Source organism: Rhinolophus hipposideros (genome assembly GCF_964194185.1).
Source record: "Rhinolophus hipposideros genome assembly, chromosome: 13".
In the NCBI taxonomy this organism is placed as follows: Eukaryota; Metazoa; Chordata; class Mammalia; order Chiroptera; family Rhinolophidae; genus Rhinolophus; species Rhinolophus hipposideros.
Genome location: NC_138059.1, coordinates 29,292,310 through 29,364,398, shown reverse-complemented (window position 1 = coordinate 29,364,398; position 72,089 = coordinate 29,292,310). Strand labels below are relative to the sequence as shown.

The 72,089-nt window shown below is 40.8% G+C and overlaps 1 protein-coding gene across 3 annotated transcripts; it reads right to left on the bottom strand.

Annotated features, from left to right (window-relative positions):
• Positions 1-25,201: 25,201 nt before the first annotated feature.
• On the bottom strand, positions 25,202-56,284 carry AZIN1 (antizyme inhibitor 1). 3 transcript variants are annotated; one of them, XM_081070857.1, is made up of 13 exons: positions 55,933-56,284; positions 51,193-51,330; positions 43,617-43,762; positions 38,144-38,341; positions 36,014-36,187; positions 35,279-35,451; positions 32,640-32,774; positions 31,050-31,131; positions 30,590-30,664; positions 29,776-29,938; positions 28,300-28,415; positions 27,721-27,935; positions 25,202-27,520 (listed from the first exon to the last, which is right to left on the bottom strand). In XM_081070857.1, exons 4-13 carry the CDS (start codon positions 38,243-38,245, stop codon positions 27,409-27,411), a joined length of 1,347 nt encoding a protein of 448 aa, XP_080926983.1. In that variant the 5' UTR covers positions 38,246-38,341; positions 43,617-43,762; positions 51,193-51,330; positions 55,933-56,284; the 3' UTR covers positions 25,202-27,408. The 3 variants fall into 3 exon arrangements, with proteins under 3 accessions (XP_080926983.1, XP_080926982.1, XP_080926984.1); XM_081070856.1 differs by lacking the exon at positions 43,617-43,762; XM_081070858.1 differs by lacking the exon at positions 43,617-43,762 and having other exon boundaries at positions 28,300-28,412.
• Between the last annotated feature and the right edge of the window lie 15,805 nt (positions 56,285-72,089).

Here is a 72,089-nt window from a genome sequence, read left to right as displayed (position 1 = left end):
TATCTTCACGTTCAGACCAGATCATAGTAAAGACTGAAGTCACCCAGATGGGTCACCAGGAGTCCATGGGGCCCTGCCCAGCAGGATTCAGCCTACAGGCCACACCTAGGTAGGTCTGGGAATGGGCCTCCTTTGTGTGAAGAAACACGAGCCTCCCAGATTGCACACGGGGCTGGGCGTGTCCCTTACACTGAGCCCTTTGTGCCTGGGAGAGGGTTGGCCCCATTTGTCCTGGCAGAAGTCCAGGCACTGCCCACCTGCAACCACCTGCCCAGGGGCTCCCCACCTTTCCAGCTGCACCTCCCTTCCTCGCAGGGTGCAGCCACCCTCACTAATGAGGGCGGGGCACTCAGGAGAAGGCCTGGGCTTTGCCAGAAGTGTGACCCAGAGAGCCCTTGGCTGGAGACCAGGGTAACTCTAAGGACTGCTCTCATGGAGAGGGCGGGCTCTGGGGCCTGCTGGCATGCTGAGACAAGCTGACGGAGCAGGGGCTGCTGACAGGCCCACCCTGAGACACCAGGGACGAGACATGGCTGGCCCTTGGGGCCCAAAGAGAGCTCTGAGGCTAAAAAGCCTTCCTGTTCATCCTGCCTGGGTCGGGGCTGGATACAGCATGATTTGGCTTGTTGCTGGGGGGACACTTTCACTGAAGGTCCACGATTATAATTGCATCTGTTCATGTTCCTTTAAAAATTATTTTTTTTTTCTTAAAAGGCCAGGAAAAAATCTCCTGCTGTAAGAGCCTTCCTCCCCCGCTGTCGGCTCCCATTATAAATCTGTGGCATCTTCTGCTGAGAGTTAATTACATGTTGTGTGAAAGATACAGGGCTTCCTTTTATATTTTTTTCTCCTTGATGAGAAAAAAACCCTTTGGGCTGCCTTCCTCTGCTTCCTCCCTGTGCTGCCCAAAAGAGGGGCATCTAAGAGGGGCAGCTGGCCTAACCTCTGGCCCGTGCCCCTCAAAGCCAGGCTCTCAGCTGCTGACTGCTCAGGACCTTTCTGTGCTGCTGAGCAGGATACAGCCCTGCCCATCCAGGTCTCCTTTCCAACCGCAGAGAGCTCCTACTCCTGCCAGAGGGCTGGGGATGATGACAAAGCACAAATGGAAGGTGTTATTTAGGTGCCCAGCACTTCACCCCTCTGGAGCCTACCGTTTTGCCCTCATCTCCCCCTTCCCCGAAACATCCTGAAGCCATTATGTTGCTGGGGGGATACTTTCAATGAAGGTGTAGAAAGGGAATGTGACCCCTTCCACGAGGTGAGATTCACAATTTCACAGTTGCTGTTCTTCTTGGTACTTTTTTCTAATTGCTCCCACACGTAGACAGGTATTTCATTCTCAGGATGGCTCATCTAAGAGCCTATGACCAACTCCGGAAGCAACAAGTGTGGACTAATACCTTGAATTTTTGCCTCCTTTGCAGGATTGAATTTCACCTACTGATGAGCTGGCTAATTGCACAGCTGTTGGGCCCTCTCAGAGCAAGCTACGAATCCCCTTGGTCTTGACAAGTCACAGCACCACAGGGTTGGAAGGGCCTCTCAGCCAACCCTTGCCCTGAGCCAGGACACACCTTAAGGTGGAGAACTTCCTACCATCCTCTGTCCTTCGATATTGCTCCCCTAATCCGGGCAATAAAGGTAACCTCAAGGTTGGGAGTTAAAAGAAATCACATCTATAATTACGTTTCTCAACTACCTGTACATGGAATAGCCAGCCCCTTGTTAATGCAAACCTTTCATTGTGGGCTGATGTCCTCCTGTAACTTTCTTAATTCCAAACTAGGGCAGAATCTGGGAATGTTAACTCATTTTAATTATTAGTCTAGCATAAATGAAGAAATACAATCTGCTGCCCCTGGATTCCAAAACAGAACACAATTATGAATTTTCTATTCTTTTGAATATTGTGTTTTCCAGCTTTGCGTCTTTGGTAGTACAATCAAAAATGGACTTTATAAAAATAATTTTTTTATTTGGTTTTATTCTTCAAAGCACAGTGTAGGCTGAGAGGGCATAGCTGACCGATGTGACAAACTACACTGGGTTACTGAGGAGTGGGTTGCCCAGAGGCAGGGGAAATTCCGTCTCGAATGTGCAGAGCCTGTGAGAATGCAAATTCCTGGGCCCTGGGCCCAGAGAACATGATTTAGTGGGTCTGGAGTGGGGCCTAGAATTCTGCATTTTTAAATAAACATCATGGGTAATTCTGATGCAAGTAGCCACCAACTAACGACATGTTGAGAAATTTTGCAAGGGTTATGGCTGTGGCTTATAAGACGGACACCCAGCAGCTGCTGCTCTCCTGAACTTTCCTGGAATTTATACTCCAGGAAACTATTTATATATTTTAAACATCATTGGTGTTTTTTCTCTTCGATTATAAAGCTAATGCAGAGAACTTACATAATGCCATAATTGGGGGAAAAAAATCACTCATAACCCCTCCATGAAAGGGATGGAGATATTAACATTACATTGGCTTTTTTTGCTTCTTTGAGTAATTTTAATAAAGTTGACAACATACTGAATATATCATTTTATTTCACTTTCCCTCATGTTACTAATTTTTTTTCTGGTGGCAAGAAATATCATTTCTAAAGGCTATATAATTATCCCCCTCATGTGGGTCTGCCTTATTTTAATAACCATCCCTAACTGTTGGACATTAAAGTTGTTCCCAATGATTATTACAAACAATATTGAGATGAATTTCTCTGTGCATCGTTTTATCAACATTTTGGATGACTTCCTAGAAGTGGATCACTGGATTAAAGCATATGAATGTTTTTGAGGCTCCTGATGGACTACCTACTTGCCGCCTCATTTTGTCCCCTCCCCAGCATACAGTGGAACATCTCTCTCTTGACTACCCCCCTCACCTGTGCTACAGCCTGTTTATCAAAGGTATCACTTTTATCACGTTATGGGTTAAATTGCTTTCCCTAAAAGAGATAGTGTGAAGTCCTAACCCCTAGTACCTGTGAATATGACCTTTTTGGAGACAGGGTTTTTGCAGGTGTAATCAAGTTAAGAAGAGGTACTTAGGGTGGAAACTTAAGAGGAGAATGCCATCTGAATACAGAGACATAGAGAGAATACCATGTGCCAACAGAGGCAGAGACTGGAGCAAGGTAGCTACAAGCTGAGGGACGCTGAGGATTGCCAGCTACCTGAGGCTAGTATGCTAGGAAAGGACCAGGAAGGATTCTACCCAGTCTCAGAGGGAGCATGGTCCTGCCGACACCTTGATTTCAGATCTCTAGACTCCAGAACTCTGAGGAATAAGTTTTTGTTGTTTTAAGATACCAGTTTGGGGTTCGTGGTTACGTACGTAGTCTTAGGATACTAACATACCATATGTTCCCTGAATTGGTGTCAGCTGGGCCAGAAACAGCTGCAGTGCAAAGGCAATTTCGTGCTCCCTCTCAGAAGGGTGTCCAATGCAGCCGGTTAATCTTGTCCTTCCTGAGAACATTTCCTGCTCCTGATCGCAGGAGCAAGAGGCCAGGGCCCCGCACGGGGCTCTGGGTCCCATCATCCATTAGAGCAGGGTCTGGTTTAGTGTCTTCCTTTTGGGTCCTATCTCACATGGTAAAGGGCACACAAAACATAAACTTTGCACATTTTCTTCTCTTGGATTTGATTCAATGGGATAATTATATATTAGGCTCTTTTAACACCTCTTGGATGAAAGCCTCAATCAGGGGCTCATACATGCCTAGTGTCTGGGCAAAGGTCATCTTTGTCACTGATTAGGCCTCAGATTGATTCCTTATCAGGTTTCTCTCAGGCCCTAAAGCCACAACCGGTTGGCAGATTGTGCTGCCATCGAATTCCTTACTTCTCCTAGAAATTGGTCTTTTCTCCAGTGGAATCTGAAAGAATGACTTGCTCTCTCAGGTTGACCTTCTTGACCCTGGACAGAACCTGGATCTAAAGAACCCCAGAAGGAGAAGATTATATAGGTGTAGGAAGTTATTATCCCCATAGGTAGAAAGTCTAAAACATGTTACACTACCCTTTACTGAGTGCCCACCGGTTGTCACTTCCTCTGGTCCTCACAAGAGCCCTAACAGGTAGGTACAATGATGTCTATTTTACAGGTTAAGAAACCAAGGCACAGACAGGTAAGCAGGTGACCCAAGGTAGCAGAACTCAGCCATGGCAGAGCAGAGGGGCATCCAAAATATCGTAAGATGCAGTCCCTCATTCTGCTCCATAATGTGGTCAAGGCCGGTTTGAGAAGGTTATCTTCTCAGCAGAATGATAAATGCTACCAAGGGATACCAGATGTTTTGGGGAGTTACGTATGCCAAACCGTTTGTGGCAGATGTTCCTGGTCCAGCTCACTTTCATCTCCAATTTTTTTGGCATCTGCAATAATACAGAAATTTGTTACATGACCCTTGAAAATATTCTGATACCTGCTAATTCATCTCTTAATCTTGTATCTCACTTTCAATACATCTGTTCCCAAAAAGTTGCAAGGAAACTGTGTCCTCTAAATGCATGAGAGGAATCTTACATTCAATGGTATGCTTTGAAAAAGTTGTGTGAAGCCCCTGATTTGTTGATTGTATGAATGTACATTTACACCTGACGTGTTAGTGTGGATTTACACAACAGGCTAGCTTTAGTGAGGTACACCTACATATTCCATTGACCCCCACCCCCCTGCCCTAGTTCCAATTGCTAAGGGAGGGAACAAAGGTACTTCCTGCCGAATGGCTGCTGGGAGTCCGTCAGGGTCCCAAGGCCTGGGCCCAACCGTCAGGCCAAGAGCAGGCTGGGTCAAAACCCAAGATGGCGCTGTCATGGAGGCAGACAGCAAACAGGAAGCCCTGACAGACACAACGGAAGCCTGCCCAGGCCACACAAGGGGCAGAGCAGGGCAGAGCTGACAGCTAATGCTCCGCCCCAGGCGTTCCACTGAGAAGCAGCTGCAAAGATAAAATTCTGGGCCTCCCAGGGGCCTCTGGGTGGAGACGGAAGTTGAATACAGCAAAATTTCTCAGGCCAAAGTATGGTAAGGATTATGTGGAGGTGCCTGGGGCCTAAGGGCACTCAGACGATGGGATGGGAGAAAGCAGCTTCACAGAGAAGGTGGCACCTGATGCAGGGCCAAGCCAGAAATGAGAAATCAGAATTTGAAACAGTGCAGAAGGCAACCCCCACCATCCGAGTTCTCAGCCTGAAAAACAAATGTGGAAGTTGAGGGATGTGGTGTTTGTGGCTTCAGTAGCTGGCCACAGCCCCCTCTTCACCTGGCCTTAGCTCCCCGGATAATCCCCACTGGTCCAGCCCACCAACTTCCCTGAAGGGCAACCACATAGGGCCCCGGACCTGCCACCACTAACACTTTTCATACCAATCCCTGGCCATTATTTCTGCCCTCTGATGTCCCAGGGCTCTGCATCTTGTCCCATCTCAGCAAATTAGACCCCTTTGTTTCCCAAGAGCTGTCATTTTTTTCACTCTTCTACAGAGGCCTGAAGCACAGGGTTTCTCAGAAATCTGGTTCAATGCTATTTTGAGCTGGATTAGATTGGCAGAAATAAGCCGCCCACCCGCACACTTGGGAAAAGGCTGTCCAAGGAGATAGGGGCCCAAGAGCTATTGCTCTGCATGAGTTTGAATGAGGGTCATATGGGGCAAAAAGCAGCTCACATGGTCCCTGTGGAGGCTGTGCTCACAAGCAGCTCTGGACAGATCGGACGGGTTTTGTTCACCCAGCTGTTGTGCTACTTCTGCCTGCAAGATGAGACACAGACACCCCCTCCCTGGGCTGGCATCATTTGTTGAGCAGTGGCTTTGGAAAGAACAGCATTCAAATCCCGGAAAGAGACTGAGAATGAATTCCAGCTGGATGCCCACCAATGACAGTTGTGTCTTGCTCATCCACGGGGTCACGGGATGATGGAGGTGGGGTGGAGTGGGAGGGGAGAAAACCAAGAGCCTGTGGAGGTCTGCTGCTCTTCTCTCCTCCTGGCTTCTCTCTCCCTTTCTTCTCTTCTGACATGGGCAGAGAAACCTGTCAGGGTTAAAGAAGCTTTCAGGCTCCACTTAGGCCCCTTCAGGTGGCTGCTTTTTAAAGGGTCTTCTGCCCTCCTTGAGCATCCTAGAAGCACAGAATGCAGCCTCTCCAAGTGGTTACTGAACACCTACTCAGGGGCAGCCCACAACTCCCAGAGATGCTCTAGCCTTGTTACCCAGAGGAAGGGCCCAGACTCCTTCATAACACCTCATTCCTTCCTACAGCTAATCCTTTTTTTTTTCATCAGGAAGCTTTAACCTAAATTCTCAGGTAGTAGGAAGCTCACCTTTCCAAAAACTCAGTATGTCCTTCGCATGTTTTCAAAATTCTTTCCTCTTTTTATGCTTCCTTCCGTCTTCCTACCACCCTGCCCCCTTAACTGTACTGCCACCTACCCTCGGTTTCCTGAGGCTCTCAAACCCCTTTACCCTTGAACATACATCCTCTTTGCAGGGTGTGAGGTTGGGGGCAGTCTCCAGTTAGGTTAAACCAGTGCATTTCTTCAGGTTCAACCCTAAGCAGGCAAGGCCAGCCGTCAAGCTTGGCCAGAGCTGCTCCCATTAGAGGAAACGGGGTCGAATTATCCAGACACAAATGTTCCCTGGTGCCCTGGGGCAGAGTGTGTCCACCAGCGGTTCTCTTCCTCCCCCAGTCACTTGGCCGAGGGTCCTTTCCCAGCAAGGGCCTGCCCCCCTTCCCCCCTCCCAAGCCACTCTAGGGCGGTCCAGCCCACTGGCGGCTTCAGCACGTGGCTCCGGGGCGGCAGGTTTCCTTTCTGCCTGGCTGCTCAGCAGGGTGGTTTTCACCCTTTTCCCTCGACACCCCCTTGCCCCCCCCCCCGTGACTTCTCGTAAAAGCTCCGCTCGTCCCCACCCACCTCCGCCCTCCCGCCGCTGCCAGGCCGGAGCCGCCCCCCACCCACAGCGCCTCCCCGGAGGCCGTGCTTTCTCCCCGCCCCTGGCAGCAAGCTCCACTTCGGAAACTGTTGACTCAAGAGCGTGGCCCGGCGGCCAGAGTCTGACGTCAGCTTGGAATGGGGCCCAGGCAGTGGAGGGACGGGAGGGAGGCGGGTGCCGGAGGAGCCGGGCGCGGGGTGCGGGGCGCCCGGCAGGACGTGGGGGCGCCGGGCCGCGGCGGGAGGCTGCCCTAGCGCGCTCCCGGGGCTGCGGCTGCGGCTGCCCGGGCGCCCGTGAGTCACGCTGCGTCACGGGGGCAGAAACCCGGAGCAGCTGGGGGCTCCCGGCTCCCGCTGACTCATCAGAAAGCCGTGCTGGGCGGGGCGGGGCGGGGGGAGGCGGGGCAGTTGGCGGCCCAGGTCGCTTGGGGCGCGCGGAGCTGGAAAACCCCAAGAAGGCGACTGGGGCGCTGCGGGGGCGCTGGGGCCGGCACGGCCGGGGGTGGCGCGGGAACGGCTGGCAGCTGCCGGGGTCACCTGAAGCGCGGGCGGGCGGCGGGCGACAAAAGGAGGGAACAAGTGCCCCACCCCCAGCCACCGGCGAGCCTTGTCTGGGGCTTACTGCTCCTGTTCCGCAATCTTGCTGTGCAGCGCGGCCCCAGCCGGGGGTGGCTACTGGGGAGAAGCTACCCTTCTCGGGGTCGCACACACACTGCTCTCGGGAGTAGGCGGCATCAGCCGTGGCCTCGGTAGCGCCCGAGGTCGCGGGGGTTTTTCCCCTCCCTTTAAGACTCAGGGTCTGTGGGAAGAAGGTGCACCAACGTCCAGGGCCTAGACGCTTTCATTCCTGCCCTCACTTTTTCTACCCCGCCCCTCGCCAGAAGAAGCTGTAGACACCAGGTGCTGGGTCAAAGCCAGGCCCCAGTTCTCTCCTGTCACTGCTGGGTAACCACAAGGTCCCTTGGTACTCAGGAAATGGAGCAGAGAGGCCAGAGAACTGTCAGGACAGGGCATGAGCAGAAAGGATTTCTCTGTGTGACTGTCCACCCTGTCCTGGACCAGGGACACATTCTATTGCATTCAAGAAATGCGTGAGACTCCTCTATGAAAGGTGCCCCCCAGCCCCAGTGACAGGTGGAAGAGGAAGGGGCACAGAAGGGTTTGATGAGTCGTCACCCTTCCTGTATCTACAACCTGGCCAGGGAGACAACCCTGGGCATATCATGAGCGGTGACAAAATGGAAAGGGGGTAGGGGGATGCAGGGGCACACAGCCCTTGAGGAGGCTTCCTGTTGGAGCTTGGCATCAGGGCAGGGACCTTGAAGAATGATTTGAACCGATGGGAAAGGACATTCCAGACAGAAACAAATGCCTGGAACCAAACCTAAGAGGCAGGAAAGAGCAGGGTGAGTTCTGGGAATGGCAAGCAATCTAGTTAGACTGGAAGAACCAAGGTTCACAGGAGCATCAGTGGCCTGGCCACTCAGAAATAGACACAGTGGCCCAGAGGGACCTGGAGCCATGGGGTTCTGCCCTCTGCCTTTGGGCGCCAAGTCATGCCAGTTCCCAGACAGATGAGTCCTTCCAAGAATTCCACAGCCCTGCTCCGTCACAGCTGCAGAAGCCTCCCTGCCTTGCATGGCTTATATTAGTTGGTGTCTAATACAAATCCTTTTTTGTTCAGATTTGAAATATTTTCCTATTTTGTCCTTTGGTCACTGTATTGATCTCCCTCAGTGTTTCTCAACCCCTACAGCACATTGGAATTACCTGGGGGTACTTGGGAAAACTAAAATTTTGATGCATGGGCCCGCTCCTGGAAATTTGATTTCATTGGTTTGTGGTGGAGCCCAGGCATCAGCATTCTTTCAATGGGCACCCAGGGATGAGAGCCCCTGATGCAGATGGTCACCATCGAGAATGTCAGGGTCAGGCCCACACTCAGAGCTGGGCCTCTTGGCCTTCAGACTTCCCTGAGAGCGGCCTTGGCATATCTCCAGGAGCAGTTGGACTCCCTGAGGCTGGACTTGAAATGTGTTTCCCAGGCATCCATTCTGCAGCTGAGGCCAAAGTTTCCAACAGGAAGGGAGGGTGACGCTTCTGTTGGTTTCCCAAGAGCCAACTGGCCTTTCAAGCCAGTGATAACACCACGAATCTCACTGCAGGAAAACCAAGCATCAGTAGGAACTGCAGCCATTTCCCATCAACTCTGCGAACCTGGAAGGGGGTCTAGATGGAAGTGGGACCATCTCCCGCAACACTGGCTCTCAGAAGGGGAGGAGGACCCAGCTAAGGACAGACTGGGGACCTGAGCAACAGGTCCTCTGCTTTCTTACTGGCAAAATGGAGGTGATGAGTCCTGCCCCAAAGGTTCTTGTGAATATCTTGAGATACATCACCTCAGCATGGGGATAGTTTTCAGTGAGCATTCTTTCTCGTTTTGCTAGTTAACTCCTTTCACAAATTGAGGGAAAGTCTCCAAGTCTGTCCCTCACAACTCTCCATCATCTGTCCACCCCCACTCCCCCAATCTACAGGCTTTGGAGAGGATTCTAAAGCCATATCTGAGACCATGCATAAGGAAGGTCAGGCTGAGGAACTTGGCAGTGGGCTCCCCGCTGCAAGGGAAATGACACGGATTAACAAGGGGGTGACGAGCTGTCTTCTCCCAAGACTGAAAAGCAGAAATATGGCCTTGAGCCTGAGGAGAATCTAGAACTATAGGAAAGATTTCCTGACAAATGACAGTGTTACCTAAAGGACTCATGAGATTCTGCGAAAGTTGGAGACTCCTACTGAGAACCTGACACTGTCACCATCGTGCAGTCTTGTTCCCATTTGACAGCTGAGAAAACTGAGGCTGAGAGGCATTCAATAACTCGGTGAAGCAGCCCCAGTGGTAGAGCTGGGATTGGAATCTGAAAGAGCAGCAGTTAAAAGTAGGGCCTTTTGACTCTAAAATCCTGGGATTTTGAGTTTATCTAATACTTTGCAGTCAGAACCCTAGAAAATTCCCTGAATCCTACGGGTTGGGCATTAAATCCAAAGGCAAAGTGTGTCACTGAAATGCGTGTACACTCTTCTCAGAATCCCCATCGCAGAAGAGAAAGTTATGATGGGTAACCAGTGTTCATTGAAGGTCTTTCCTGGGCAAAATGAGGGCAAGCAAGAGATTGTAGATAGTCTTGGGAAAGGTAGCAGAGGCGCCACGAAATGGCTTTCTTGGATTTAGGATTTCCCCCAGCACCTCTCCTAGCAGCGTCACAAGCTTCCTGGTGTGGAAGCCCCAGGGCCTACTGGGAGGTTCGTTTAACCATTTTACAGTTTGGGAAACTGAGGATGGACAGAGGTACCACTGGGATTCAAGTGTGGATGGGACTGTGTAAACTCCTACCCCCGTCCTGGGGGAGGCCGGACCACCTACTGCAGACAGGCCTGGCAAGCTGGCCGCCCGCCAGGGCCAGGCGCTGCCGCTGCAGGGCGGCCGGGCGGGCGACGCAGGGCAGAGGAGCAGGACAAACGGTCTCGGCGCGCGCGCACGTGGAGGCCACGGGCCAGGGCCCCGAGCACCGGTGAGGCGGCGGCCGCTGCCAGCCCCCCATCCACCGCGGACGCCAGGTGCCCTGAAATGCGACCACACCACCCGCGCCTGTTCCCGGCGCAGCCCGCGTCTCGGCGGTCACGTCTCCCCATCCGGCTCCAAAGTACGAGTCAGCCGCTGCCCAGCCAACCCCGCAGAAAGGTGGGGGTAGGAGGGCAGGGCGGCGCCAGTGAGGGGGGGAGGGAGGGAAATGGCCCCCTTCCCCCTCCCGCGCAGCTCGGGCGGGTCTGCGAGAGGCTGGGCCCCACCCGCCGCGCCCGGGTCTGCCCGGCCCACGGGGCGAGGCGCGGGCGAGGCCGCAGCAGCCCCTACTCGGCGATCCGCTGGCGGGGAACAGGGCGATCCGAGGCCCGGCGGGGGAAGCCGCGAGGCCGCGCCTCCCGGGCGGCGCGGGGGCGGACGTTGCTGGGAAGGAAAGCGCCACCGCGGCCGCGGCCCGGCCCCACCCCGCCCCAGCCCCGCGGGCGCAGCGCCCTCTGCCGATCCAGCCTCAACCCTGCACAGAGACCCCACCCACAGCTACGGCGGGGACCCGACTGCGAAAGCCCAGAGTGGCTCGGGTTTTGGTCCGCAAAAATTACTAGTTCATTAAAAGGTCGTCATTCTCTTTTTTTAAACTAAGTCAAAAATGAGCTCTGAACATTGCAGGAAAATTTGGAAATGTGTAGAAGAGAAAAAAAAATCACTCATAATGCCCGTATCTATAAACACTCAGAATTTTTGTCTGCCTTTTCAGTGCTTAACATCTGCAAATCTGTGTGTATGCATTCTTTACAGAATAAAAATACAATATTGTCAGCTCTGAACGCAGAAGCCTGATTTTTCTTCTTGCTCCATCCTCAGTGTCTAGAACACTGTCTGGCCAGTTCCAGGTGCTCAAAACCATTTGTTTCTACCGACAAGGGATCACTCTTTACACACTGTCAATATCATAATTTTCAGCTTGCTAAAATTTTCTTTTATGATCCCCTGACCCCATATGTAAGAAGTTGATGGTAAAATGGACAACTAGTCCTCTTAGCTAGAATCTGAAGGCCAGATGTGTTTGGAATTCCGAATTATTCAGCGTACCCATCCAAAAGTCTAACCCAACCAAATCCTACCCCTTCACACCCTTTGCCCACATTCATTCACATCTAATTAGCGGGCACCTCAGTTACCTGGAGTTATATAAGGTAACCCCCTCCACTGGGGTCTGGGCAACACCCTATAATCAAACACACCACAATCCTGCCACAAAATGTACGACTAGGACTAGTCACACCAAGTAGAATACATAAACACTATAAACAGCTTCGTGTCAGTTCAGTCAGGTTTTGAGGCCAAATGGGTTTTCATCAAACTAAACAAAAAACTGGGTTTCCAGAGCATTTTGAATTTTAAATTCGAAGAGACTGTGGACCAGCACTACCCTCTCGGCACATCCAAGGGGCTGATGATGTGACTGAATCTCTGCTACGAGCTGTGCTTTCCCATTTCTCAGTCTCTTACATACTTGGGGTGTACGGTAACTCCAGGTAACTGAAGTGCTGGCTCATTAGATGTGAATGAATGTAGGGCAAAGGGTGTGAAAGGGTCGGATTTGGTTGGGTTAGACTTTTGGATGTGATCACACCTCCTTTCCTACTCCCTGCTGCCACTTTCAGATGAGTAGACTTCAGCACTTTTGTGGTTGCACTTTCCTTTTCCTGGATTCACTTCCAAGACTATGCTTGTCCCTATGGATCCCACCTGAGGATTCTGAAAGAGAGCTCAAAACTCCCTCCAAACACCCCCACTACTGTGACTCAAAGGGCACTACTGTTGAAGAGTATGGGAACTAAGGCATTCATTCAACTAGCAGTCATTAGTTGCACTGTTACCATATGCACAGAACCATATCTTTTCAAGCTCTCGACAGAATATCCAGCCTCTTTTGATGTCCCCACTTGATTCTCATCCCAAATTCACCTCAAGTGCAACATGTCCAAGATCATACTCATAAACCTCCCCTCAAACCTGGTCCTCTTCTGCTGTGACCCATGTCAGTGATCGAACCCATCTTCCATCCATTTACACAAGCTAGAAATGCAGAGGCATCTTCCACCTCCTTCTCCTCCATCCTTATCAACTCATCTCAAGCCTTGCCCATTTTCTTATCCAACTCATATCAAGTCTTGCCCATGTTCCTCTGAAACAGCCCTCCAACCCCTCCTGCTCCACCTCCATCACCACCATCTGGTCCCAATGCAAGAGCCTAACCAGCCTCCACTTCCAACCCCCGCCCTATTCAGGTCTTTTCTTCATAGTGAAGCCTAACAAATCCCTTTGAAATACAAAGTCAATTATGTCACACACACACCCCAGGGGACACCAAGAGCAGCTGTCCAGGTTTATAGCCTCATCTAGGCTTCTGCAGCGCAGGACCTGCAAAATTGTTTGACAGCTCTAAAACACACCCCACCCCTAACTATAAAAGCAGTAACGCCTCTCCCAGCTCTCTTAGGATTGAAATAGAAATCCATGAAAAGGCCTGCAGAAGCCCGGTCTGGTTTGGCCTAGTCCTGCCTCATGTTTGTGTTATGACTCTCCGGGGGTACTGGCCTTCTTTCTCAAACCCTTGAATTTCCATCCCATGGTCTTTGCCCATGCTGTACCCCTTGCATGGAACAGTCTCCCTGCCGCTCTTCACCTAGTTAACTCCTGCTCTTCATTCACATCTCATCTCAATGCAACTATCATTTTGCCAGGAAATCTTCCTGATCAAGCGAAAGCTCGTCAGCACCACGTGCTCCTCCTTCACAGCTGTGACACTTTCATGGTCTTACGTGTATTTGTTGAATCTATGTATCCCTCAGGACACTGTTGTGTCTGGTTTGCCCATCATGGTGTGCCCACACCTGGACCAGCACTTTGCATGAAGTAGGTGCTTCATAAATATGTGTTTGATGAATGTGTGGGTGAACAAATGATGTTTGCTTGTCTCCAGGATAATGTGTGTTGTGCTCACCCCTCTTGGGACAAGCCCATGAGGAGAGCCAGAAGCATAGAAAAAGAGCGGGTGTTCGTGAGTTCATTCATCCACCCAACAAACAGTATCTGTTAAGTGCCAGGCTCAGGAACTATGAAAAAGATGCAGCCCGTGTTCTCAGGAGCTACTGAAAGGTGGCAGACTGAGAAACCAGTTGACTGACTGCCTTCAGGATGTTAAGTTTTAAATCACAAAAACAGACCCGTGGATCTAGCAAAGGCACAGCCACACGGGGAGATTTCCCCACAGATAAAAATGTCCCTTCTTTGAGCCTGAACCAATCAGCAAATGTCCCTTTTCTCCCAACCAACCAGTACTGACCCTTCCCAGCTTTGCAAGCTGCCTCAACCATGTGACCCTTCAAAAAGCACATCCTAGGGGCTGCGGGATGGCTCAGTTGATTAGAGCACAAGTTCTCAACAAGGATGCTGGTTCAATTCCCAGTGGGAGCGTGGGCTGCGGCCCCACAACTAAGATTGAAAACAGTGACTGGACTTGGAGCTGAGCTGCGCCCTCCACAACTTATATTGAAGAACAACGACTTGGAGATGATGGGCCCTGGAGAAACACACTCTTCCCCAATATTCCCCAATAAAATTAAAAAAAAAGAAAAAGAAAAAGCCCACCCCAGCCCTCTCAGTTTGTCAGGCCCTGAAGGCTAACCTGGTGTGTGGGCTCTTTGGATGCATCAAGCTAAGTAACCTTGGCTTTGTGTGGCCATAGGTATGGCTTTGGTGGGCCTGATAATCCAACTTGAAGGAGTTCAAAACCCATCTGGAGAAAAACACATCCCTTGAACATCCAGGTCTTCTAGCTTTTGGTTCCATTGTCTCATACCTTTGGTTTCATTGTCTCACACCCAGGAACACGGGTTCACACTGGGATCAGAACTCTGGAAACCTGCGCTTTGGGATTTGCTGTGGCAAAGGCTGGTGCTGAGGGAGAGGGCGAGTGGTGGCGGTGTGGTAGGAATCCCCTTCGTCCTGGCTCCTCCCCACCTCAAAACCCACTGCAGCAATGCAAAGGACAGAGGCACGTGCACTTGGGACGTTGAGAAACATGACAGAATATACGAATTTAATACTACGTGAAATCAGCTAAATACACTGAGAACAGTTTGCGGCAACTTTCGAGGCACTGAGTAAAGGTAATCCATGAGCGCCATCTAGTGGGAAAGTCTGCCACTGCCGCCCAATCCCTGAGCTCTTTTTGAGTGGCAGCCGGCACCGGAAAAGTCTGAGCTATTCGCACCTACAGGGACGCCAGCGATCGCCTGGGGCCCTTGTCAGAGAAAATATTTTGAGCTTCATTGTTCCTGGAGCTGTGCTCTGCACTATAGAAACAAAGTCTCACTCGTGTTTTACGAATGCTTAGAATTATGGCAACGTTTTTAAATTTTTTGAATTAAATGTATTTCCCTCTAACTCTGGCTGCTGGGAACCTCAGAGCCAAAATGGGGTCAACCTTTAGCAGGACCTTATGATGATCACTTTTATACTAACCTCATCTCCGTTTTATTTCATTTTCAAGGTTTACCCCCCGCTTTACTGACATTTTTCTTATCTAGTTTCTATCTTATATGAAAAATATTTCAAAGAATTTTTGGAAGAAGGTAGAGTCATCAATAATTCCATGCTAAGTCTCCATTATCTGCCAAAACATCTTATTCAAGAGTCATCAGGAGCAAGAGGGTTCAGAGCCCCGGGAGGCATCAAGCTAAGATTCAGGGTGTAGGAACCCAAGAGACATAAATAATTAACACCGATTGAAACTTTACTATATGCTGGACACTGTTCTAAGCACTTTAAATATAAAAACTCATTGAATTCTTACAATCCTATTTTTATAGGTGAGGAAATGAAGCTCAAGTTCTGGGGCAATTTATCACACAGCAATAGATAATACACACCTTTTATGGAAGAGGTCATTGAGGCTCAGAGAGGTTAATAACTCGTCCAAGGTCACATGGCTAGTAAGTGGTAGAAATGGAGTTAGGATGCCCAAGTCCATGTCCTCGATTACTAGTCTTTACTCCTGCTTCAGCTGAACCAGGCATCAGTGGAGGCCAGAGTAGGGAAAAGAGGGGCTCTGTTTCAGTGTCACAGGCTGGAAAAGGACCTCAGCAGCAGACAGAGCTGGGGGACTGTGTGGCATAGAACAATCTGCGGTGGTTGGTATGTGATTGGTGTTGTGTGGATAGTACACGGCTGTTGACTCCTGCCTGCCCAACCTAGATGGGGAACCTTGAGGGGCAGACTACTTACTATGCCAGGTTTAAAGATCAAATGAGGCTGGCCTGTCTCTCAGATGGAATTTAGAAATCAGTCGAAGGCTTGAGTTGGTCCCCTGAAATGGAGGGTACATGTTAGCAGAGAATTGGGGCTAGTTTGTTTACTGCTGTCCCAGCGCTAGAATAGTGCCTGGCTTCTAAATATAAAAAAATACCTTTTGGAGAATAAGTGAACAATCAAATGAATGGATGGTGATAAAGTTGAACTCTCCTGCAGACTTCGCTGTGAAGGAGTCAAGCTGAGAGGTGCTGAGGAATCCAATGGGATGAGTAGCAAGATGGCGCCTTCTGTTTGAAAGCTGACCAACGCCTAGAAAGCACAGATTTTAAAGTAGATTACTGATTTAATCAGACCCGTTTCAGAAGCTCACTTTGCAGTCATAAGCATGGTGTCCAGAGGGGAGATCCTGTTGGCAGAGACCAGTTAGAAACCTTTGAAATAGTCCAGGTAAGAACTAGGAGGTGGGTGTGTGTCAAATGGCAAGGCTCTAGAACCAGGCATGGCTGGATCCTCTTACCCCACACCCCCACCCACATACCCAGCGTGTTGGGTGGCTTTGGTGCTGCATATACTCTTGGTCATGCAGTGTGAGTGGTCAGCAGGCTGAAGTTAGGAGAGGCGAGTTAAGTACAAAGAAATGGGTGACTGCCTTTTGAGTTGCTGGTCTGGGGGCTGAGTTATGGGAAGAGAGAGTTTAAAATGTTGAGAATAAAAAGGAGTTACTCAGCGTTGTTTTTGAAGAATCTCATACCATCAGTTATCCTCGGGGTGGGGCCATGCAGATTTAAGTGCTGGGGTTCACTCTCTGCTAGAGAACCATCTGGAGGGTTGCAAAATGCCATATCCCTTTGGAAGGTACAAATTGTATCTACTATTTCTATGCTCTCAAAGTACCTGCTCTGCGGAGTACCTGAGGAGTGCACTGACTTCAGGTTTTCTCCTCTGATTTTCTTCTCCAGAGTCACAGTGCACTTGCAGTACCTGAAGGCTGTTCAAAGCACTATTCGAGAAAAAAGGTTTAAAATGATTGGAAGTGGCAGAAGTGAAATGCTGGACATTCACTGTTAATGATGAAGTCAGACTTTTCCCTCGAGGAGAAAAGGGGGCTGAAATGTGGGCATGAAAACAGGTGTCTAGAGGGCAGTGCCACAGAATATTAAAAGTAATTGTCTTTGTTGGAGAGCTTCCAGGTGATTTAAGAAAAAAATACTGTCTTCTTTATATTTTTCTGTATTGTGGGAATTTTTATAATTAAAAAGAATTTTATAATAAGGAAAAAACAAAGAATCCATAACTTTGTAGGAAAATGGAAGATAGAAGAAAGCATAGGTACTAAACTTATGGACCTTGGGTTCACAGAGGATTTTATTAATTTGACCTCAAAAGCAAGGGAAGTAAAAGGAAAAATAAACGAATGGGACTGTATCAAACTAAAAAGCTTCTGCACAGCAAAAGAAACCATCAACAAAACAAAGAGGCAACCAACTGAATGGGAGAAGGTATTTAAACAACATCTCCAGTAAGGGGCTAATATCCAAAATATATAAAGAACTCATACAATTCAACAACAAAAAAACCCCTAATATCCAATTTAAAAAATGAGGACCTGAACAGACATTTCTCCCAAGAAGACATACAAACGGCCAACAGATATATGAAAAGATGCTCAACTTCACTAGCTACCCTGTTTCCCTGAAAATAAGACCTAGCCAGACAGGGTCTTCTATAAATTTTTGTTCCAGCTAGATCTTATTTTTGGGAAACACGGTTTTAGGGAAATGCAAATCAAAACCACAATGAAATACTCTCTCACACCTGTTAGAATGACCATCATCAACAGTACAAGTAATATCAAACGTTGGAGAAGCTGTAGAGAAAAAGGATCCCTCATTCACTGCTGGTAGAAATGTAATTGGTGCAGCCACTATGGAAAACAGTAAGGAGGTTCCTTAAAAAATTAAGAATAGAATTACCATCCAACCCAGAAATCCTACTTTTGGGTATCTACCCAGAAAATCTGAAAACATTTATCTGTAAAGATACAAGGTGTGATCACAAAATACAGTGAATGTTTAAATTAAAAAAAAAATGTATCAGGGCCAGCCAGCCCTGGAACGCCATGCTCCTAACGCCGAGGTCACCGGTTCGATTCCAACATGGGCCAGTGAGCTGTGCCCTCTACTAAGATTGTGAACAACAGCTCTCCCTGGAACTGGGCTGCCGTGAGCAGCCAGAGGTTGGTGAGAGCTGCCATGGGCTGCTGAGTGCTGCCGTGGGCTACTGTGTGCTGCCATGAATGGCCAGTGGTCAACGTGAGCGGCTGGCAGCCAACAAGAGCTGCCGTGAGCTGCTATGAGTGGCCGACCGATGACCAGCAACAGACTGCCTCCGCTGGGGGGAGTACAAGGCTCATAATACCAGTATCGGCCAGGGAGCTGTGTCCTACACAACAAGACTGAGAAACAATGGCTTGAACCGGAGTGGGAGGTGGGGGAGGCGGAAGAAGGGGAAAAAAAAATTTGTTGCAGTAAAAGACACATTGCCATTAATCCCCCTTAAAATACTCCCCCCCTCCTTGCTTTGAACACACTTATTCTTGCCACTTCTGAACATTTCTGGAAGTCCTGTCATGACTGTCTTTAGTGGCTGCTCCTGTGTCCTGAATCAATTCAAAATGTTTTCCTTTCATGGTCATTTTGACTTTGGGGAATAGCCAGAAGTCAGACGGTGCCAAATCCGGTGAATAAGGTATATGAGGACACACCATAATGTTTTTGTTTGACAGCAATTGCTATACCAGAAGTGATATGTGACATGGAGAGTTGTCATGATGGAGGATGAAGTAAAGACATTCATAAAAGAGGACTTCCAGAACTGCTTCAGAAAGTGGCAAGAACAGTGTGATAGTTGTGTTCAAAGCAAGGGGGTGTATTTTGAGAGGGATTAATGGCAATGTGTCTTTTACTGTAATAACTTTTTAAAAATTTAAACATTCACTGTATTTTTCGATCACACATATATGTGTACGCCTATGTTCATTGCAGCATTATTCACGGTGACCAAGACATGGAAACAACTCAAGTGTTCTTCGATAGATGAATGGCTAAAGATGTGGTACCTGTATACAATGGAATATGACTTGGCCATAAGATGAAATACTGGCATTTGCAACAACATGGATGGATCTTGAGATTATCATGCTAAGTGAAATAGTCAGACAGAAAAAATCAAGAACTATATGACTTCACTCATATGTGGGATATAAAACTGAAAGCAACAAACGAACATGACAAGCCAACCATCAAAACTCATAGACACAGACAACAATTTAGTGGTTGTCAGACAATAAGGGGGGTGGAGAAGTGATAGAAGAGGGAAAAGGGTGTCGAATATATGGTGATGGAAGGAGAACTGACTGGGTGAACACACAATGCAATATACAGATAATGTATTATAGAATTGTATACTTGAGACCTACATAATTTTACTAATCGTCACCCCAATAAATTAAAAACAAAAAAAGCAAGAAACCTGAAAACATAGTAAGTGAAGAAAGGGATGGGGCAGAAGAAAGGAGCAGCTACTGAGAGGAGGAGGTAGTGGACTTGTAGGGGCCACCAACGCATTCAGGCCAGGGGTTAAGGGTCAAAGTAGTGCACCACTCTGAATGGCTACAAACATGTTGTTATGAACATGTTATGGGTTGTGCCCCCACCAAAGTCCTAACCCCCAGTACCTAAGAACATGACCTTATTTGTAAATAGGGTAATTGCAGATATAATTAAAGTTTAACATGAGGACATCGGGGGTGGGGTGGGGGGCTAATCCAATGTGCCTGGTGTCTTTATAAAAAGGGGGAAATCTGGAGACAGACTCATACAAGTTCTGACAATTAAGTTCCTGAACTTGTTGCAACGATGTTGCTAACCCTGTTTGATATCAGAGGGATTATTCATTATGAATTTGTACCAACTGGAAAAACAGTTAACCAAGTTTACAATTTGGAAGTGTCGAAAGGCTATGCGAAAAAGTTAGATGAAAACGACCTGAACTTTTCGCCAACAATTCATGGCTCTCGGACACGACAAAGCACCAGCTCATACGACACTGCCTGTGAGAGTTTTTAGTCAGTCAACAAATAACTCAATTGGAACATTCTCCTTACTCACCTGATCTGGCCCCCAATGATGTCTTTCTTTACCCGAAGATAAAGGAAATATTGAAAGGAAGATGTTTTGATGACATTCAGGACATCAAGGGTAGACAGCTCTGATGGCCATTCCAGAAGAGTTCCAAAAATTGCTTTGATGGGTGGACTAGGCACTGGATTTGGTACATAGCTTCCCAAGGGGAGTACTTTGAAGGTGACCATAGTGATAGTCAGCAATGAGGTATGGAGCACTTTTTCTAGGGTAAGTTTGCGAACTTAATTGTCTGACCTTGTATATACAGGGAGAATGCCATATGAATATGAAGACCCATCTACAAGCCAAGAAGAGAGGAGGATGGAACAGATCCATTCCTCACAGGCTTCAGAAGGAACTAACACAACACCTTGATCATGGACTTCCAGCCTCTAGAACTGAGAGAATAAATTTCTGTTGTTGAAGCCCCCCCACTGTGGTACTGTTAATCAGCCCTAGCAAACTAATACACGTCTTAACAGAAACTGTGGTTCTGACCTTCGTAAATAGACATTAAACATGATATAGCCTTTTTCTTTTTAATGACTGAATCCAGTTACACCCAGGTTCTCTGCAGGGCTGAGGATGTATTCCCCAGCTACCAGGAATAACAGCTGCTGAAGTTAGGGCTACATTCTTCACTGGGAATTGGCTCACAATTTTGTCCGTCACTGAGAATTACCCTCAGCCACAGGGACCGGCTTGCCCAAGGTTAAGCCTCCTTACAAAGTGCAGCCTATGGCCAATGACTGGCTGATACCGGGATACAAATCCCAACCCTCCTCAATTTGCTTCAACAATGAAGGGCCAGCCAGAGCTGCAGAACTCCCTGGAGGGATGAGCTAAGCCTCCTTTGGAAACGTGCTGTGGACCAGCTTCTCCCTCTGCCCACTCCTGCCTCCCATCTCCCAGGAGCACTTCCATTCAACCTTCTGCATGCAGTCGTCTCCATCTGTGCTCAAGAAACCCAATCAGATGGTGACTGAGGTTTATCAAGTCCCTGTTCTGAACATATTCTAACTGTAAAATTTGGGGCACATTCCTTAACCTATCAGGGTCTCCATTGCTTCAAATATAAAACAAAGAAATTAGATGAGAAAATCGCTAGGATACTTACAGCTCCTTATTTCTTTGTGTGATAAGGCTGTTGAGATATTGGTCCTTGACTAAAATAGCTTTTAGTTCCAATGTCTATGTCCTCTGTTTTTGCTTTTCTTGCTCTATTTCCATCAAACTGCTGTCATTCAAGAGTGGGTGAGGTGGCTGATAGTGAAGGCTTGAGAGTAATCCTTCGATACACTCTTCAACCCTACTTCCAACAGGGTGAAATACATCAGCTCTGTTTTGAAACCACTTTGTTCCAAGGTGATTGGTTTACTAGGGATCAATAATGTTAAGATAACAAACTTCATGGCTCCCAATATATTTTTGTCTTATAGAACACTAATGAAAACAGAAAGCTGCACCTAGTTGAATCAAGCTGTTCAGGAATATACAAAATGCACGTTCCTTACTTACCAGCTACCTCAGTTCACCAAGTACTTAGGAACTACACCATCCCACAACTGAAATTTCCATCCAATTTCAGATAACCCTCCTTCCACTCACAGGAACTCACAAGCTGTAGCCTTCCACTTCCACAAACTGTGGGCCTTTTTCAAGGTCAAGTGCCAGTGATTGTAATATTTATGCATTTCTCACTTAACGTGTAAAACTTCTGATGTTTGGTTATAGCAATTTGTAATCTACTGACAGTCTGTTTTGCTCTGAACCCCATTTTCCCCATGAGCTCCTTGTCTAGTTTCACTTAGTGCGATGATGTTCAGGAAATCAGATCTTGTTATAGAGAAACTACTTCAGAAGGGGCAGTAGCATCATGCCACATGGGAAGGAAAATGTTCCTCAATGTGATCTCGTATGTTCAGCTCTACATTCTCATACCCTTCCCTGACCTTTCCATCTAAAATACTCTAAACCTAGTTCTTATGGGAGCAACATGAAGGTATATAAGCCAAACCCATTCTTAAGAAACATTTATAAATGATGCCTTTCTTTTGGGAACCACTCAAGTTCTCTTTCCTCTGCCAGCAAGCTCTTTGTATTGTTTACATTCTTTCAGGATAATAGAAAAGGAGGAAACCAACTTTGAAAATGCTCTCGCTTCCTTTAGTTTTGCTGAGAACTGAACAGTAAGGAGGAATATCTTAAAAAGGTAGGCTTAAGTCATAAACAATTAATGCTAAGGGCATTAATAAGACATACAGAAAGTCCCCTAAGTGCATTAAGACTGCTTTGTAGCAACGAAAGCTCAGGGTATGTGTGACCAAGTATTGCTTAAATTACAACTTACAAGCATCGCACTCATTAAGTTTAAAAAGAACAATTTAGATAGATGCAGAAATTAAAACTCTATTCTTGTATGTCACTATGGTAACTGATTGTTGGTATAGGTGTACCAACAACCCACACGATTCAGGTCAAATGTTCAAACACTGTCACATCCTATTCCTGTAACCTTGTGCAAAAACTTTACTTTTTTATATTTTGGATACCAGAATCTCTTTAAAATTCCTCCCAAATTAGGTTACGAGGCAGATGGGAGACAGTTTGGTCTCCCCAAATCCAAAAGGCATCTTAATTTGACACCAGTGTTTATGAATGTGGCATATATGAGGTACAGTAACAATGGTGGATTGGAAACACATCTACTCTTCGTGAATCAAAAGGAAATTTACAAGAGCGAAAACTCACTAGAGATCAGGAGAGATGAAAAAATGTAAGATGGAAAATGGACAGATTAGTAAATTACTTAGAAGTTGGAGGAAACAGAATCACAAGCAGTGGGGAAAATTAAGAGCTCACATTCTAAAAGGTGCAGGAAATGGCCACAGTCCTGGCCTTAGGCAAATTAAGATCTCCTGAAAGTCTAAGGATTCATATCCCAGATCTTTTTTGCTCACTGCACTGCTGGCCAAGAGGCCTCTCATTCAGCAAGACTGGCTATTTGTTCTCTATAGGGTAAATGGGCCTCTGGAATGGACACCTTCTTACCCCACTGACTTCTAGGACACTGGCAAGTGGCCCATCACTCACTCTTCAGGCAGAAGACATGAAATAGGCAGACTTCAAAATAAATGACGTGAGGCTCCCCTAATCCACCAGGACAACCACATTGTTTCAGCTGACAAACTGCACTGACAGCTTTTATACCTGTGGGATATCTCTAATCCTGAAAGATACCATGTTTCCCCGAAAATAAGCCTTGTTAAGATTGTCAGCCAGACGGATGCATTTAGTACATTATGACGATGTTCCAGAAGATGACATGACTGTAATCGAATAATTGTAAATTGCTGTACACGAAAAAAGACATTCCCTGAAAATAAGCCCTGTGTCTTTTGGACCAGAAATTAATAAAGACCAGGTCTTATTTTTGGGGAAACACGGTACAGACCAATTCAAAAAACAAAAGTAATCTTGGAGAAAACAGGCTGTCTAGAATTGGGGAGGGGGAAATGTTAAAAATACTAATATCTAAGAGATATTACACGCTTAGCTTAGAAAATAAAAGTTGAAGTGAAAAAATATACTTGGAATATGGAGCTGAGAAAATCTCCAAGAGCAATTAGAGAAACCGAATATAAAAGATGGAGGAAATCAATGAAACAGAACTAAAATTCCTAAACGTTAGCCAAGTGTCCCTTTCTCTGCATACTGCTTCTAAAAACTGAGTGGTGACAAAGCTGTAGGCACAGGCACACCCTGGAGTCTGGCACCTTTAGGAAAAGCTGTAACTGTTACTTGGGACTACATTTAACAGAGTTAAGATCCTACTAGTTTACTGCAAGATCACCTTTTGGACTTTAATGCAACCCTTTTTTGTATTGCCAATGCATAATCACTTTACCTGTCAATTGCAGATTAACTTCCAATTTCCCGTAACTGATCCACTGCCAGTCTTCTAAGTCATGAATTGCAGAGTGTTGACAGGCACAGCAGGATTTGAATGGAAATGCTTTTGAAGCTGAAGGCCAAGACAACGCACAAAATGAGTATGTTGGGTAGATCAAAGGAATTTTAGCCTAATTTGTTTCTGATAAAATCCAAATCCAACTGTGTAACATCGGGTCAGAGTGCCTTCAACCTGGAGTGGTTTTTTTGTTCCCCTATCTATACTTCCTTCAGGGAAAGACACATACTATGACTGAGATACATGCAGTACCCACAATCTGTAGTAAGCAAATGAAAAACAATTCCTTTGTACACTTAAGAGTAGAAACTGCTACTTTTCAGGTTAGCTTGAACTTGCCCAAACATAAAACATAAAGCTCTTTACTATTTCTATATTCTCTCTGCCCAAAATTAGCAACACAAAGAACTAGAAAACTGTCCAACCCATACTCTCCATGATTCGAATTTGATTCCTCTCAGCAGGAAAAAGGCTTCAGAAATCATAGGTGTAACTTTCACTATCAAAATACAGCCACCTTAGAGATAGTGGCTTATTACTTTAATAGAGATCAGCCTCCAGCAAAGGTCAGTAAAGACCAAACTAGTTTTTGTTTCTCACTCCTAGACCAGGTTTATTCGCATTATGAAAGTCTGCACTTGAGAATACTTTATACTGTATTTCTATTCTGCCTTCAGGATGGGTAAGAAAGGAATTAAAAATGTTTTTGTAGGATTCACAACTTGTATATATGTAAGACTTTTTTCTGATTTCAAATTTGAAGCCAATTAAACAAGCATTCTTGATTATGTTGGTCAAGTTGCTAACACTACCATGAGAAAATACAGTAACTCCCCTAAACAAATGACAGAAGAGATTTGCAGTGTGCCTTTTTCAACCCAATATTTGTACTGAATGGGATCAGTGCCCACATTTACCTGGAATATTTAAATTTATATAGATCATTTCATTTAATCCAAGTTTCATTTAATCTAAAGTTGTTGAGAGGCTGGTGAATTAATGTGTCTAGAAAATGTGGCCCTACAAACACTTTAGAGTTCACATATTCAGAACCTTCATTGTTCCGTATGTAATGCCCAGCATTATTTTACCAGATTCAATTTGCTCTGTAATAAAGCTATAGTATTCTGCAAGAATACTTGCAAGCTAATATACACAAAGCTGATACATAAAATTTCAACTTTTTCGCAATAGAAGCCATCAAAATAAAACATGAGGAATAAAAACATTTTATCTGTGTATTCAGAATCACAAGTTACCTTTACAGTTCAATTTACTATATAGAAATCATTTGGGTTTTATATTTTCAGATAAATTCTGAACTGAGATTACAATATTGTAAATTAAAAAGATTGTTACATTAATTCAGTATTTTTTAGCATACCAATTTGAAATATGTAAGTTCAAACATCAGATTTATGGCAAACAGTCTTCAAATACAATACAGACATTTCTTAAAGTTACCATATCATTCACATGTGATTTCATAATTCTGAGCTGTTATACATAGAACAGCTCTCCTTGAATATGGCAAAACTGACATGCCATGAAGCTCAAAATTGTATAGTCAAGCCAAGGACTCAAAATTGTACCATCTTTTAAAAGATCTGGCATTTCTGGACCACAAAACACAACATGTAAAGAAGGTTGGGAACAATCCTTCCTCATTAGTTAAAAAAATTACATGGTAGCTTGGAATTTTGCATAAAACCCCTATTATATACCTTGGGAAAGTTCAAGGTATAAGATGACAATGGACTGGGGTCCTATAAATTTTTTTTATCAGTAGATCCCATGAAATTCCAATGGGCATTAATCAAATCAAAAATATTAAGCACCTACTGGTTTAAGAGACTGAAATTTATTGAGATTCATGATCAATTTCTTCCCACCTTGAAATCAAGGTGTAAAAACCAGCTATTAAGTGCATTCCAAACTTCCCCTATGTAGCACAGGTAGAATTTTCTGTCCATTGGCACCAAAGTGAAGTCACATTTCCTCTTGGGAGACAGAAATTCAACATCTGAACATAGAGTAAGTTAGGAAAAAATGACCCCTGTTATTAATTTTATTACTATTGTGATTCTGAGATCTAGGATTACTAATATACTAGCAGTGAACAATGCAAATTCCTGGCAACAACTGTCAGGTTAGTGACGCTAATTCCCTTTCCCCCAATCACCATAAAATTTCAGTATGAAAAGAATTAAAAAGTAGTTACTAAGCTCAACAAATGGGAAATAATAAGTAACTAAGCAAGCAGCTAAATAACAAAACAAACCCCTAAAGTTTGAAATCATTGCAATTGTATAATTGAAAATAGGTGTGTTTCACCCCCACTCCTCCCTCACAACTCTGAATTTAAATATTCTGTGCAAAAGAGCATCAGGTTTCTGGATATAGATGTAGCCCTTCTGTTAAGTTTTAGTGCGCTACAGTTTTCTGCAATTTTATTTCCCTCCCTCCAGGCTTATTCAAAGTATTTAATAAAATCTTCCATTTCAGCCGAAAGATTTGTGATTCAAAGATTTACTAAGGTACTCTATGCATTCTTATCTATACAAAAACACCTATCATTACAATTGGTTTATGCAGGATTAACATTTTTGGTGTTAAAATTGTTAAACATCATGCTTACTGCACATCAACTCTCCATGATGCATCGGAACATCACAATGATTTACCAAACATTTTATTTAAATTACTAATTAAATAACTGAAAAATGTACTAAGCCAACTAAACTTAAATGGGCTATAAAGGAAAATAACTTTCAAAACAGTCCATATACACATCTATTTCAAAACTACCTTTGCTAGCTAGCCCCTTTCCCAGTTTTAGCCTGAAAAAACAGTAAAATCTACACAAAATTTTATTGCAATCATACAAGGGTTACATTAGGTCAAATACAACAAATACTATGATGCAATTTTACATTTATTAAACTACAGTTCAAAGCACAAATTTACACATTCTAAATACACTAAACGTATCTAATGAAGTCACACTGGTCTTCCACTGACATTTGATATATCTGGGTGAAAGACATTAATTTTACAAGACTTTCAAACATGAATCCTTAGTATAAAAACTGTGTACTTGTATGTAAACGATTTAATGGGGAACCCAATTAATGGGCTTCCATCTCCACTAAGTCATCCATTTTGTTGCATATTTTATTTTAAACGCTTAAGGGGCGGGACAACCTATTAAGTTTAAATCTTGATACATTATCTAAATCTCCCAATTACCCCCAATGAATTATAGATGAAAGCTGATTTTGTCTGGTCCCAAATAGCTATTACTAATAGTTTGTTTCAGAGAATTGACAGAATAAGATTGTTCGAATTTTTTCCACACTGGAATGTAGACCAGACAAGCTTAACCTGCAACTTCAGATCTAAAGAAGCGTTAATGCCTGCTTAAGCTTCAGTGGAAAAGCTTTCTCCTTGGCTCAGCTGAATGCAAGAAGGCACAAAGAAGAAGTTCTTCATCATTGTGTCTGAAGTAATTCCAGCATCTTGCATCTCATACCTAGACAAAAAGAAAAAGTAAACATAATTCCAATTTAAGCACAAGACCACACGACCACACAACAAACAGACCATGAAAACCCTTAAAAGATGAACATTTCTCTATTACTAGTAAGTTATGCAATCATTACAAAATTATAATTAGCCAACATTCTATCATTTGAAATATCCAATCTGCTTTAAAATAAAACAATACCTTACCAATCATTGAATGACATCATGTAGTAAATAGCTGGCCTCTGAAAATCATTAAAAGCAGATGGTTCATGGAAAGAATCTGCTCCCATGTTATCAAAGATAAGCCAATCTCCCACATTCAGCTCAGGAAGAAGACAGTTTTCCACAATTTGATCAAGCTCATCACAGGATGGACCCCAAAGGCTGCTTGTAAACAGAGGCTCATCTTCCTTGTATTTCTGTAAGAAAGGAAAAGCCTTTCAAAGATTAAGTTGTTGACTCATGCAGGTACTGAATTTGAGGGTGGATAAGAGCATTTTTCATTATCTCAGATCCAATGTGCCCAAGGAAGGCAGCTCTAGAGCCAGAGGCAGTGGTGCTCCTTTTTAACTCCATCTAAGGCAACTGCTCCTTAACTCCATCTAAGGTAACAGACTAAAGGGTTCAGACTAAAGCCAGAGGAATGCAAATCCTCAAAAAAGGGCAATATTCCCCCATCCTAAAGTATTTCTCCAAAAATTGGGGTGCACCTTAAAAATAAAAGCTGTTTATAAACTGCCAAAAGAGCAATTTTGACACTGTTTGTAATATCAAATAACTTACCTTGTGAACCTCTGGAATGGCATTTAAGTCCTCAGACAGTTTACTTGCAAAAGAACCATAAACACCATCATTCATATAATACACAAAGACTGGTTCATCACTTCCGGTTTTTTCTACTGAAATAAGTGGGAAAAATGAAGGGTGCTTTACAGTAAAATGTCTAATACAGTTATTATGTAAAGCATATCAAATACATTGAATATTTATCGGACTAATATAGTTTTCACATCTCAAAATGTTTAACTTAAAAAAGCTGATTACACTGACATACCTTAAACAAAACTGTTAGCCTAAAAAGCTGAACACACTTCAAAGGAAGATAACCAATGAACACATGAAAAAGGTGCTCTTTATTAGTCACTAAATAAATGCAAATTAAAACTACAATGAACTACCACCACTATCACCACCTACTGAATGAATAAAAGACTGACAACATAAAATCAATGAAGGTGGGGAACAATTAGAACCTACACATATACACTGCCAGTGCGAGGGTAAAATGGTTAACAACCCCTTTGAAAACTTTGAAAAAAACTTTTGAAAACTTTGAAAACATCTGTTCTACGATATAGCAATTCTATTGTTAGTTATTTCACCAAAAGAAATGAGGTGTCCACAAGACTTGTATTAACAATATTAATAGTTTTATTCATAACAGTTCCAAACTGGAAATGATTCATCAGCAAGAGAATGGATAAACTGTATATTCACAGTACACTACCAAAAAATAAACATGAAACAAAGTGTTTCAGATAGTCTGCTGTGATGTCTTAAACCTAAAACAGTCTAGTTAAAATGGTTTTTCTGCAGAAAAACAGAATGCACTCCATGGTATACTGCACTCACGTCTTTTGATATACAGGTATGTTTAAGAAATTAAAAACCTGAAAAGTGAAAAAAAAAAAAACACTCTTGCTCATTTAAGGGAAAAAATACAGGAAACAATGTCTCCTTAATGTAGAACAGTACTTCCTACATTTTAAAAAACGTTTTAACTTGTACACTGTCTAGTGAATTTTTGTTGGTTTGACTAAAGACAGATGAAAAGGATTCTGTGGCCCTTGTTATGTAAGAAAGTATGGGGTGGATTCTCCCTGTGACTCGTCTGACTAAAAGGAACATGACAGAGATATCACAATAAAACATTGGTTCTTAACAGAAACGAGACACAGAAACGAAAATCAATCACCCGGGGGAAATGTATCTAAAACATGCATTATCTAAGCATCAGCACCAAAAGAGCTGGATTCAGGAAGTCTTATGTAGTGGGACCCTGGCTTGGGCATTTTGAAAAGCTCCCCAGTTGCCTGTAAACCACCTATAAAACTTTGTAATTCATAAAATGTCCTACAGTATTATTTACACTTTAGTATATGTGTTGCCGAAGCGAGCACTTATTTACACTTTAGAATCTGATAATTCATCTTCAAACTAACTGGGTATCTATTAACAGAAACAAAACTATAAACTTACCTCCAGAGGAAAATTTATCATTTTCAACAACTTTCTTTGCAATTATATTAACTGCAAGTGTAAATGCAGAAGACACGTAATAACTTCCAGGTTCTGAAATTATCTTAATGCCAGATCCTTCAGGAAAGTAGACATCCAACAAAGGGCTGATAATGTGATTAACCTATGGATTTTAAATCCCACATTATGGTTTCAATATTGGATTAGGTAATTTAAACTACAGACCATTAAGTTTACTACTTAGCAGTTATCTTAAAGCAATTAAGCAAACTTGCAAGTCATCAGAATTTACTTTGTAACTATGGCATTAGTTAAAAATGGCATTAGTTAAAAAAAAAAATCACAACTCCAAAGGCAAATACCTACTGGTGATTAAATATTTAAAGTCATGTTTCTGTCTCTATCACTAGCAACAAAGGCGCAAAATTTCACATCAGTTTCTAGATATTATAGAATGTGGGAAGGACGACAGCAGGAAGGTAAGGAGTGAAGTACATCTGGATAATAACATGGCGTAAAGATGTTCAAGTTATGAATTCATTTGTGCCATGAAGTACCACCCCATAAAAGTATAAACACAGGTGAACAGAAACTTTGTGATAAAGTTATGCTACAGAGTACAAAATATTTTTAAACTGAATGGATTTTCAAAGTTAGCTACTCACTGCCTATTCATTTTTTTTAGAATAAAATTTTAAACAAATGTTACAGGCTTTTAGTCCCTGCCACTGTAAGAACTCTAGTTAAAGCATCTACCACTTAAGTAGCAAAGAAGAGATTATTCCAGTACGTCTACCCAGTGAACAAAATTTACCTCTTCCAATTGAAACTCAGTTCCTGTGAAACCTCCACCAATGTCTAACACGTTCATTGTGAAGCCAAATTCTTCCTAGAGATGGAGGGGAAAAACAAACAAAAACATTTTTAAATGCTTTTCCAAATTGTAATGGATACAGGGACATTTGGAAAAAACCCTCCCAGGGAGGTAAATATGTTCTGACCTTTAGTACAGCCAAGTTTTTGGTTTCTAACAGAAGCAGATTAATTCAATGTTATGTACATTAGCTTTCTGATGTGGTTTGTACTATCTTATTGATAAATAAATTACTCTTTCATCCCTTCACCTACTTAAAAAATGTGACAGTATGGAACTCTGCTTACATTATAAAAAATAATGTCTTAGTATAATGAGAATACTTCAGAGGTAGAAAAACACTGAACCATAGTCTTAAATAACATCCTGGCTTTAAATATAACTTAAGGAAAAAACTTACAGCCATGTCAAACACACATCGAGCATCAGACAGAGCATGGACATATACTTGAGATTCTTTGCAAGCACTTGAAATATGAAATCTGAAAGAAAGAGTAATAAATTTAAGGCAGCAGCAAGTTTTAGAGGTCCTTTTTATAATTCTTTTAAATTCTCATTCATCATATTAGCACAGTAAGTATTCAACTTAACACCACATATTTAGTGTGAGAAGTACTAGCCTCTAATTATCAAGTGGTAATACCTGGGCTTTTTAGAAAAGCCAGTGTTTGGATAATACTGTAATTTTATAAACAATTTTTAACAATGAGCTATCAGTCATGATTCATAGCTATCAGATTTGGGTGAGGCATACTTTTGTGCATATATGGTAACAAGCACCAAGAAAACTAGATATCTGGCAACCTGGTGGCTCAAGTGTTTGGAGCGCCGTGCTCCTAACTCCAAGGTTGCCAGTTTGATTCCCACATGCGCCAGTGAGCTGCGCTACCATGAGCAGCCGGAGGTTGCTGTGAGCTGCTGTGGGCTGCTGAGTGCTGCCACGAGCTACCATGTGCCGCCATGAGTGGCCAACCGACTGACTGCCTCAGCCAGGGGGAGCAAAAGGCTCATAATACCAGCATGGGTATTTAGTTGTGTCTTACACAACTAAACTGGAAACAAAGACTTGAATGGGGGGTGAGGGGAGTAGCTGGAAAGAAGGGAGGAAAAAAAAACTGGATTACAAAACCTTTATTTTCAATGTATGATTTTATCTCACAAAATATAAAAATGTTTATTGCAAAATAAACGAACATTAATTCAGCTATTACTGATACTTATTAACATTACTTAAGCGATAAAGATTCAGAATAGAATATTTAAATTTAATTGAAATACAATTCTGTGCCTGATTGTGGCAGTGGTTACACAAGTCCTTTAAAATTCATAGTATACACCCTGAAAGTGAATTTTCCTGTTAACTTAAAAAAATAGAATGTAGTTGAAATATGAAAACTCTCAAATACATGTTAACACTGTCACTTAAAGTGGTGATTTTAGTGATGATCCTTTATTCATCTTATGAACAATTTTTTAAAAAGCAAGATCTTGTACTATAGTGAGACTAGCAATAGACTGGCAACTCAGAAAATTTGGGGCTTTCTGATATGATCAAATCATTAAATCTTTCTGGGTCTGTTTCCTCACATAAAATTGAAAACGGTAAAGTACTGATTTATTCAAGTGCCCCTTCCACCCCCCTGTCATTAAAAGATGATAAAAGTCTTAAGGATGGGAAAAAGAAAAAAAATAATACCTATATTACAAGTTGAATGCCATTTTGGCATTCATTAGAATTCTAGTAAAATTTAAAAGGTGATTTAAATGACTAACTTAACCGAAACTTTTATTTACTATTTTATCTCTTTAATGGGGAGAGGGGAGGTACAAGTATAAAATAGTATGAAGGACAAAGCACATTTAATTTTTCCTAAGTAAAGAAAAAAAAAATATATATGTTAAACTGAAAGTTGAATTTATCAGAGTTCATACAAATGAAATCTTAAATCAGTATCTTAAATCTTTTTAATCTTTTTGATTAAATACTCACTTAACCCCAATAATTTGGACATCAAGTTCCTTTGCACATTCCAAAACATGCCTACAGTTCTTCAGGGTAGTGCCAAACTTCATGTTACCCTCTTCGCCTCCAATATTATCTTCTGTTGCAATATGTAGTAAGACCCTAAGAGAAGGGGAAGATGATTGGGGCAGAGTTGGTTTACATCATCATCAGCACATGTGAAGCCTGAAGATTGTAGGAAGTGTGTTGATTATGTTGCCAGTGCTCCCAAATCCAGCGACGGATGAATCAAGTGAACCTAATGAAAAACAATCCTGTATAGAGAAAAAACTAGCAATTAGGGCCTAAAGCATGAAGCTTACAAGGATGGGAATATGGAAAAATGCAGGAAGTTAAGACTGTTGTAGCAGCAAGAGTCGGTAGAGCTCTGTAATGAAAGACGACATTACTTTCAAATGAAGTCCATCAGTCTATAAATCCACCTAGAAAGACTAAATTGAATAGCAATGCCATCATTGTCTTTCAATAAAAAGTATCAGGGCTTTACATGTTTGAAATTTCCCAAATTGTTCTAGCTAGCTAACCTTCTACTCACTTATTCTATATACTCCTATTAATCAGACATTTAACAAAAAAAAATTGGGAACCCCTGAGTTATTTTATGTTTAAACAGCAGCCTTTTAGACTACTGATTTTAACCTATTTGGTATTTCCTTCCAAACCATGACAATTTAGACAAAATGATCAAGATTGTCAGATCATTAAGTAATTACAAAACACTAAAAACTGTAAATATACAAACGCTATTTGTAAAACAGCTTTCCCAAGGAAGTCCTAATGAATGATTGATGACCAGAGGGGGCAAGTCTGATAAAAGCAAAATTATGTACCTATGGTTACAATCAACTCTATCAAGAATGTACCATTCAGTTTACAATTCAACACAGCAAACACTCCAAATCAGGGCTTATCTTCAGAAGATCAAAGAGGAAGATTTTTTTTGAGACAAGTATGAGGTGTGATCAAACAATATGATGAATGTTCAAATTAAAAAAAATTTATTACAGTAAAAGACACCGTAATGTTTTTGACAGGAATTGCTGTATACAAGAAGCTATGTGTGACCCTGAGCGTTGTCATGATGATGAGTTACAGCACCCTTTCAAACACACAGTCTCTCAACCATAGCTCACACCCGACTGACTGCAGCAAACAAATTGAAACTTGTCACACAATGTTACTAAGGTTCGATGAACCACTTCCTGTATTGAAGATCCCTGCCTTATTGTTGGATGGCACTCGGCAGCAGCATTCACTATTATTTTGATCACAACAAAATGCTCCGTGTCACACATGGCTTCTGTACAGCAGTTTCTGTCAAATAAAAACATTACAGTACATCCTCACCCACCTTATTCACCAAATTTGGCACTATGCGACTTCTGGCTCTTCCCCAAAGTCAAAATGACCACGAAAGGCAAACGTTTTGAATTGATTCAGGACATCGAGGCAACCATGACGGCGCAGCTAAAGACACTCAGGAAAAAGGACTTCCAGAACTGCTTCAGAAAGTGTCAAGAACGATGCGATAGTGTTTGAAGCAAGGGGAGTATTTTGAGGGGGGATTAATGGCAATGTGTCTTTTGATAGTAATACATTGTTTTATTATTTTATTTATCCCTCCTCATTTCCCCCCTCCCCCCCACAAACTCCAAGTCAAGCTATTGTTCTCAATCTAGCTGTAGAGGGCGCAGCTCACTTGGACCATGTAGGAATCGAACCAGTGACCTCGGTGTTAGGGGCACTGCGCTCCAACCACCTGAGCCACCTGGCCACCCCTGTAATACATTTCTTAAAATTTAAACATTCATCATATTTATTATTGATCACACCTTGTATTTCCCTAGAATTTCCCCAAAAAGCCCTTTATCAAAAAAAAAAAAAAAAAAAAAAGTTTTCAGGGCAGTCAATTCTATCAGAACACCATTCTAAGAATACTATTAAAGAAATTAAGAAAATTGTAGATATACAAGGAAAACATGGATGTAACATAATTTTCAGGAATATGTAACATACAATAACTCATTCAAAGTAAGCAATGTCATGCTAATACAATATACCTTTAGTATATTCTGCAGTCCTCCTGACATACCAGTTCATGACATTAATTTTGACTTTAAAGTTTACTTTTCAAAAGCAAAAAATTTTATTTAAAAAATCTTGGGATGCATACAGGAATAAGTAAAAAAAAATTTACACTTCCTGCTCAAAGAGAAGTGTGGGCCTTAAAGAAATGCCTCAAATCACTAAGTTAACCAGGAAGAAAAGCTGACCAAATACATCCTATTCCCAACATGACAAGTAACTAGCAGGGTTAATGTGGTTCTGAAAATACAGCTGTGGCCCTAATTTGATTATTACCAACCACATTCTCTTCCTTGAAATAAAGATTATAAATTCATACCCCAAACTGCCCTTACCCTATCTCAACTCCACATGAAGAGTCAGAAGTACGCAGCCAGTAAAACGCTAGTAGTATTTTCCACATAGAAACTTTAAAATAAAATGATAATACACACCACTGCTCTACACAAATGCCTTCTTTCCCCAGGCTAAAGACATGAGCAAGTAACATAATTTCCTCAGTTACTTAGTTTTATACTTACTTGGCATTTGGATGATTACGTGCAATTTTCTTCAGTTCTACTTCACTATCACATGTCATCATGTTCACTCCAACTTTTGCTGCATACTTTATCTGAGACACTTGCTTGCAAGGACTTATATAAATAATGTTTTCTGGAGATACACCCAATTCTTGCACTAAAGCCATTTCAGTCTGTAAAAAAATAGATTTTAAACAGTGTCACCTAATAAGACAAAATTACGGTTACTATTCATTCAATGATTATCTCATTTTTTTTTTATTTTTTGGTTAAAATTCAACTATATGAGGTTCAATTAGGGTTACATAATGTCACAGTTCATATTCTGTATTAAGCATAGACTTACCACACCACTGTGTTAAAAATCTGAAAAGGGTCTATTACCATTAGAGAAATTTCATAGATTAGATATTTTGCTTGTCATCAGAAGTAACTTGATCTAGCTAGCTCGAGCCTAAGAATGGTTTTTGATTAAAGATAAAGAAAACTTTTCAAAGTTTCATATCACTGAACCTTTCCTTTCTTTGGTACACTTAAAAAAGTTTATAAATTTCCATTAGGCTGCCAATTAAAATAAGAGTTAAAAAAAAAAAAAACAACAATAACAAAAAAAACCCATCCAAAAAAAGTTCCTTGCAATTTTCCTATTGCTGTGGGTAACCAAAGTTAAACTGAATTATAAAACGTTGGAGTTTAAGGACAAAATAGTTTTAAAAAAACACAGAAATTACTTACTTTACTGGAACAAGCAAATCCAGTTCCAAGAGCTGCCAAAATCTCAAGTACAGCTGGAGTGGAGTTGCATTTTACCATGTAGAATGGCTTTATTTGAGCCACTACGTTCTGCCATTGACTGTGTTTCTTCACAATCTTTCCAAGATCTCCCACAAAAAATGCATTTTTCCCTGTCTTATTACGATTATGAAAAAAAAGAAAACAATCAGAACTATTGAAAATAGAGTACCAAATAAGTAGGAAAGAACTCCCTTATACCTCCACAAATGAGCCAAAACATACATTTATATACACTACTACATTTAAGGCATGTGAAGAGTAATTAAGCTAGGTTGAGCAGATGACAAAGGAAAATCGAAACACATCTGTTCATTTTAAACTTGACTTTTTGCTGCGCTATGCTGGCATATAAATAATCTCTACTTGATTTGAAAATATTATAGTGACTTTCTATTTTAAAATTGCTTCAATTTTACTTTTTGGGAATAGAGGGAAGGAGATCACCTGTTTCCATCCATGCTTTCTGCTACTGTTTAAAATAGACCTACATCAGCAGTTCAGGATCTAATTTCCTAACACAGAGAGTTATCAGGAATGCTAAACAAAACAAGCTATATATCTCCATTATAAGTTGCACCTCATGACAAGATGGTAAAACAAGGGAGCAACTATACTGGGAACCTATTTTTAAAGAGACTAAGTTGTGCAGAGAATGACAAAATTAAGTTAAAAATACACAAGGTATACTAAATATTAGATAAACCTTAGTAAAAATATTCTTCCCTCAAAAGAAAATTAAAGTAGCAATTTGGGAAAGATCTGTAATGATTTTAAAGTTGTGGCTACTCTAAGGGTAGAGAGATGACTGTGTAATATGTCAATTACTCATTGTTGATCGGCAGACAAAATCATCTTATTTAGAATACACAACATTCAAATACTGTTTAAAAAGCCATGAAGACAATTCTACTGCTTCCTACTCTTTGAACACATTATTTGAAAATGTACATTACTGGAACATACTGGCCAGGAAATAGAGGGTGCCAAAAAAATGTATACATGTTTTAAGCAAGGAAAAAACTACATTAAAATTGTAATACTCAATATCCACCATTAACAAAAGATGAACACAAGTCATATGTATACATTTTTTTGTCACCCCCGCAGATATGACTGGAAATTATAGGTTATGTGTGGCAGATATGGGAGTTATACTGAAATTACCTTATCCTTACAAGACATGCTATTCCTAATGTTCTGGAGACAGAAATTTTATTTTCACTTTAACGTAAAAATAAGGCAATTACAGGTTCCAGTAAGAGAACTGGGATTTAAAAAACAAAAAAACCCACCAAGATATTCAGTTGTAATCCCCCTGGAGCTACAGTTAGGTAAGATTGCTAGGAGAGAACAGAGTTGAGGCCTAATCCTCACTAAATGCTATCGAAGGTGTGATAATTTAGACTATAGGACAAGAACGGATGAAAAGAGTATTTCAAAGGTCATATTTGACCCAGGAATGTTGTGGAAGTTAAGTAACTAAGAGAAAGGTCAGCACACTTCCAGGAGGAGGTTCCCAGTGACGCGAGAAAATTAACTGAAGAATGGTTTGACCATAACACTGATTTGACAGTATGACAAGTGGCAGGTTTCTTTCCCCCAAGAATTTTCATGGCAGAGGAAGATAGGAATAAAGGAAATTTGCTGGGATGTGGTAGATAAATGAGCAAATCTGTAAAGATCGAGAGGAGAGAAGTCTTTTTTGGTGTTCTATTCCTGAATACCAGAGCAACATGAAACAATCCAACAAATTTGGGGAATATAGGAAATTAGCTCCAAGAAAGAAACAAATTTTATCAGGAGATAAAAATAATTCAGTAAGTACAAAATGAAAACAAATGATCTTAAATAGCAGTGAATATGATTCTATAGAAGGTGACACTTGGGGCAGTAGAGTGTAAGCAGTCAGTGTAAATTTAAAGGGAGGTGGGGAGTGTCGAGTTAAGATAACCTAGAAAGCAAGATAACCTGAAAAAGTTAACATCTGACAAGGTACTTTTATCAGATTAACATTTTGGAACTGATGTTTTGGAATTCAAAAATCTGAGAAATGTGAGATGGCGCACTTACCAGGGTATGTTCATAAACATAGTTATCAATAACATTTCCAAGGTTTGTTCCTTCATCCAACAGGCCAATGAAGTAGTTTGCATCGTCAATAAATCCTTTCATCTCAGCCGTATTCCACAAAGCCGAAAGTCATAAACCAGGAAAAACAAGAGAAGGGCCACCAAGCCTTATGTCTGGGTCCTTAGAATATGCAACAAACTGTCAAAATAGAAGTTATTTCAAAATCTGTATTATTCCACTAGTAAAACTTAAGGTGAGCTGTCAATGAAAAGTGTGCTAAGTGCCTAATTTAGTGAGTGTGTGTGACTACTCACCACTTTCAGAAACAATCATTAATATTTAGTGTCTGCTTTAAAGTAAATATGTATTTTACACATTTTTAAAAAGCAAAATATATTATTCTGAGAGGATAAGCTACATATGTGCACAATTAATTGCAAGTCAATATGGTCACCTTATTTACATAGAGTTGCAGACCTAGTATTATTCATCTTGTTTTGTGGTTCTTCTATAATGTACAAATTTACTCACTTCCATAACACATACAATTTTACCAGTTTTAAGAAAGCTAATGAATTAAGTATCTGCAGTCCCAAAATTGAAATACTAAACTTCAATACACTGCCAGCTATATGACAGCACACTACCAGGTATCTGCAGGTGCATGTCTTCTAAATAAAATACAAGAAATGAAAGTTAATAAAAATAGGTGGGGGTGGAAGGGTAACTTTAGGGGACAATCTGTATGTAGCTTTGTTACAGACTGCCTATCTACTGTGTTTCCCCAAAAACAAGACCTAGCTGGACAATCAGCTCTAATGTGCCTTTTGGAGCAAAAATTACTGTAAGACCCAGTCTTAAGACGGGGTCTAATAAAATAAAATAAAATGTAATACCGGGTCTTACAGTAATTTTTGCTCCGAAAGACACCTTAGAGCTGATTGTCCGGCTAGGTCTTATTTTCAGGGAAACACAGCAAAGTTAGCTGTATATGTCTCTTATGAGATGGGTTGATTTGGTGAAAACATTAACTGAACTAAGTCAGAACATGGCTATGTTATTTAACAGCTGTGTGATCCCAGGTCAATTTTTCTAAAGTTAACTATCTTAACTTTCTCGAAAAGTTGTGGTTAAAAATTATATAGCATATGAATAAAAAAAAAGTTTAAGTGTTGGCTCAGAATAGAACTAAAATTAAGTTACCAATTGCTATAAACATAAAAATGCCAAGGTAATTTGAAACTAGGTATAAGCTGTACATCCTAAACCATTTACTAAGGAACTGCTTTTTAAAAGGAATCAGACTAAATCCAACCCCTTTCCAATCAATCCTTCTTCCTCCCTTTCCCCACCTCCTATTCTCCTTTGGAGCACCACACACAGACATAAAGGTTTATCTTTTTTGCTGAATTCACTGGTCCTTACGTTCCTTTAGGCAAGAATTTCTTTCAAGATCAAGTCCATAAACAAAGCAAGTCCCCCAGACAGGATACTTACTCATTGATTTCTGCTTGCTACATTAACAAGGGGTACAGACCAGTTCTTGACAACCTATTTTAAAACTTGCAGCCTTTCCTGTCTTTGACTCCTCTTTTTCATCTCCCTAACCCCGTTCTACACTAGTGTTCACCCTGGGTAATATCCTGCATCCTAAAAGTATACACCATTTCAATGTTTCCCAAAGTGTCAGTTTTTTGGTTGCATCAAACTCATCAATAAGTCATAATAATACTAGTTAAGTTTCATGAAATACAAACACTTAGTTTCATTTTTTAGAACACTAACTTCTTTCCCAAAAAGTCAACTACATTTAGTTCAGCTCATCAGTCTTCTTCATGAAATGGCAGAAACTGAAAAGTTGAAGATATTTTTATTTTACCAAAGGAGTTAACTTAAGCATACTTCATGAGACTTAATACTTATGTAGTAATCAAATGGTAGCCTGAACATTCCCTAAAGTTTGTATATACCAGGACTGGTGTAAATCTATGCAGAGAAAGTAGATATTTTAGGCTTGAGAATACATCTTTATTTTAAGCAACACAAATATTTAATCGTAAAAAGAGTATGGTAAGAACTTTGTTAAGTTGCATCACAACTTTCTGGCAAAACAGCTTTCACTTATTTATTCTATTGATAAAAAATAATCAAGATCTTTAACCTAGTCTCTTAGTTCGTGAGAGTCCTAAGTATATTCTACTATATATGTAGTACTTACTTGGGGACCTTGGGTTATCAATTATGGACCACGGACTGCTGCTAAATTCAAGAAGTCTAGCTTTTTAAAGTCAGGACAAGATCAATCTCAATTTCCTATAGCTACAGTGCTTACAGAAAGGGTAACTGTCCTCTAACATTAGATTCCTCAATACTTAGAAAAACACTAGGCCTATTCCATCCAGTTGTACCTGTTGAATGCCCTCGTTCTTCAGGAAGCTTTTTCTATAATATGGTCACAGGGATAAACACTTTCCCATTAACTATTTTCAATCTACATAATCTATAGGGTTCAACTCTCACTGCCTGCTTGAGCTTAAATCTACAGACTTTTTATAGCAGTGTGCCAAGCAGTGTTCTAAGTACATCATCTATACAATATTAATTCTCTTAACCCTTAAAAACCACTGTTTAGTAGCCCCATTTTACAATTGAATACACTGAGGCACAGAACTAATTAGGCTAGTTTTTAGAGATGCTGATGAAATGTTTCAGATAAAAGCGAAAACCTGTGTCCCCAGCATCCCATCCCTAGAAAACAGGATTCCTTCTCTGGAAATCCAACACAAGTATCAGTTTCTTTGATAGAGCTTTATAATTTTCCCATTATCTATTAACCATTTCTCAGACATAAATTCCCATAGTTGTTAATAAACTAAGTTTATTCAAATATGGTATAACAATATCCTATCATACCTACTCATTCATAGCCTTTTAACCTTTCCTCATACGACTATTTTCTAGTTTAATCTTGTTCCTTCCGTATCTTTTGACTAATTCTCAGGTAAATCCCAAAATTGAAATTTTTTCCCGATTGTTGCCCCAATAAACTTTAAAGAAAAAAAATTATTTTTCCTTTTAAATCCACCTTATCAACAGTTTGTATGCAATAATGTGCATCCAATTTTGAAAAATGTGTACACCTGGGTAACCACCACCACCATAAAGTTCCCTCACACCCTTCTGCACTAAATCCCCAACTCCACCTCAGCTAACTGTTAATCTGCTATGTCTAATCTGACTTTTATAGAAGTGAAATAATTTTAAGCATTAACTGAAGGCCAAGCTAACACAGTTGACAAATAATGGTACTACCAACATGAATAAAAATATTAGAAAGCATTCCCTGCTCTAAAAGGTACAGTGCTTGTGGAATGACTATATTATTATCATTGAAATGGAACTCTAAATTCGGAAGTCACCCATAGGTTTAGTTTACCAATCCCTAGCTGATTCACAAAAGGACTCTAATGGAAAAATGGCAAAAAGGTTTAAGGGACTAACACATTTAAACCACTAAAACAGATACAGTAATATAGTATTACTTGACTTCCTTATACTGAGCACTGCAATAAGCTGATTAAAACCAATACTAACAAAGCCTATACATAACAGATGGTGAATGTGAAGATAAGTGAGTTCTATCTCAACTTATCTTCTTAGATGCTCCCTGAAGGTTTTGACATTCCTATAATTCCTAGCCTAGAGCAGATGCTCAGAAACGGACAGAAAGACTGACCTCTTTAAAATTAGGGATGGTGGTAGCAGCAATAAACTCCATTGAAGTGTGTTGAAAAACACGGTCCATCTTCCATTCTTAAAGGGAGCCCAAAACCTTCATACATAAGTGACCCATATGTAAATACAAAGCTCATTGTCAGATACTGTTAAATACTAAAAGCTATGCCCAGAAAAAAACTAATTCCTCAGAACAATCTGCAAAACAGAAAGACCCTCAGGAGAGAGGTTTTCTAATATATTGAGAGAACAATCCCTTTTGTTCAAATGAAATATCACTTGGAAACCAAGTATTTCCAATAATTGAAAAGGCTTAAGTATTAAGTAGGTGGCTAAGGGTGGGCTGATCTTTACTGAGCCTTTCCTATCCCCAATGTTGTTATCTCAACCCCCCCGATGGAGTCCCAAACAGCAGTCAGAATCATTCCTCCAGGAGTCTTTGCTTGCAATTTTCTTAACATGCTTTCTTAAGTATTTCTTAGCTAAAATACTTTAAATCTCCACTGTCACACAAAGGAAGATTTATGTTCTACGTGTCTACCTTACTTAAAAGCACTAAAGAAATATTTTGCTAAAATATTTTCAAGAGGCATTTAAAGTTACTTGGCAATATGTTAAAACCTGTGACACAAGTTCTAGAAAGCTAGGATGAAAGGTGTGCACATTGGGGGTGAGCAGAGTTTATACTGTATGCCAGATCTGCCGAGTTAAGCCATCTCAATTTTAACCACCACAAAGAATTTCCAGCAACTTCTCCATCACGAATGCAGACTCAGACCCAGGTGGTAATGCCAAACTGCCCAATGCTCCAATCCTGGGTAAAATTATCAATAGACACCACATCACTTTTTATGGCTAAGTCAGAACCAGGACTGACTTACTGGCTCCAACACATTATGGACCACTACATACCCTCGTCTGGTGTTGGTGGACATTGAATTATTTACTTTAAATTGCAGAAACTCTACCTTACGTAAATGTTATATTCTCTCCAAAATGCTTTAGAACTTAAAAGCAAATTTTTAATAGTTCTGTTTTGTTTTGTTTTTTTATGAAAAGATAAAGTAGGAAGTAGGAGGGCAGCTGGTTGGCTTGGTGGTTGAAATGCAGTGCTCCTAACACCGGGGTCGCCAGTTCAATTCCTACATGGGCCAGTGAGAAACAGAGGCTTCAACTAGGAGCTGAGCTGCCAGTGGGCGGCTGGCTTGCGCAGTAGTTAGAGCATAGCGCTCATTATACCGGTTCAATTCCAACATGGGCCAGTGAGCTGCACCCTCCACAACTAGACTGAAGACAACGACTTGACTTAGAGCTGATTGGTCCTGGAAAAACACACTGTTCCCGATTTTAAAAAAAGGAAGTAGGAAGCACTCTCCACTCACAAGAGCCTTTCAGCTATTTTCACATCCAAACACCTTATCAATATATGATGAAAGAAAGCTCAGTGTATTTTACACTAGTACAACTGCTGTAATCATAACACTACTTTTGTAAGTAATTTCCTCTTGGACACTATAACTAGGAAGAAAAAATATTGAACATTCCTTATATACACCTCCATACTGGTATTTTTGATAATACATTTTTATGAAGAGCTGCCAAAGAAATATAAGGCTCCAAAGAACTGCACATTGCTCTCCACGGAGCCTTTCATGAGGCCGCTGAGTCCTCATGTTCATCGAGAAGGTAGCTCCAAGAGTAATGGCCGCAGCAGCTGGGCACTTGCCTTGTTACACACCTGCTACAAAGGCTTCTATAGTTGATTGTACTTCAGAAGAAACTGATACATCTCTCAAATAATCACAAGATAATTCTGGCAGCAACAGCCCACTTGACACCAGGCTGGATGAATATGAGTCTTGGATTTCTGAAGTGAAGACCTCCCTGGAAGTAGAACAGGGAGAGCTGAAAGGTTGAGAGTACTGTTTCAGAGACATCTAAGCAGGAAACCCAACCTTAATACACCAACCACTTTTCTAAAAGGACTTTTACTTATTAAAAAGGAGAACTTGAGATATTTGGAAATTTATACTATTGCTCTGAAGAAGCCTAAGGGCATTTCTACCTTTTTGTTTTACACCAGCATCTGATGACTTAGCACTCATCTCAGTTTTAAAAAGAGACACAATGCTATCCAAGTCACCTCTGCATTCTACCTCCAACAGAAAAATGTCACTTACCATACAGAATACCTTTAGAAATAACTGGGCAAGAGTATTAAAGAGAGGCTTCTAAAAGATGACTTTCGCACTATAGATGTAAGGCCAGGTTTAAACCACTAAAAAGTCATTTCAGGAAGCTACATACTGGAACTGGTAGGTAGGAAGTCCCAGTCTTGCCATACTGGACCCAAAATAAGTGATGGATAATAGTAACGGCCTACATTGAGGATAATCAGGATGGGGTTTGCTTCAATTGACAGTAAGAGGAAAGTCAGTAATGGCAATAAACACCCCTAAACTTATTTTTCAGGCGATGAGGTCGGAAAAAACCTAAGAAACCCTAGAGGAAGAATGTTAAAAGTGACCGCTAAAGAATTATTTTGAAAGACAGATGAGAACAAAAATGAATAATAGGATAAATATAAAACGGAAAAAAGACCCTAAAGGTCATGAGCCCAACAGGCTAAGTTTGAAGTGCCCACATAAAGTTGCCCCGTGAAACACCTCCCAATAAATTCTAAAACACACCTTAATGAGAAAACGAACTATGGGATTTTCACAGCAGTATACTTCTGCATGTGGAATTGACCAGATTGGGCTCCCTTTAAAAATATAACTATTTGATGTGAAGACTAAATTTTTTTCTGGAGGATAAAAATCCCTTTTGGTAATTAAGATGTAACATTAATGATTATTGTAAAACAACATGAACAGGACATACATCACCATATTAATTTCTAATTTTCTTGGTGTTGTAAAGCGAATAACCCTTTAAACAAATGCACTTAATTACTATTTTGATTACCTTAGAACAGATGTCACCTATCCAAGAGGAAAACTTATTTTTATTATACATAACACATGTGCAATACAAGTATTGCAGCAAATACCAAGTTAAGAAATAGACTGAATACCTTAGAAGACCCCATACATTTTCCCAGGTGGCAGTGGTTGCATCTACCCTAGAAAAATCATGTTTATACTTTTCTAATCATCATTCCCTTATTATTTAAAAGTTCTATTCTTGGCTTTACTGGTTTTAAACTATAAATAGAATCACTACTGTTTTCTGCCATAACTGACTTCTTTTGATCAACATTAGCGTTAATTCATCCACGCACACAGATGTGAGTGGAGTCCATTAATATCCACTGTTGTTTAGTATTCCACTGTCTAGACATACCACATTTATCTATCCAAACTAGACCTAGGAATTACTTCCCTTTTTTTCCTGTACTATTTATGATATAATTTCTTAAAATTATTTATGTAAAAAAGGGCAGTGTGCTACTTTACATTCTGGTACAGAGTCTATCGTGCTGACTGGTAGTTTAAGTAGCATCGGTTCAGGCACCAGAGACTTGGGCTGCATACCTGAGAGGAGAATTGCTAAGTGGTTAGTGAAAAATGGTTTTTAAATCTTTTGCTTATTTTCCTTTTCCTTATTCACCTTTAAGGAGCTCTTCATGAATATAAGGTAGTAAATACTGCTCATTTTGAGGACAGCTTATTTAGGGGAGTTTTGTTATAGTGTCCATGTTGAACATACTAGGATATCCAATCTTATTTTTGGTCGTGCCAAACATGACATGTTGAACCCAGATGATGAACTAAGAAGATACTATACTTATTCAGAAGCTCTTTATAAACTGGGCATCAGAGGATCCTGCCGTAAGAACCAAGAAATAGTTAAAAAACAAAAACAAACTAATCATATATTCAACATAAACCTAATATTAATTTCAGTTTTTATGAGCACATAAAAGTCTTAATAGAATTGTATCCTAAGAACATGCTAGGCAACTAAAGAATTCAATTAGAATATAAAACAGGCAAGTCCCTACAGTTAAGGTACACTTTTATTAGAAAAATCTACGAAGAACAAAGAGAATGTGTAATTCTTATACTTATTAACAGATATTAAGATTATTATGCCAATATTACTCACATTCACAAAAACAATTATCCTAGAGCGAGCTGTCCAACAGAACTTTCTTTGATGACTGAAATTTTCTTTATCACTGTCCAAAATAGCCATAAGCCACATATAGCTCCCAAGAATTCAAAATGTGGCTCATGCAACTGAGGAACTGAATTTTAGATTTTATTTAGTTTAGTTTTTAAAATTTAAATAGCCATCTGGCTAGTTGCTAGTGTATGTATTGAACAGAGTAGTTCTAGATGAATCTGTTTTTATAACAAATATAGACCAATTCACGAAGCCAGTCTACAAAGCCAGATATTAAGGGAAGAAAAGGTAACAAAACTCTATAGCAAGGAGTCTTGAAGAGAGATTTGAAATGTGTTTACATAATGAAAAGGCAAAAAATTTTAGATCAGAGCATTCCAATAGTTTGTTATACTGACTCCTGCTGCAAGTCAGTTAGAGACATCTAAGACCTCATGTTGGCTGGGTTTGGCCTGGGCAGGCTGAACTTCACTGGCCTAATCCTTGCAACTCAGAATGCTGTACAGTACTTTCTATTCATGCCATGTTATTCACTGGATTAAAGGATGGCTAACTCTAGATTTGAGAAAAAGAATTACCAAATCTTTTCTCCAGTTAGCTTGTGACAAATTGCTGAAGTGTGTGTGCATGACCCTGGGATAGACACAAAAATGTTTCCCAGGCCTTATCAGTATACTAGAGTACTTCACTTGCTACAGCCTCCTTAGCCTTGTCTTAACAATGGTCAGCCTAGAATGGCAGCAGCCAAGTAACATTTACCTAGATGTTATGGTTTACAAGATACACTTTATACAATACCTCATTTACTCCTAATTGGAATTAAGTGTCTCAAAAATTACTTTTTTGGCAGGGAGGGAACCACAAACTGAAAAACTCTGAACTAAGACCAGGCAAATGGAGTGTAATAAACACACAGATTGGTAGTCACTATTAATTCTCTAGACTCAACTGTCTCCTGTAATAAACACAAGAACTATTTTATCCCCTTTAAAAATTGGTCTACCCTGCTGTCCAATCTTTTTGGCCCTTCCAGGTAAGAGTCTAAATTTGCCCAAAGAAAAGAATATCACGTCCCCCCAAACCGTATTATCCATTAACATGCTATTATTCACATTGTGCTTGTACTTGTGAATACATTTTTGCTACTTCTAAGCAATGAGGAACCATCAACTACTACCCTATACATGCCAAAGGGATGCCCATACTTTAAAAACTGACCCCTAATCTGTATATTTATTTCAATGATAGTTTTGTTCAGCTTTTTGGTCAAAGAGCACCAACAACCATTAAGGAATGTACTGTTGAATTTGCTTACATCACAGAATCTTAAATCACCAAAACTAAAATTTCTTTTCTCCAGGAGTCAAAAACCTGCCTTTCCTACTAACAATTAACAGCAAAACATGAGGAACAGTAAATTCATAAAGAACATTGTTTCCCTAGTTAAAATAACAATACCATTTAGGTCCAGCAAGTCCTATTAAAACATATGTAAATATTAACCACCAGGAGATAGAACATGGGTATTTAACATGCTGATGCTTTTATAATAGTTTCCACATGAACAACATACAGAGTCAACTGATGACAACCAGTTAAAATTTTCAAGCAAATTTTAGAAGTCCATTTAAATAAATTAATTTAATCCCTTTTCTGTACTTTGACACCACACCACATGAAAAGTTATATGCTAATGATTAATTCAATCTGACTTCATTACCAGATCAGCTAATAGAAGCAGTTGGTTTAAAGAGATTCTTTTCTGGAATGTAGCCTTTAAAATTTTTCCACTAGGCTAATTTATTAATTACAATCCGACCTATAACTAAAACAACTTGAAAATCTAGCCCACTGACAAAAATCAATCCAGCATAAACAAAGCCCTTAGAAATTTTTAAAAAGGCATGGAAAAAACTTTTCCACAATTAGAGGTCCTTCGTTGAGATATTATTGGCATTAAAGTATTCGTCAAGATATTTTTATAGTGGTCACATATTACACTATACACATATTCTGAGGAAGTTTTGAATGAAAAAAATTTATTATGTAAGAAACTTTCAAAGTTTCCAAAACAGTTAATGAAATAAACTATCTCAAAATTTAGGTGGTGGTCTGATTTAAAAACCTAACTCTGAAGCCAAGTCCTAGAGCTTAGACCACTTGCACAGAAATCCTACTGGAGTATTAAGCAGTTCATATAGTTATGCGCTCTGCAATGCTATGTGCCAAGTATTTTCCACGAAGGCCAGTGTGTTAAGTCCTATTAATGACTTCTAGTTTTCCAAACAATATTGCTGTTCCACAGAAAATTAATCTCAGGATTTCAATGTCCAATATAACTGCTATTGATATCTAAGGACATTTCTGGAATGTAGAATTTTCTCTTGCCATTTTTACTTGTTCTAGCCAAGAGACATTTGGAGCTAGGTATTTTTCTGAATTTAAAATTGCTCAGATTTTAGAATGGTAGTATGGAGTACACATACTTCATATGTACTATGTATCACTCTCCAGGGTATGAGTTTCTGCATCAAAGTTTAGGAATATTAGCACTAAATGGGATCAAGTTAAAAAAAAAAAAAAATCAACTCAGATTCAGGTCAAGTTTTTGTTCCCAAATCAGTTTAGGTCATATCAAGGAAGCTATAAAATATTTTCCTTCATTTTTTTTGATTTTGGAATTATGTGAATAAGGCACATGTGGACCCATTGCTTTATAGCACAGCATGAAGTACGAAAGTTTCTTTTAACAAAATACATATTGTACCTGGCCATAATAAATAAGAATCAGTCACTCTGGGGCGGCCAGTTGGCTCAGTTGGTTAGAGAGCAGTCCTCGTAACACCAAGGTCACTGGTCAATTCCCACATGGGCCAGTGAGCTGAGCCCTCCACAACTAGATTAAAAACAACGACATGACTTGGGGCTGATGGGTCCTGGAAAAAGACAGTTCCCCAATAAAAATTAAAAAAAAAATCAGTCCCCCTGGCTGACAAAACATGAAAAAATAATATATTTTGCATATTCATTCTATCTGTGCCCACCCACTGCCAAAAAGGAAGAAACTACAGACTTCCCAAGTTCTACAATATTATTAAATATTCTAAGTAAAGACTACTCCCCCTGATTTGGCAGAATCATTTATTAATCAGCTCTCTGATATGAGTTTTTCAAGTCTAAGAGGAAACATCACTAGAAATATTAAATAATGCAATGTGATGTTTCCATTAAAGCAAGAGACTTGAATGAAAAGCCCATTTTTTAACATGGTCTTCCTTAAAACATGAAATTTCCATGTTAGTCTATTTTTGACTACAATGTCAACTAGACCTCATTCCAGAAAAGTTTTAAATCTCCAGCCAACTTAGGGGAAAAAATCAAACATGTTGGAAGTAGAACAGATGACTAACAAAAATTAAAAGATGCGGCCGGCCCAGTGGCTCAGGTGGTTGGAGCTCCATGCTCCGAACTCCGAAGGCTGCTGGTTCGATTCCCACATGGGCCAGTGGGCTCTCAAGCACAAGGTTACCGGTTTGACTCCTCCTCCCACAAGGGATGGTGGGCTCCACCTCCTGCAACTAACATCAGCAACTGGACCTGGAGCTAAACTGCAACCTCCACAACTAAGATTGAAAGGACAACAACTTGACTTGGAAAGTCTTGGAAGTACACACGGTTCCCCAATAAAGTCCTGTTCCCCTTCCCCAATAAATCTTAAAAAAAAAAAAAAATTAAAAGATAACCGACTTTGGTACTGAGATGCTGGCAACAGTACTTCTCTTTAATATGCATACATGCCATTTAATTAAAATGCAGATTCTGATTCAGGTTTGGATGGGGCCTAGATTCTGTATTTTTGTTCTGGGTGATGCTAATGCTGCTTTTCCAAAGACCACATTACATTAACAAGGGGTGGTTAATACACTCAAACAGAAATCATTTTTATCAGTTTAGGACTAAAGGAACTGCTGTAGTTCAACTTTTACAAATGTGATTTTTAAAAAATAAGCAATTTGCTCAAAATCACATAACTAGGAGAAAGCCAGTATGGGTTTTAAGTCAGAAACTTTCAAGAAACCCTAATATTATTTAAACTGTTTTTGCCCTCTCTTTAGCCTTTGAAAAAACCTGAGTCTTAAATTGTAATTTGAGATTAACATCAAATGTGTTGAAAAGGTTTGCTTTAACATACGCTACCTAATTTGACAGAGCAAACACTTTTGATAAAATCTGTTAAACAAGATGAGACTAAAGAAACACTAAATCGATACCCTAAGCTTTCCTGAAAATTTCAACTGTTACTCTCTCCAAGTCTCTGACCAACTTAAAAACATCCAAACCTCAATACCAAAACCCAAATTTCAATAAAAAATCTATAAATAAATTTTTAAAAAAATGAACCACACAAACCTAACAACACAAATTCAAAGAATTTACTGTGGAATTACTTTTGCAGAGATTTAATGCAAAAGTCAAATCCATACATAGGAAATCAAATATAGTCAAAAATAATCCTTGAAAATCTGTTCGGAAGGTAGTTATGTTGGGAGACACACATATTTCATCTCTCACTGAGTACTCTAAAAACAGCCCATTTCCCCCTACCAGTTAGGCCTTACGTAAAGTCATTTTATGCAAAAGAACATAAACTCTAGAAATCACTTGGTGTCTGGCAAGTTGCTTCTAACTAGACAAACAAGAAGATTCACCTCTCATATGCGATGCTCTGAGACAGCTTCAGCGAGTAGCATGGAGAGCAGTATCTTTTGTTTTATTCAAAAATGTCTTTTTTTCTGATTAAGCCCAAATAATTGAACCCACCAAGTGAAGTGGTTGAATGTGATAAACTACTGCCCACACCTTAAATTGAAAAACTAAACAAAAACCTCCCTACAACTTACGTTAAAACCCAGACTAATAAGGTTTCCTAAAACTTAGCCTACAATATATACTTAATACTTACGTATTTAAAATAAATGTTAACTGATCAATCCAGTGATTGGTAAACAATGTATATAACTGAATCAGCATACCTGTAACTCCTCTATTTTAAAACTTTTAAAGAGCTTGAAGGGTCACTGAACTTTAAGAGGTAAGTATGGTTTCAAGTTTTGAAAAAGACTGAGCAACAAGAACTCTACTTCAATTTTACAAGGCTCCCACACAGATGTGAAAATACTTACATGGACAAGTTAGGAGATGGAACCCCCCTATCATCAGCTAGGTTCCCAAGGTGGCTCAGCGTTGAAGTCGAACTGCTCTCTGTACAGCACTTCTCCTAGGCCCTCTGGGTAGTTGTATACTTGGTCAGAAAGTTCGCCCTAAAAAAGGAAATAAAAGTAATAGCATACAGTTCTACGTTAAAAAAAATGTTAGGTTGTGCTTCAAGCAGGAGCAATTGAATCTAAGATTAACCGTGGGAATCGTCTTTAAATTTTATGAAGTTTTAATAAAATGTTTCATTAAACCCACAAAATGTTTACTGGGTTTCAAAGGGTTTATCAAGAAGTACTTTTAAAACAGTAAGCATTTCCAAGGTGCTACAGTAACAAAATTCACAGAACCTGATGTCATGGTCATCTTACAAGTTGCTTTACTTACCTACTCAGTTTCCATCCAGCCTTCATCTAATTTCATTTTTCCTTTTATTTGTCCCCCAAAACACAAATTTCTAAATGGCCTAAAATTTTAAAATTTCCAGTACCCTTGCACACCTGATGTGTAAGACTTTATATGTATAATGTTCTAACAATCTATAGTCTGGAACTACCCAGAATACTTCTTACTCTCCAAATTCCAAGTTCTTCTTTGCTTAAAGTGTAAAATTGTACTACATATCAAAAAGATAAAAAGATTTTATGACTTAGCTAATACATATATGTGAAATAACTTTTGAGAACTGCCTTATACATTAGGCAAGTGATCTCTGAAGGTTTACCTCCTCCTCATCCTCAACCTTTCTAGACTTACTCTAGAAAGGCTACTAAGAATGGCTTACTCTAGAAAGGCTACTCTAGAATGGTTTACTCTAGAATGGCTACTCTAGAATAGCCATTACTCTAGAATGGCTACTCTACTGCACTAGGAACAACATATGAATGTAAAAGTGCTCGGCACACTATAAAATGCTAAATAAGTTTTAGCAATGGTTATTACTTATTATGGTTTGATAGGTTGGACTTATCACCTAAGCTAAACTGTTATACCTATACATACTTCCATTCATAATTCAGTGGTTGCTAGTTTAAAGTAATATAACCTAACAGCATTTGCCATTATAGAAAAGGGGTGATACCGTGTTTCCCTGAAAACAAGACTTAGCCAAACAATCATCTCTAATGCGTCTTTTCGAGCAAAAATTAATACAACACCCAGTCTTATTAATATAAGATGCATTAGAGGTGATTGTTTGGCTAGGTCTTATTTTTGCGTTAACAGGGTAAGAAGGAAACCAGAAAAATGATGAAACTAGAAATTATAAGGACAAGAATCTGAGAGATTTCAGGAGCATTCTAGGTATATCTAAAGCCTATCTCATCTCAACCAGGATGGAGGTCCCGCATGCAGGAGGTAAAATGCTCTTTCAATTTACCAGGGAAATTTACTCACTCTCAATGACACTTATGATGAGGCAAGAACCCATACCAGCATGTAACTGTGATTATAACCTTACATTAGACTCCAAATAATGTACTCCCCAAAACAAAGGTTCTGATTCTTCTCATACCAAGATAATTTAAAAATAAATTAAGACTTATGCTGGAGACAGAAACAGAAGTTTATTCTCAATTATCCTAAGGAATAGGATAATTATCTTGAGCAAGACACTTTTCACCTTTCCCCTGCTATATATCCACAGCTATTTTGTTGCTTAAAGCAACCCAAGAGCAGTGATGTGAAGTTTAAGGACATTAAACTTCAGACATTTAAGATTGTTCTTCAGCCCATCTCTCAAACATTTCCATCTAAAAGATACAAGTAGGAAATAAAGGCCCCAAAATTTCAGCGGCACATTTTAAGATTAAAATGTGAAGAAATGGAGTTATAGAAGAAAATTATTCTCATTTTGAATGGTGTGTGTAAATCAGTTGGATCACGTACAACATTGCATTCAAGTTCCTTAACAACTGTTTAAAGAGACTGTCTCTTCATCTTGGCTGAATAGCACAGGGAGAACTCAACTTGACGCAGTAGGCCAGTGAGATACAAAGAAACTTCTATCTCTTTGACAGTAACTACCCAAAAACCTAGTATCCTGAAGTTATTATTTCTCTGAACAAGTCACATTGCCTTTACCAATGACTTTTTAAAAGATTTTTATGAAAAATATAGCCAACACACAATATTATATAAGTTTCAGGGGTATACCATAATTATTCAACATCTATATACCTAAAGAAGTGATCACCATGATAAATCCGGCAACCATCTGACACTGTACCATGCTGTAACAATACTAGCGACTATATTCCCTGTGCTGTACATTACATCACCATGACTTGTTTCATACCTGGAAATTTGGACCTCTTACTCCCCTTCACCTTTCCCGCCCCTTTTCAATTTTTCAGTTAGTTGAAAGTCAATATTATTTTACATTAACTTCAGGTTTACAGTATAGTTGTTAGTACCAATGACTTTTATAGTTGCTCTGTGGTATTCTTTCCAAGCACTGCAAACCGCAGTCTAATCATGAGAAAAATATCATATAAACCCAAATTGGGGGACATTCTACTGGACATCTGGGCAACATTTCTCTAGACTGTGAAAGATGTGAAAAACAAAGCAAGACTAAGAAACTGTCACAGATCAGAGATGTCTGGGGAAGACATGATAAGTAAATGCAACATGGTACCTTGGATTGGATCCTGGAACAGAATGAGGACATTAAAAACTGGTGAAATCCAAAGATAGTCTGGAGTCTAGATAACAGTAATGTATCCAAATCAGTTTCTTTAATTTTGACAAATGTACCACGTAACGTAAGATGTTAATAAGCAGGTAAGCTGGGTGGGAAGTATGCAGTAACTCCTGTACTATCTTGGAAACTTTTCTATAAATCTAATATTCCAAAAGTTTATTTTTAAAAATCAGGCAAAGTATTCATATGATGATCATCAAAAATATGCTGAGTTAAAGCCTTTTACACAAAACAGTGCATCCAGTATAACTCCATTTATATAAAAGTTCTAGAACAGGCAAAACTATGGTTTAAAAAAAAAAAATCAGAATATGGTTGCCTCTGCAGTGAGAGGGGTATGGAGTTTGAAGGGCCAAAAGAACTTTTGAGGTGATGGCAATGTTCCACATCTTGATAGAGGTTTAAATTACATAGCTGTTATTTTTGTAAAAAAAATCATCAAACAGTATACTTAAGATTTGTGCATTTTACTGTTATGTGAATTTTATCCAACGTTTTTTTTAAAGACTAAAACCAGTATTGAACACTGTTTAATAGAAAAATTAAGACGGACTGATGAATGAATAGTGGGATGGCAAATAATGCAAAATGTTAATTAAATCTAGGTGAGAATACAATTCTTTCCCCTTCTCTGTACATTTGAAAAATTTTAAGTTAAATCTGGGTGGCAAGGGGGATTAGTGCACCCACTGTATCACCTGTAAATCATTAGGAGCTTATCTTTCCCACAAAATGTAAACTCCTCAGGGCTCATTTGTCTTCATGACCAGCATCTGCACTCCTACATTTGTGAAGGAAATTAAAGGATCACTAGGGTTTTGCCCGACAATCAGCCGTTTTCCTGCCAGGCTTGTCCACACCAACCTTTCCTGATCATACAGCAATTCTCTCCCGTGAGTGCCCTCAGGTTCCCACCCAAGCCAGAAGCTCAAGGGTGGAAACACGACGGGACACGACACCTTAATATAGCCAAGATGCCACAAAACGCAGTTTAATCTGCTGAAAACATTACGGGGCTGTAAACTGTATCCCCGACCGTTTCAGGTTTCTGAACCAGCAGTTTAGTTTACGAAACACACGCTCAGGGTATATATTGGGTAAGGGTTAAAACACGTCACCACCATTATTTGTTGGCAGTCAAAATAGTACTTGATAAGCCACCCAAGTCTACTGTTCTCCCTCTCGGTGCCCAGGAACCGTGGCGCGGATGGGAAAGCCATAGTGACTAATCTTCCGACTCCAGGAGGTGACTGCGGTGAGTGAAGGCAACTCGGCCCAATCAGGAGCGCCGCAGGGGGCGGAGCAGCAGCCCCGAGGCTTCCAGAACGGGCGACAGGCCTCTCGCTCGCTACCTGACACCGGGGCTTCCCCTCCGGCTGGCCCCGAGCGGCGTCAACTTTCCTCCACCAGTGTGTGTGCACGGGGGTGGGGGGGGCGCACTCCCCACACCCTTAAGAACCCGGTCTCCTCCGGCAGCTGTCACAGGCCTGCGTCGGGCCCGCCCTGCTCCATTCATAACGGCCCCGGCCGTCGCCGGCCGTCGCACCGCCCGCCGGGCTCCCGGAGGCGAGTGTGCGGCGCCGCCGAGGGCCGGGGCCGCGGGACCGAGGCCCCTCGGGGCTGCAGCCCGGCCCCCTCCCCGGAAACAGCAATGCACCACGGGAGAGGGGTGGAGGCCGCACGCCGCCGGAGGCGAGGCCGCCCGCCGGCCGCGAGACCCCCACGCGCGCCCCCGCACGCACACGCCCCCTCGCCCCAACCCCGGCGGCTCCGGCTCCGCAGAGCGTCCGGCGGGCGCCTGAGGGCCCCGAAAAGCCCAGCACCGCCGTCGCCGAGGAGCCGACAGCCGCAACACACACCGCCGTCCGCCATGTTCGAGGCGGCCGGCCGCGGGGCGCCGCGGGGACGCCGGCCAGGCGGCGGGGCCCAACGGGGAGACACCCGAGCGCCCCGCGAGGCCCTCCCCACGCGCGGGCCCGCTCGCACCCCTCGGGGCGGTACTCACGTGAGATAACGGCCCAAAGAGTCGGGTAAAGCGTCTTCTCTTTTTCGGCGGAATTTTTAAAGAGGGATGTGGTTACCTTGAGCAGAAATACCCAAGGCGGCCTGGGCCATAAGCTGCAGGGACGACGTGGGGGGGAAAGCGCGGCGCCGACACCAGCTGTGCAGCAGTGGCGGCGGCGGCCGAAGGAGAGAAATACAACAGCGCGGATATAAGAAGAAAGGCGAGGACTGGGTGGGGAGAGGATTCGGCCTCGTCACACCGCAGAGCAGAAGAGCGAGAGAGACTGAAAAGAAGCAGAGAAAGCGGAAAAAAGGAAACAGTGCAGCCGAGCGAGGATCCAGAGAGTGTGGGAAGGCGGCGCCGGCGACGCCAGTATTTATAGTCAGGGGGCGGGGCCTGGTGGCGTCACAGCCGGCTCGGCCGCCGCGCGCGCGGGGCGGAGCCGCACTACTTCCCGGGGAGAAGGGAGGGGACGGAAGAGAAAGGGGGATGGCGTGGAAGGGGCGAAAGGGGGCGGGGCGGAGCGACCCCGCGGGGCAGGTGCTGACCCCCTGGCGGTTTCCCGTCGAGCCGCGCTCCGCGGCTTCCCCGCTGTCAGAGGGCCAGCCGCGCAGACGTGGGCGGGCGGGTTGAGGGAGGTGGCTCGGCGGGAGCGTCGCGTAGCCCTGAGTCTCCGCCCTTTGGGTACCTTCAGTGGCGCCCCGCGGCTGCCCCGGGCGCCCTGGGAGCTGGGCCCGGCTTCCCGGCGCCCGCGGCGCGGAGCGTTGTTCTGGGCCTGGGGCCGCGCAACACGTGCACTGCCTGGAGGGGGTGTAAGGGAGGCCTGTGGGGGCCATCTCCGGAGCTTCCCTCTTGGAGAGCACTCCGCTTTGTGGCGACTCCGTAGCCTACGCCAGGTGACTGCCCTCCCCGCGTGAGGCTCCAGCCCCCGCAGGCTGCGGCGCTCCTTTATGGAAGCGAGTTCCTAGTGGCTAGGACCGGTCGACACAGGGTTGGTTGCAGAAGCTTGGTGACCGCGTAAAACCGTCCCCAGTGCTGGTACGTTGCAATATGGTGCAGTAGGAATAGTTTTTTAACGGATGTGGCTTTAATGTCTTTATTTAAAAACGCCTTGGTGCAATCAGACTCAGCTCTTGTTAGTGAAGTACCAGCGTTGTCGAGGTGATTACTGATATTCCAAGTGCACATTACCTTAATCCCCCACGTCTCGTTTTTGCGGTCATTTTAATGTTACTACTGCATAACAAACTTTTTTTTTTCCTGGCGACCTAGGACGACCTACATAGCTTTTAATTTATTCTCATCTTTTAAAAATGTCTTCGCATTAGTGGTTAGAAACCTTGAGTCCTTGCCTGCTAACGCCCTGAAATTCAGACTGAATGACACAAATGAAATCTGTATTGACACACCCCTCCAAAATTAAAATCTTTGAGATTAAGACCCTGAGGTTTTTTTTTCTTTCCTTCTTCCCAACCGTCTACTTACTTTGTGAGCAGCAGTGTGGTTAGTTGATAAATCATCAAATGAAAAGGAAGAGAGAGCCTTCCTGAGTGGAAAGGTAGCAATCCTGAAATGTGGGCTCTTGGATGAAATTAGGTAGAAATTAGAAGCTATGAACTCTATTTTTCACATTTCACTCTTCTATCTTGGCTTTCTCTTTCATTAAAAAAAAGTCCTTTTGATTCAGAACATCTATAAGCACAGCGCTTTACTAGACCCCCTGGTGGAGGGAGGAAGGCAAGAAATGAATACACTTGAAATCATGCTTACAATCTATAAGGGAAATAAGACAACTACACAAAATAACTAAACTGTTGACAGATGAATAGATTTAATGCTGCATGGAACCTAGTGGAAGGAGGAAATGGTTGCAGGTAAAGGTAAGTGAGAGAAAGGCTTTTAGGAAAAGATAGATTTTGAGAGCAGATTTTCCAGACATGGGAAAACAACTGATTTTGAGAGCAGATACTCCAGGCAAGCGAAACAGGTGAAAGAAGGCACACAAATGAACCAGTTCGGAGAACTGTGAGTGGGCTCTCTGGCTCCAACATAGAGGCATGGTTGCAAATGAGATTGAAAAGGTAGGTTAGGGTGAGATCAAGAAGGGATCAGAGCTTAGACTTTATTCTGGAACTATTTAAATGGATATGATATAAGCAAATATATTTTTACAAGATTACTCTGGCATCAGTGGAATTGAAAATGGGAAGTTTGGAAGAGAGAAACAGTGAAGGAGACTAACAGCAGATAACTACTAAGAGATTCAGAATGGATGGGAGGAAAAAGGTATACAAAGGTGAGAGGTAATCTTGAGTGTCAAGGGCGATGAGAAGGTGTCAAATGATTTGGGTATATTAAGCTAATCAACGGAGAATTTTGGAATCATAATGGGTAGAAACAGAAAGGACCCAGTTTGGAGGGAAGAAGATGAGCCTGCTTTGAGCATAGTTTGAGCTGTTGGTGAAATACCCATGTAAAAATGATGCAAAGACCCCTGGACATAGGGAGATCTGGAGCCGGTTTGGCTGTGAATTTGGGAGCCTCTCCTACAGACATAATAATTAAAGAAATGTTGAGGTCTACAGAAAAAAGGGATATGAACACAGGACCTAGAGAAATGCCAGAGAGAAGGGAGGCTGGCAGAGACCAACAGGACCAGCTGGAGAAGTAGGAGGGGAGTAGTAGTACAATGTCAAGCCATTCAAGATGGAATAAGTGATCAAGGTGTCATACCCCTCAAACAGGATGAAAAGAGGGTGCTGATTTTGGCAAATGACAAATCACTGGTAAATCCAATCTCATGTTATTGTTTGGATTTTTATCCTGAAAAAGTTTCAATCATGGGAGTGATGTGAATTTTAGAAAAGGGGGAAATGTGGGGATGGGAAGAGAAAGGACTGTAAGTGTGTGGCAGGGAGAACAATACTTGGAAAGCTATTGTAGTGATCCAGTGAAAAGAATGATAAGGGCCTGAAAAGAAGTTATGTGTGACCTTTAACTGAACAATTTCAGTGGAGTGGGAAGCACAAACAGAGGTTTGAGTGAGGAGCAGCTGAAGTGAAGTCAGTGAATGTTGACCATTCTTTCAAGTGGAAGGGACTGGACTAAAGCCTAATCCAACATCATTTATACCATGAAGCACTTCAACAACTTTTATTATTCAAACTATATGCCCTCATGATTAGTATTTCTGTATTCAAATTTAAAAGATAATGCTAGCTTTTAATGAATAAAATAGAACCTTAAAAAGTACTGCAATGAAATAGCGTAGTATGTAACTAACAGAACGATAGCGTCCTAATGAGAACAGCATATTTAATGGTTTGAGGTTTTGGTTTTTTTGCCAAGTCAGGTTACTCATACACAAATACGCAGGTAGTGCCAGAGAAAGTATTATCATTAAATAGAGAGCCCTAAGATAAAATGATATAACCATTCACACTTAGATCATCCTGGTCCATTGATTCAAACTCATTTACTTTTGTGCCAATAGATATAAAAGTTTGAATGAATTACATTGTTGATAAAGACAAATCACTAAAAACAAGAGGTAAACCTAAAATCATGAGCCTATAATAGAAAATTTAGTCGCATATAAAAATGTGACAAGTGTAAAGACTCTAATAATAATTGAGTAAAAATCCCAGCTTAATGTGAATGTTTAAAGAGAGCTTAGTAAGAATTTTTGTTGCTGAGGTGTATTCTTAGAGTACTCCTTATTATATAGGAAACCAAAATGTATAGGTTTTACATAATTAAAACATTCACATTTTAAAACATGGTATTTCAGTTGTCCCCACATTTTTGTACACAGATAACCTTCTAAAAAGCTAATTTGCTTATCAAGAATTTGGTGCTATGTCTTTTATAGACTAGTAAAATCATGTAAAAGTGTCTCCAAATTACTTTGCTGTGTACAAAGTTCAGATTATACCATTCTCTCTTTGAATGGAATAAATACAAAATGTATTATACTGAGTATGTGTTGTTGAAATCCTTTAGATTTATAATTACTAAGGTTGATATTCACCTCAGATGAGAAATCACTTAATTTGGAAGGACTTTTTATTGTCATCTTTAACTTTTTTTCCTCAGAGAATTTAGGGGCCAGGTAAGTGGGGTTATATAGAATTCCAATCCAGGTGCCCTGCATCCCAGCATTGACTTGAAGTTGATCATGTCCATCACCTATATCTTTTCCACAGGATAATTTAACCTATAGAATGGTATGCCTGGCACGCAAAGGGTGATAGAGCTCAGATTCAAACCCACGTGTGAGAGAAAAGAAAGAATATTTTTCTAATTTCAGTGTCTGTGTATGTCATTAGATATAGGTCAGCATTTCACCTCTCCCGAGTGACCCGGACAGTTTCTGTGATAATAAGCGAGTCATAAGCAGTGCATTGACGTCTTTTATTACTTTAAGAAATAACAAATTACTCACTGCTAATTTAAGAGGACTGCTTTATAAAACTACATAAGACGTCAACGAAATAATCCAGTTTTACAAATTAAATGTAACTTACATGACTAAAATAATCAATGGACACAATACATGACTTTATGTCTTCATCTATTCCTTGGAAGTTAGGAAATACTTAGAAAATTAATTTCATTTTCACTTTGCTGCCAGGCATTATCTGATAACAAGTGTTTTGTTTATTGAGTAATATATAGCAAGTAGATTTGTATCTCTGTATCTCAAAACAGTTGCCTGGCGGGAATACTAAACTTTTGGTTAAGGGCATAGAAAATAGGATCTCTGAAATCTAATCTTGTCCTGTTTGAATTATAGTTTGCTCTATTTTCTTTAATAAATAAACCTAACCTAGGTATTGTCACAAGAGCACCTAAGTGATTGTTAATAACGGCAACTGCAGGCTACATTTTATTTAATAACATTAAAGAGAAGTTTTAAATAACATTATCATTTAATTTGAAGTTTTTAAATACAAGTTCTCTTATAAACATTTGTATCAATCTGAATTTGCTTTATCTAATTTAACTGGAAGGAGAAAAGTCCATGCAATAAAGACAATAAAGATTAGTTCTTTCTTTAGCAAAATAGGGAGAGAAAACATAAATTATTTGCTTTCACAAAAATAATCCTTTTGTGTCATTTAAAAACCTTCATTTAGCTTTTTCAGTGGTTGTGAAGCTGGAAAAGATCCCAGCTGGGCAAAGACATCTGATCTCATTGTCCTCCCAGCCCTTCGACCCTCCCCCGACAGCCCTCAATAAAATGGTTTGATTTCCACCCCCACCAAAAAATCCTTCATTTAGTCTTGGCTCTACTTGGTTAAGTCACTTAATTCTAAGTCACCTCCATTTCTTTTTAAAAATATATTCCTTATTTTTTTGGAAGGACTTCTCCCCTGCCATTCCCTGGGTTTTGCTGGCAACTGTCATCTTAACCCTGGCCTCCCAGGCCACAGTAACTGGTCTAAGAGTTGACAGCTTCTCACCCCATCTTGCAGGCAGGGGCAGCTCTGTAATGATTGGTACATGTTTGATTCAGATCATACTTTGTTGGAGGAAAGGAGGATTGGACAAGGTAATCATTTCTTCTGTGGCTCAAATTAGGACCATATGAGTCAGGAGCTGCCAACAACCAGGGTCCCAGAAGAAATCTGTGAGTAATGAAGCCAATTCTCATCATGAAGAAGGGAGAGTCAGCATTTCAGTTGTTCCATTTTCCTTGCTCTTCAGTTATTCCAAGAAGTCATCTTTCTTATCTAAGTTAGTTCCAGATAGCTTTCTGTCACTTGCAACCGAAATCCAGTGTTACACACGCAAGAGGAAAAGATCTTCATTTAGCTTCAAAACATCATTTGTACAAGGACAAGACAGGAGAGGCCTGATTGTTCGCTATCTAAATAGTTGGCCACAAGCTTGCCATGAACCAACAAAGGCATGGAATTACTTCAAAACAAAACAAAACAAAAACTCGAATGCAGTAATTTGGGGCTGCAGTAAGAAAAGTACAGGTCAGAGGGGAGGTAGTGGTTTGGTTTAATTTTGGTCAGACCCCAAATGTAGATTTTCTGTTTTGGGGGTAAGTTTTTTTGTCAAGTTCTAGGTAGCACATTGTACAGGAGAATGAAAACTGTACAATTTGGAGGATAGCCATAAAGGTGAGGATGTCTAGAAAGCAACATATTATTAGTTAGGAATGTTAAAAATGCCAGAGATAGACTGAGGAAAAAGATGAAAGGAAAATTCTAAAAACAAAAGCTACTATTTTTTACATACCAAGTGCCAGGCACTATGCTAAATCCTTTATATTATTACTTAATTCTCCAATGAGCTTGTCAGGTAGGTCTTACTATGTCCATTTTCCAAATGAGAAAACAAGTAGAGTGAAGTTAAGTAACTTGTTCAAGGTCACCCAGATAAAAAGAGAAGGTCCAGATTCATCCCAAAGATGCCTAATGCCGAAGCTCCAGGTTCAAATCTCTCACCTATATTGCCTCATTGGACAACTTTTGTCTATAGGATATGTCAAGTTGTACAAGTAAATGAGAGGAACTACAGTTGTCAGTGACCAAGCCAGGACCAGTGGGTTCCCAGGCTGGACATGCTGCCTTTCCCTCCCCGAGTCTCCATGAGGTTTTGGTTTCTGCCTTTCTATGTCCCTTTTCATTTCTTATGTTATAATTATTGTCTGAACTTTGTGAACAAGATACTAAGCTTCTTTAGGGCAAGGATCTTAATTTTCTTTCTTTTTTTTTTTTTTACTCTCATAGAACAGTACAGTGCCTTGCTCATAGACCTCTAATTACTTCCTGACAATGTAGTAACTGGCAACACCATAGGATGTGTCATGGAGCTTGTCACTAGATTTATTCAGAGATACAGAGATGTCTGTCCTGGGAGAATGTTAGACTAGAGAGATCTCTTAGACACTTTTTTCCTTAACCACGGTGTAGAGGTGAAACATATTTATTTCTATTCATTATATATTATTTTTTTAAAAACCAGCAGAATTTAGCATTATTTTGACTTTAATATGATGGTTGCTTATTAACATATAAAGAAGTTCTATTTTTTTATACTTCTTGACGTATTCAAACTAAAATTAGGATGCTTTTTATCTGTGATTGGCCATTTTATTGATTCTTCCTCCTTCCTAGGGAAATCAATAGCCTACAGTAGGAAAAAAAATTAAAAATTGAGGAATGAATAGCATTTTTTATAAATTTTAAATTGCAATCATAAAAGTGGGAATGAACTCTCAAACAAAAACTAGGATGTCTCATGTTTACTTGTGTTCCTAATTAACAAGAAAAGAGTGTTTGCTATTCAAAGAAAGTGAGTGAATAGCAAATGAGGGACATTATAATAGTATAACAAGAAGAATGCTTAAAAAAGGTCTCAGTCTTTGTTCTTTGTACACAAAAACAATGGTGCTTAACAACATATTGATACCTAAATCAAATTTCCAGCTTCCAGCAGCAGCCCTTGAATGGGAGATGATTTAATGCAGAGGGTCTGTATTGGGACATGCCTCCTGCTTCCCAGACATTGTAACCACTGGCAGCAGTTACATGACTATTGAACAGTGGGATCCAACATTTGGTAGCTAATACCACAGTAAAATGAGGAACTAAACTTTATAGTTGATAGAGAACAATGGTCAGAAAATCAAAACCAATAATTTTTCCAAATACTATGAGTTGGCATTGTTTAGGGCCTCCTTTTGCTGCTTGTTCTGCCCTCTGGTTGCTTAGATCTGAGAGAGAGTGGTTAGCTTGGTGTGGGAGGTGATCAGATAGCCCCAGAGAGTAATCCAGACTTGCAGAAAAGAATATGGGACAACTGATTCTACATCGATGGCCCTAGTCGTGTGGCGAGAAGCCCTTAGAAATCCTACTTAAAATGTTCTGTCATTTTTGTCACTTTGGGAAACTTATTTGAAGTTCAGCTTATATGAAGTTCAGTCATACTCTTAATCCTAAACATCCAAAGTACCAAATCTATAGGTGAAGAAAGCAAGAAGGTACTAGAATGTGGGGCAACTGTGGGTTGCCTACAAAGCTCACAGATTTAGTAAAGTTAACAATGAAAAATAAAACTAGGCTTTTGGCTTTATCATAATAGAGTAATAGCCTTAAAAATGAGATTATAGACTTCATGTTTTTTCTGAGTGCATTCTAAATTGTAATCTTAAAGAATTCTATTTCATGTGAGTTTTTTAGTTGATCAGTGGGTTCATAAATTACTTTTAGAAATCAGATGAAATTGAGGACTGCTAATTTAGTAACATGGCTATCGAGATCTGGTAGACTGAGTTAAACTTTTAGGATTTCTAAGGATATATTTGAAATCAAATGATAAAATCCTATGAATCGCTCACTATTTTATACTTTAATAAGACTGGAGATTTTTTAAATTATAGAATATGTTCTTGATGTCTGACATATTCTTATTCTGCTTTAAAATCAGTGCATAAGAACTCCACAATCCAAATTATAAACATTAAGTAAGCTTTTAACTTGGCCATCATGTCTCCTGCTAAATTCATATTTATTCTGTAAGAATCAATGCAAGCATAGTTTTTCTCTGAAATTTTTGTGACTTTTCCTTGTAGGTAAAATTGGTTTTGGCCTTCTTTGTGCCCCAACTGTGCTTGTGTCCAGCTCATTGGATTCAATATTTTTAATTGCCCAATTTAGGTGAATTACCTACAAAAATAAATAAACGAGTGTCTAAGACTATAACTTGTAAATATTGTGGCAGGTAGCTTCTAAAATAGCCCCCAATAATTCTGTTTCATAGTATTCACACCTTTGTATAATCCTTTCCCTGTGAATGTGAACCGCACTTACTGACTTGTTTCTAATGAATAGAACTTGGCAAAAGTGATGAGATGTTACTTTGGAGATTAGGTTATAAGACTGGGGCTTCATCTTGCTCTCTCTCTCTCTCTCTCTCTCCCTCTCTCTCTCTGAGAGGAGCACACTGCCACATTGTGAGTGCCCTTATAGAGAGTTCCCCATGACACGGTACTGATGTCTCCAGCCAATAGTCAGCAAGGACCAGAGGCCCTGTGCATGAGTTTGGAAACAGATACTCTCCGCCCCATCCAGATCACCTACCCTCCTATCAAACCTTGCTATGACTGCAGCCTGAGACCCATAAAAGGTCAATACATGGTCGAGTACGTATAGCCAGCAGATACGAGTAGCAAAACTAAAGTTCCTATCTTTTTTCTGCCTCTTGGTTCAATTCTCTGCTGTCTCCTCCGTGTCTTTAGTCTTTTCTTCTCGCTCTGTTCCCTCTCTCTTGGATAGTTCGTTCATTCTTACAGAATTGTTTGACAAGACTATTACTATGACTCCAAAATTGGTATCGCTAGTTTTGTTCTGTCATTAAAGTCCCGCTATGAATGGCCAGCTACCTCTAGGACACCTCTACTAGTATGATCTGTGTCATCTCAAACTCAAGATTTCTTCATGTATGCAATATGGTAGTTGTCCAAATGGTCAGATGCCAAGTATCATTTAGCTGTAAGATTCAAAGGAATCGAGGTCCTAAACTAAATTCCTTGTTGTCTACTCCTTCCTCCTAAGCTGATCCTCTTTTTGCTTCCTCTAAGCCCATGTTCGTGATATAACTCTCTCAGCCAGGTTCAAAATTTTGAAAAATGTTCACCCTTTTTTTTCTTCACCTCCCTTACGTATAAAACAAATTCTGCTTGTTTTTATTTTGAAATTATCTTTTTCTTCTCCTCCCTAGTTCAATCCTATACCACATCATGTTTGGATAGTTGCAGAATCCACAACAAGTCTAATTTTTCCTGCCCCAATCCACTTTGCATGGATATTTCTCACACTAATCTTCCTTAAATGCTGTTTTCATATGTCCCTCCAGTAAAAGTCCATAATGAACCTCTCTGCTTCTTACAAATCATGCCTTGACTCCTGTGCTGGCTTAAAAGGCCCTCCAGAACCTGGCCTCACCCTTGGGAGCCAGCCTTCTAATCCCTGACACCACCCTTCAGCTTCGCTTTGTCTGGTTTGCTCACGGGCCTTTAAGTTATCCATGTTGGTGTCTGCCTCTGGAGCTCAGTGCTATGGTTTTATCTACCTAAAGTCTACCATCCGTGGTGCCCCAGCTCAAGTCCAACATCCTGTTCAGATCCCCAAGGCCTGTTCCACTGTTACCAGATTTGACATCAGAGGTCTCTCTGGGCCCTTCGGGCAACTGTTTCCCACAGAACTCCCCTATTCCTATACTATGGAAGCAGACGCACATAAAATGTAAGTGCCTTTAGTCGTCCATCTTATCCTGAACACTGGTCCCCAGCCCACACTGTGCCTCCCCCTGCAACTCCTTTCCTTCTCACACCTTTCTTCTGTTCCTTGGGGAGCCTCCATTTTATGGTGAACAAACCCTTCTACATTCCCAGCCTATCTCTTCCTCTTTGCCTTAACTGAAAGTTGGCTGTCTTACAAGAACATGGCTTCCCCCGCCACAGTCTTGAATTGAGGGGTGTTTATTCTACCCAGCCTCATACACTTCAGGGTCAGGAGGCAGGGTTGGTTTTCTCCCAATTCCACAATGCTATTGCCAGACTATTACACTGAAAATAAATAAAGAGATTAAGCCAGCTGGCATGCCCACCCCCTATCCATGCCTGTGTCATCTAACACCTTTCTGCTGCTCTCACAATGATTTAAAGAGAGAGAGAGTGAGAGGCACCTAGTTCACTGTCTTGTTTTCCTAAATTAAAGTTTCTGTATTACAACTTTAAAACAATTTTCATTATTCTTTCTCCTTAAAGATGTACTATTATCATAAAATCCCCCTATAATCCTATTTCTGCCTCACTCCAGTGATGACCACAATTCCCAGCTCATCATGTATCCTTCTGAAACGGCAGTGTTGACTCTCCTTGTGAAGTGGGTGACTTTGTGGATTACTTTGGAGTACCTTAGCCTCCCAGCCTTTTACTCTGCTCAACTCCTTTACCTCCCCTAAACTGTTCTGTGTTAGAGATCTTAAAGCACAGCGTTGTGCCCTCTGCTCACCACAACCTCTTTCCCCTTTCAGCTGCTTCATGCCACCCCCATGCCAGCACTTTGGGTATAATCACCCAATCTTTTGTTTTTTAAGTTGAGATGAAAGTCACATAACACAATTAACCATTTTAAAGCGTACAATTCAATGGCATTTAGTGCATTCATAATGCTGTGTAAGTACTACCCAGTGCAATCTATGGATTCAAATGTAATCAATAATTTTTGTTTGTTTGTTTTGCACCAATAGAAAAACTCACCCTAAAATTCATATGGAACCTAAAGGGACCTTGAATAGCCAAAACAACCTTGAAAAAGAACAAAGTTGAGAGACTGACTCATAGTTCCTGATTTCAAAACTTACTACAAAGCCAGTGTGGTATTGGTGTAGGACAGACATATAGATCAATGGAATAGAATAGAGAGCCCAGAAATAAACCCTCACAAATATGGATGGTCAAATGATTTTTGACAAGGGGACCAAGACCATTCAATGGAGAAAGGACAGTCTTTGAACAAATGATTCTGGGAAAAACTATATCCACATGCAAAAGAATGAAGTTGGACCTTTACTTTATACCATATATAAAAATTAAATGGATCAAAAATGTAAATTTAAGACCTAAAACAATAAAACTCTTACCAAATAAATGGAAAATCTTCATGACATTGGATTTGGCAATGATTTCTTGGATATGACCAAAGGTACAGCAGCAAAAGAAAAAAACAAATTAGACTTTATGAAAATTTAAAAGTTTCTAAGAAATTTTCATAGACTGTCTTTATATTACAGTTATTTGTAGGTATATCTTGTGGACATATATGTTCTGTCTTCAGAACCCAACATAATATTAATTAAATTGAATAGATTTTTTTTTTTTTGACCAGGAAATTTGGGTCTTAAATTTCATAACTGAAATACATCATAAAGTCATTCCAAGTACACTCTCCCTATGGTAGTTCCTTTATTTATGTGGTAACATCCAGACTGGCAATTTAGCACCCTTGCCACCCACAGCTGTCTGGAAGCTATAGCTGCACCAGGTAATAGCGATAATGTGACTTCTAGGGATGGGTAATGGCATTGGTGGGGGTAGGGACACTCGGAGCCGATTGGACCAACGGTAAGCACACAGCTGACCCAGGAGGAATCAATCACTTGTTCAGAAAAAAGTTGTGTGGCTCCAGTACTCGCAGAGGAGCCAGGCTAGTTCCTTCCTCTCTAGAATATCAGTGTGTGTTGCCAATTAAGTGTGGGTGCTGGAGCTTAGAGGTCACGGTGTAGGTGCTGGATGAACAGCCATGTTGTGCCTCATGCAAAATGAATGAGCAGAGGAAGGCATGAAAAATGGAAGAAAGGCTAGAGCTGGCTCAGAAGCAGAGACAGACACAGGAAAGAGCCACCCTGTTCCTGAGGGCTTCCAGGCCTCTGGCCAATCAGAATGAGGCCCAGCAACACTTGGTGTTCTGTCCTGGAATCCTGTGAGATCCCTGTAAACTCCCTGTGAGAACCCCTTTATACCTCAGTAGACTGTTTCTTACAGTCACATGCATCCTGAATGCAAAAAGGAAATTGTTTTGCTGAATCATAACTCCAGCCTGTGATGTGTTCAGTCACCCAAATTTATCTCATCTTTGGCCCTCCCTTCCTAGCTGATTATGATTTGGGGCAATTTTTTTGTTCACTCCATATTTTGGTTTCTTTAATAGATAAAATGCCATAATTTCATATGGCTTTACCACTTACTAATCACTTTCCATACATTATTGCATGTGAATTTTTAAAACATTCTTAGAATACAGGCAAAGAAGTTTTATTCACCTTTTACAAATTCTCCCAAGATTTCACAGTTAAGTACTAGTGAAAATCGGATTCAAACACCAGTCTTCTAATTTTTATCTGCTCAAGTCACCATCGACTCTACCTCAGAGAACATAAATATATTTTTTAAGTGTGATAAATTGCAAATTGATTGAATAAACTCTAGGATCTCCTTCATGAGAATTTTTGGTGAAAGACTTTCAAGTCGTTAAAGGTATTACATTTTACATTTTATGAACCCTGCTTCAAAATATGTTGATACTCAGTTTAATAGTTGGACCATTAAATTAGAGATCTAGTGTTATAATAATGTGTTATATTTCTAAAAATATGCATAATATGTTTGTGGCCTGCCCTTCATGAAGGATTCCAGCTGCCACCTGGAAGTTTAATTTCAGGACTGTGGGCTGAATACCTTGTCTAGACCCATGGGCAATACCTGGTACTTCTCCACCTTAAAATATGCTAGCTCAGGTCACAAAGAACTTTTGATACTAGGATGATACCACATCGTCCAGTTCCCCACGGCTTCTTCACAGGGTCCCCAATACCAATGACACAGCCCGACCAGGTCCCACCACAAGAGCTTTCTTCCTCTCTTTCCTCCCTGGCAGGGCTGCTCTTGGGCTGATTCCACTCAGAGCATGCAACCCCCTCCGTCGTGGCTCAGGGCAGGCTGATCTTTGCTGCTCCTCAGAGCTGTCCTGCACTGTTCCGTGCAGAGCACTGCTGAGTCACCACACTTACCTCCCAGTTGCCACCACCAGACCACATGGCTTCTTTCTCAATTCATCCCGAAAGAGAACATATTGTGCAAACTAGGTGCAAGCACAAGAACACAGCCCCCTCTTCCTCCCTCACACCAAAAGCACACTAGGGGTCCTTATGTAATTTAGGGGTCAACCAACACAGCACGATGTAATTACACCTGTGTGAAATAGAGATGGAAGGAGAAACCAAGCTGGGGCTGGTACACTGCTGAAAGGGCTGACCCTCAGTTGGACCTATTCACTACAGCTCAGAGAGAAGCACTGGATGTGTGGGTTGGACATGATCATAATGTTAAGTTCTTTTGCTATAATGATGATAGCTACCATGATAGTGACATATAATAATGTTAGAAACACTGATATCTTTCCTATATACCACACCTCACATTAATTACTTTATGTACATTATGTATACAAAACGTGTAAAGCCTTTAGCACAGTGCCTGGCACGAATGAAGTGCTCAATGAGTGACAGGTACTGTAGTAGTAGTATCTTATATATCCTCATCTTTGCTAATCCTTTGCTCTTCCATCGGTCATTCCTTCAGGAAACCTCTACTGTGCATGTACCAAGCACTGTGTTAGGACCTGGGGACACTCAGAAGAATAGGCCCGCGCTCTTTCAGACATTGGTTTCAATCCAGCTAACCACTGTCTTTCTGCGTGATGTTGGGCATGCTCCTTAAGCCTTCTGAGTTCAACTGTTCGATGAGTCATTCAACTGTTAGAAGAGTACAATAATTTCTGTGTCATAGGATTGTTGATAGGACTAAACATAGGCAAAGGGGTTAGCCCAGCATGCTACTCCTACAGGAGAAGCTTCTAATATAATCTTAGCACCATTTAACATGGAATTTTTACATATCATTTTTACATTCCTTGTCAGGCTCACACAGTGATCAATACTAGAAGCTGGGATTCAAACCCCAGTTAGGCCATATGATGGGCCAATGAATTCAAGGTTGAAATCAAGATTTCTCTGACACACACTGGTGTGTATAGATTCCTCATCTCCCCTGGACAGATGAAGCATCAATACACATGGGAGATTTTTAAGAACACAAGAATCTAACTCAAGCGTAAATTCGAATCCTTTAGAAATCTTCAGACATTTGGCATGACCTGAAGTTAAATACAACAGCATCTCTGTGACTTCCGTGATATTTCTGATAAAAAAGTGAAGCTGTAGAGCCAAGCCTCAAAAAAACAGTCCTGAAAAGACATTTTTTTTGTTGTTGTTGATTACCATCCAGAGATAACATTTTTGGAAACTTTGAACAGAATCAGATTGCAGGGATGAAACCCTTGCTCCCCCGATCTCCCCCAAACTTTCCATATCTTGTACTCTGAGGACATTAAAATCTTTGAATCTGAGCGATTTGCTGTCTCAATAAGGAAACTAAAATCAAAAGTAATTTAAGGAAAAACTCTCTGATCTCTCTGTACTCCTTCTTCAGAAAATTTTTATATGCTTGTTTATTTTCTTAATGTCTCTTGGTTATGTTTTTTTCTTGTTTTGATTTTATATATGAAATGTTCCATCTGTGTATTCATTTTCTGGATTTATTCCCTAGAATTTTAAGAAAGAGACAGTTTAAAGCAGTGCTTCTCAAGCTTTTTTTTTTTTTCATTCAGTCCACAGTAAGAAATATATTTTACATTTCAATCTAAATACACATATATTTACATTTGGTAACACTGACATCTTTCCTATATACCAAACCTCATGTTAATTACTTTATGTACATTATGTATACAAAATGTAAAGCTTTTAACACAGTGCCTAGCATGTACTATGATTTTTTTTAAATTCTATTCTTAAAAATTCTATTCTATCTTAAATACAAAAAATTGAACCAGAGGTCCAGGAGATATGGGGGTGGGGTGAATAATAGGTAGAGCACAGGGACCTTGGGGTCAGTGAGAGTATTCTGTATGATCCTGTAATGATGGACACATGACATGCATTTATCAAAACCCATAAAAGTACAATGTAAACAGTGAACCTTAACATAAACTATGGACTTCAGTTAATATTCATGTATCAGTATCAGTTCATCAATGTAACAAATGTACCTTCTGTGCAATGTTTGCACTAACTTAAAACTACACTAAAAAATTAACTTTATTAAAAAATGTTTTAAAAAAGTAAAATAAAAATTGAAGTTAGTTGTAATTTATAAACTTGAATTTACTACCCACGAAAGACTCACACTCCACATTTTGAAAACTTTTGGTGTCCTTCTAACTAGCTCGATAGAGCCTGGCCTTAGACAAGCCACATGATACGTACTGTGTCTCAACTTTCTCATCTGAAAAATGGGTGTTTAATCAGATAAATGTCAAGATACTTTCCAGCTCCAAAATATTATAAGTATAAATTCTAATTTTTAAATGTCCTAGAATGAAAGAAAAGTCATTAAGCATGAATTTTAAATTATATATACGTGATTTAGGCCAACTTTATTTTTGTAGGCATTTAACGGGTACTTATTTTATCTCTCCTATTTAATAAAATTAAAAGTTTGGTTTCTAAGCAAAATA

Coding starts and splice junctions, on each gene's coding strand:
- AZIN1 (XM_081070857.1), bottom strand. CDS start 38,245: ATGAAAGGATTTATTGACGATGCAAACTACTTCATTGGCCTGTTGGAT. Junction 28,416..29,775: donor TGATAAATTTTCCTCTGGAG/GTAAGTTTATAG, acceptor CACTTATTTCAG/TAGAAAAAACCGGAAGTGAT. Junction 27,521..27,720: donor ATGATGTCATTCAATGATTG/GTAAGGTATTGT, acceptor CTTTTTGTCTAG/GTATGAGATGCAAGATGCTG.